The sequence below is a fragment of the Canis lupus genome, chromosome 2 (genome assembly GCF_003254725.2).
Source record: "Canis lupus dingo isolate Sandy chromosome 2, ASM325472v2, whole genome shotgun sequence".
In the NCBI taxonomy this organism is placed as follows: Eukaryota; Metazoa; Chordata; class Mammalia; order Carnivora; family Canidae; genus Canis; species Canis lupus.
In genome coordinates this window covers 74,093,920-74,164,292 of record NC_064244.1, presented here as the reverse complement: position 1 = coordinate 74,164,292, position 70,373 = coordinate 74,093,920, and the positions used below count along the sequence as shown (strand labels likewise).

General features: G+C 42.1%; 2 protein-coding genes across 14 annotated transcripts; one reads left to right on the top strand and one right to left on the bottom strand.

Moving 5' to 3' along the window:
• The first annotated feature begins 25,734 nt into the window (after positions 1 to 25,734).
• PNRC2 (proline rich nuclear receptor coactivator 2) lies at positions 25,735 to 29,400 on the top strand. 4 transcript variants are annotated; one of them, XM_025448229.3, is made up of 3 exons: positions 25,735 to 25,873; positions 26,781 to 26,981; positions 27,297 to 29,400. In XM_025448229.3, the coding sequence occupies exon 3, from the start codon at positions 27,315 to 27,317 to the stop codon at positions 27,732 to 27,734; it is 420 nt and encodes a 139-aa protein (XP_025304014.1). In that variant the 5' UTR covers positions 25,735 to 25,873; positions 26,781 to 26,981; positions 27,297 to 27,314; the 3' UTR covers positions 27,735 to 29,400. The 4 variants fall into 4 exon arrangements, with proteins under 4 accessions (XP_025304014.1, XP_025304015.1, XP_025304012.1 ...); XM_025448230.3 differs by having other exon boundaries at positions 25,741 to 25,873; positions 26,777 to 26,981; XM_025448227.3 differs by having other exon boundaries at positions 25,829 to 25,974; positions 26,777 to 26,981.
• A 2,589-nt stretch (positions 29,401 to 31,989) lies between these two features.
• Positions 31,990 to 44,392, bottom strand: SRSF10 (serine and arginine rich splicing factor 10). Of its 10 annotated transcripts, none has more exons than XM_035713092.2 (7): positions 44,178 to 44,388; positions 42,475 to 42,579; positions 38,812 to 38,915; positions 37,142 to 37,304; positions 36,854 to 36,907; positions 36,618 to 36,719; positions 31,990 to 33,535 (listed from the first exon to the last, which is right to left on the bottom strand). In XM_035713092.2, exons 1-7 carry the CDS (start codon positions 44,240 to 44,242, stop codon positions 33,505 to 33,507), a joined length of 624 nt encoding a protein of 207 aa, XP_035568985.1. In that variant the 5' UTR covers positions 44,243 to 44,388; the 3' UTR covers positions 31,990 to 33,504. The 10 variants fall into 10 exon arrangements, with proteins under 10 accessions (XP_035568985.1, XP_025304010.1, XP_025304008.1 ...); XM_025448225.3 differs by having other exon boundaries at positions 31,990 to 33,301; XM_049098906.1 differs by lacking the exons at positions 31,990 to 33,535; positions 44,178 to 44,388 and adding exons at positions 41,668 to 42,030; positions 43,638 to 43,790 and having other exon boundaries at positions 34,656 to 36,719; positions 38,812 to 38,908; positions 42,408 to 42,579.
• Between the last annotated feature and the right edge of the window lie 25,981 nt (positions 44,393 to 70,373).

Sequence of the window (70,373 nt, the reverse complement as noted above, 5' to 3'; positions counted from 1 at the left end):
ACACGATATGCAGCCACAAAAATAATTTTGGTCACCCACCATCGGGTCTCAATCTGAAATTTGAAAAACTGCTGGTTAAGGGCCTCCTGCCTCCATCCGAATTTGAGTCAGCCCGCACAGTCCTGCATCTGGGTCCCACCTGTCTGCCAGCCTGCTGCCCCCCAACCCCTTACCTATTTGATCTTGACTCTACCAGGCCCAACCCAAGTCCTAGCTGCCGCAAGGAGTCCTCTCTGCCACAGCATCAGTCCCACTTCTCAATCTGGTTTGTTTCTCGGAAATGGTCCCATCTACCAGTTAGGGTCTACTGGTGAGCTCGGGGGTCTCCACCTGTGCTCGGCGGGTGGAAGAGTCAAAAAAAGGGCCAAAGACACATTTAGGATCCAGATGTTGAGTTGGAGTGAGCAAGAATCAGAGGATAGGGACGGTGGGAAGGCAGCCTGGGGGTGTGGGACAACCTCCTGGAGGAGGGGGGACTCTCTTTTCACTCCCCGGATGCACCCTGCCCCGAAGAATTCAGGAGAGTGGAAGGGGAGACGGAGGATTGGGGACAAAAGGAGCCGCTAGGCTGGGGGAGGGGCGGGAAGAATTGTGGCCTGAACCAAGAGGGGCCTGCATCCGAGCTCCCAGGGCAGGGGTCAAGGGAAGTGGGTCAGAGGGAGGTGCTTCCTGCCACCCGGCTGGCTGGGCCCCTGGTGATTCAGCAGCCCCCCCAGGTCAGCAGCTGCCGTTTCCACCCTGGGCAGAGGCCAGTTGGCTGGATCCTCCTGACCCACAGTTGGCCCGAGAAGGGTTTATCTTGAGCCTTCCAGGAAAACAAAGTTGTTTCACAGTGTTGCATCATCAGCCGAAGAGGAGGGACAAAGACTCTCCCCTTGACCAAACTCTATTCAAGCTTGGTCCCAGGCCCCAACTTCTGGATTTCTGTGCTCATTTCTGCACTGTCGGGTTCAGGGAAAATCCTGTTAGGTCAGAGTCCCTCCTTACTCCTGCTGTTTCTTCCCTGTCGTGTTTTTAATCCATGGACCGCCCCACCCCCACCACTGCCCCTTATCACCTTAAATAAATGCTATGAATAACCTTTAACAATAGCCTGCAAGACCCACGAGAGGACACAGGAAACAGTCAACAAGCGGGGTGTCTGTGTGTGTAGGGGGGTGTGGGGAATCTGTTCGATGAGGAAGCAACAGTGCGGGGACGAGGGACCAAGTTCGAGTTCTGACTTAGCCTCAGCATGGCCATGGGATCTTGAACAAGTCTAGGCCTTAGATCCCTCTTCTGTAAAATTAGAGAATGGGACAGACTATGAAGTTCTGACTTTCTGTTGGTACTTAAATGTGCGTTGAATGCATGAGAGGAAAATTCTAATAATCTCCACAGGGTGAGCTGTGTACCAGGCGCAGAGCTAGACTCGTCATGGATGTTTTCTCATTTAATCCTCACCACACTTAGCAGTAAATTTTTTTATCCATGCGATGTTATATATGGAAACATAGCGTAGTATTCCCCAGGAAGGAGGGAAGACGAGCTCCAGGTGCTTTGGGTAAGTCCTTTGTGCCCTGGACTCTTCCCTTCACGTGGCCCCATAGGCTCTTCCCACATCATCCCAGAATTCTCGGCCTCCCAGTTTTTCCAGGGTACTTATCATCTGAAACCCACTATATATTTCACATATTAGTACATTTGTCTGTTTCTCCTCCTTGAAATAGAAACTCCCTCAGAGCAGGGATCTGTGGCTTTTTTGGTCCCTTCTACATCCCCGGTGCCAGGGATGCCAAACAGTGTTTGGTACCATGGCCAGCACAGGACTGGGGGTTCCTTCCCACTGGCCCCAAAGAGTGTCTTCCTATTCCTTTCCCCAGAGACTGACCTGCCCTGGGGAGATGGAGGGCGAGGAGGTTTGCCAAGGTACAGATCGAAAGACCCTAGTGTTGACCAGATTGTGTGGAGGCTGGGAGTGTAGCCTGATGGAAAGAATGGACAAAGCCTCTAGAATGGGGCAGTTCTGGGTTCAAATCATGACTTCTCCATTTGTGTGACTTTGGGGCAGATCACTGTACCATTCTGAGCCTCAGTTTCCTCACCTGTTAAATGGGGATAATGCATTTACTTCAAAGGGTTGACATGAAGATTAAGTGAAATAATCTCTATCAAGGGCCTAGCTTAGTGATTGGCACATAGTAAGCACTCAGCAGGTGTTTGAGGAGTGAATAAATTAATACATGAGTGATTGAAAAAGTGTTCTAACAGGGAAGGCAGACAGTAAAACAAGTCTAGCAGATTGTCTTTTCTAAAGATGACCTCCCATCCATATAACTCGTCCCATGGAGAGGTGAGGTCTGTGTCCCCTCTCCTTGAAATGAGGAAGACTTTTGTGACAATTTCAACCAGAAGTGATGCTCAGAAGTGATGACTTTCAAGGCTGGAAATACTCTCAGAGCCTTTGGTTACCACGCAAGCAATCTGACTGCCCTGAGGTAGCCATGCTGTGAGGAAGCCCAAACCCTCCCACGTGGAGAGACCAGAGGGGGTGGCTCTGAGAGTTACACAAAGACACAGAGATGCCCAACCAGCTCCCAGCTGTTCCAGCTCCTTCTACCATCCACCAACAACAACCCCATGAGATTCAGATCACCCAGCCAATCTCTTCCTGAATTCCTGACCCTCAGAAACCTTGAGAGATAATAAAACCATTGCTCTAGGGTGATTTATTATGCAACAGCTGGAACTGGAATAGCAGGTAACCCACATACCCTACATGCACAGTGTGTTTGAGAACACAGGGGCGGGGTGGGGGAGCCATTAAAATGGTGGAATGTTCTCTGTGAAGAAAGACACTACACAAATATATTTAGGAAGATACACCATCAAATTGAATTGTTGGAAGTCATCTTTAGGTGAAGGCTTTCGGATTCTGGAGCTCAGGAAATGTCTGTATTTCATACTGTCTTAGGAAACCTTCCTAGGTTTCCATTCTCCACCCCCCCTCACCCCCCCGCCAACCTGCATCCCTTTCCCCAGCCCCAGTGTCAGATCCTAGATTCCCAGAGCTTTCAGGCTGCCACGCAACGGAAGGAGCACCAGACTTGGCTTTGGAAGTCCTGGGTTCGAGTCCTGCCCCACCACATACTAGCTGAATGATTCTGGGCAAGTCAGTTTAAAGTCCAGCCGCCTCGATTATAAAAGACAGACGCAAAAAAAAAAAAAAAAAAAAAAAAGACAGACGCCATAGCTGCTGACATTTATTGAATGTCCTGTACGTCCCACCATGGAGCCATTTAAATGGACCACTTCGAATATTCCTCAGCCATTAGAAATGACAAATACCCACCATTTGCTTTGATGTGGTTGGAACTGGAGGGTATTATGCTGAGTGAAATAAGTCAATCGGAGAAGGACAAACATTATATGGTTTCATTCATTTGGGGAATATAAAAATTAATGAAAGGGAATAAAGGGAAAAGAGAGAAAATGAGTGAAAATATCAGTGAGGGTGACAAAACATGAGAGACACCTAACTCTGGGAAACAAACACGGGGTAGTGGAAAAGGAGGTGGGAGGGGAGTTGGGGTTACTGGGTGACGGGCACTGAGGGAGGCACTTGGCGGGATGAGCACTGGGTGTTATGCTATATGTTGGCAAATTGAACTCCAATAAAAATAAATAAAAAGAAATTTAAAAAACCTTTTGTATGTGTTGCAAAAAAAAAAAAAAAAAAAAGGACCACGTCACTTAATCCTCATAACCAGCCAAAGAGATAGAGAATATTATCTCCGTCTTACCAATGAGGAAACTAAGCCAGAGACGATGAGTAACTTGCCCCAGGTTTAGCATTATCTGGGCAGGTGGAGCTGGGATTCAAACGCAGGGTGTCTAGCTCCAGAGCTTGGGCTCTTAACACTGTGCAGACTGAGAGGTGCGGGGTGAAACTCAAGGACACCTTTGAAAAGTGAAAAGTAAATGAAAGGGGTGCTGCATGCAGAAGTGAGGAGCCCTCTTTATGGTTGTTTGCAGCTCCCTCATAGCACTCAGCACACTCTGCCTCACTGTAGACACAGTTGCTCTGGTGTCTGGATCCTACTGTCAGAACTCCTTAAAGGCAAAACCCATGTCTTAATTTGTCTCTGCCCCTGCACAGCATCCAACCCAGGTCCAGGGACTGAACTGGGCCTTCAAGATAAAGGTGGGGACAGCACAGCATGGATTCCCCTTTTAAGCTGGAGCATGAAGGTAACTGCACCTGCTCCTAAAAACAGAATGAAAACAGGGGACCGTCTTTTAAAAACAAGCTTGAAAACATTCTCAATATTTCCAAAACACTTCTAACCCAAGATTTCTATCCTGGGCTTTAAAACACAACCCAGTGTTTTCCTTCTGAGAATTTGCAGATGTGGTCACCAAACAAGGGGGGAAATAGAAGCAAAGAGTCTTTGTGACCCCATCAGACACTCCCTGACACATTCCCCAGGCTGGGAAGGAGGCCTTCCATCACAAACAGCAGAATCTGACTGCGGAAGGAGGTGGGATGCGTTATTTGAAAGCAGAATTCTCTCCGACCAAGAAGTTCTCTGGAAACTTGTTTTCACAAAGTTCTCTTGTGTGTGACCTGACCCAGAGATTCTGGGGAAGTTCAAGAGAAATTTGATATTTTGAAGTAGCTCATTACCGTATGAAATAAGGTCCAGAAGCTGAGGTCCTGTTTATAGAAGCCTGGAGAATCTAAATAGTTTCCAGGGTAGCAAGAAAGGAAATTCTTCAACATGTTTGTGTTAGTGAGTTTGTCCTTTTTCCACAGTGGGTAGCAAATTTCCGTAATAGGCTGACATCGAACCAAAATAGAAGAATTTCTCAAATTCATTTGACTAGGCCTAAATACAGCTAACAGAGTTCATTCTACTCATGAGCAGTCATCTGAGATTTAGCCCATTGTAAATGCAGTCTCTAAATTATAACGAATAACATTTTACATTCGTCTGAAATATCGAGGCAGCCGAGTGTGCATGGATAGTAAGTACAATGCTTATAAGCACAGCTTTGGGTCTGGACTGGTTGAGTCTGAATCCCAATTCCATCATACGTAGCCATGGGGCCACGGGTAAAATAATTTAATCTCTTTAAACCACAATTCTTTAGTAGAAATTAGGTATAATAATAGTTTCAGATCCCCAGGTTTTTGTCCGGATTAAATGAGTATATATACATATTGCTTAAATATTAAGTCCTCAGTAAGTGTTAACTACTGTAGTAGGCAGCCCATTAATATGGCTTCCAGTAATATTTGTCTCCTGGTATTCACTACCTTTATGTCATCTCCTCCCCTTGATTGTGAGCTGGGCTCAGTCACTAGTTTCTAAGAACAGAATATAGGGGATCCCTGGGTGGCGCAGCGGTTTAGCGCCTGCCTTTGGCCCAGGGCGCGATCCTGGAGACCCGGGATCGAATCCCACGTCGGGCTCTCGGTGCATGGAGCCTGCTTCTCCCTCTGCCTATGCCTCTGCCTCTCTCTCTCTCTCTCTTTCTGTGTGTGTGACTATCATAAATAAATAAAAATTTAAAAAAAAAAAAAAAAGAACAGAATATAGTGAAAGTTATGAGGTGTTGGGGTCTCTGAATAGCCAAAACAAACTTGAAAACAGAACAAAGTAGGAGGTCTCACACTTCCTGATTTCAACACTTTCTACAAATCTACAGGAGTCAAAACAATATGATATCACCATGAAGATAGATCTGCAGATCAGTGGAATAGAACAGAGAACCCAGGGGATCCCTGGGTGGCTTAGCGGTTTAGTGCCTGCCTTTGGCCCAGGGTGTGATCCTGGAGTCCCGGGATCGAGTCCTGCGTAGGGCTCCTGGCATGGACCCTGCTTCTCCTTCCTCCTTTGTCTCTGCCTCTCTCTCTCTCTCTCTCTCTCTCTGTCTATCATAAATAAATAAATAAATAAATCTTTAAAAAAAAACCCAGAGAACCCAGAAATAAATCCTCATATGTCAAGTCAAATGATTCTCAACAAGGGTGTCAAGACCATTCAGGAGGCAAAGGACAATCTTTTCCACATGTCATGGTGGTACAACTGGAGATCCACACACAAGAGAATGAATTTGGACTCTCATCCTATACTATAGGGAAAAAAAAATAACCACAAAGGAATAAAGACCTAAATACAAGAGCTAAAACTCTTAGGAGAACTTGGAATAAAAGCTTCACCATGTTAGATTTGGCAATGATTTGTTGGATTCTGACACCAAAGGCACAGACAACAAAAGAAAAAAAACAGGCAAATTGGATTTCGTGAGAACTGAAAACTTCTGTGCATCAAAGACACCATCAATAGAGTGAAAAGACAATCTAAGGTCTTTACGTGCTCACTGCCTGCTCCAGGGCCCTTCTGATGGACGTAGCAGCCACAGGACTATCGAATACACCTGTAGATCTCGATTTCATTTTTACTAGATCTTAGGGATAGATAAGCAGATACATCACCTCCTATTTCAGGTAAGAGAGGCCCTTGCTCTGGGCCCCCCAGTTTAGAAGGCCCCTTATCACAACCACACTTAAAATAAATTTCTTGAATAAGAGGTAAAACTGAAATATCAAAATCAAATTTTTAAAAAAGATTTTATTTATTTGAGAAAGAGATGGCAAGAGACAGCAGGAACTGGGGGTGGAGGAGGGAGAAGCAAACTCCCTACTGAGCAGGGAGCCAGCCATGGGGTTCCATCCCAGAACCCTGGGATCATGAGCTGAAGGCAGCCTCTTAAACTCAAATTACAAAAAAATAATCATTGACAATGAAGTACACAAGCAGGTCATTAGTACCTCAGCATCCACTCTTATGATTAATTCTGTGCAGGACCCAGGAAAATGCTTCTCCACATCTCTTGCCCCACCTTGAAACAAAAGGCAACTTCATCCCAATGATATGAAAGTTTGAGGTTGATTTTGTTGTTATGAATGCCAATTTGACAAGGTAGGAATATAGAACAACTTTAATTTAGCTTGTCTCATTTAGGTATTTAGACAAATGATATGTAGGTCTCCATTTGTACCTCTACCTCAGTCAAACAAATGTAATGGTATGCTGAAAAAGAAGATCCATGGTATAAAGAGTATTGGGGCACCTGGCTGGCTCAGTTGGTGGAGCACGTAACTCTTGATCTCTGGGTTATGAGTTTGAGCCCCACATTGGGTGTTGAGCTTACTTAAATAAATAAAACTTAAAAAGAAATAAAGAAGTATCTTTACTTTTTTTTTCAATTTTTTATTGTGGTAAAATACATATAGCATAAAGTTTGCCAGCATGACAGTTTTAAGTGTGCAGTTCAGTGATTAAGTACTTTGTTTTATTTTATTTTAGTAGTCTCCATGCCCATCCAGCACAGAGCCCAATGCAGGACTTGATTGCAGGCCTGGACCTCACAACTCCGAGAGCAAGACTAGAGTCTAGATCAAGAGTCAGATGCTTAAGCATTGAGCCACCCAGGCACCCTGATTAAGTACATTTTTTTGTTGTTGTACAACTATCAGCAGCACCCACCTCCAGAACTTTTTCATCTCCTAAAACTGAAACTCTATACCCATTAAGAAATAACTTCCCATTCCTTCGCTCCCCCAAATCCCCCACAGCCCCTGATTCCCTGGTAACTGCCATTCTGTTTTCTCTCCCTGATGTTGACTACTCATGGAACAAATGGAATCAAATAGTATATATCTTTTGGTGATTGGCTTATTTCTTTTTTTTTTTTTTAAGATTTATTTATTTATTTATTCATGAGAGATACAGAGAGAGAGAGGCGGAAAGAGAGAGGCAGAGAGAAAAGCAGGCTCCATGCAGGGAGCCCCAGGTAGGACTCGATCCCGGGACTCCAGGATCACGCCCTGGGCCAAAGGCAGGAGGCACCTCTGGTGATTGGCTTATTTCACCTAGCACCGTGTCCTCAAGTTTTTTTTTTTTTTTTTAATTTTTATTTATGATAATCACAGAGAGAGAGAGGCAGAGACACAGGCAGAGGGAGAAGCAGGCTCCATGCACCGGGAGCCCGACGTGGGATTCGATCCCGGGTCTTCAGGATCGCGCCCTGGGCCAAAGGCAGGCACTAAACCGCTGCGCCACCCAGGGATCCCTGTCCTCAAGTTTTATCCACATTGTAGCATATATCAAAAACTTCCTGCCTTTTTAAGGCTGAATAATATTATATTGTATGTATATACTGTATTTTGCATATCCATTCATTTGTCAAAGTATACTTGGTAGTTTCCACGAATAAGCTGTTATGAATAATGCTGCTGCGAACAAATATCTGTTCAACACCCACTTTCACTTCATTTGGTAGTATACCCAGCAGTGAGATTGATGGTTCATATGGTAATGAGCCACTTAACTCACTGGGCCACCCAGGTGCCCCCAAACTTGTTATTTTCTGCTTTTTGTTTTTATAATAGTCATCCTAATGGCTGTCAAGTGGTATCTCATTGTGGTTTTGGTTTGTCTTTCCCTAATGATCAGTTATGTTGAACATCTTTTAAGTGTTTACTGGCCATCTGTATTCTTTGGAGAAATATCTATTGAAGCCCTTTGTCCATTTTTGGATTGGGTTGTTCTGTTGTTTATTTTTAGGAGTTCTTTATATATTCTGTATAAGAAGCCCTTGTCAGATACATGATTTGCAATTAATTTCTCCTATTCCATAGGTTGCCTTTTCACTCTATTGATAGTATCCTTTGATGCACAGAGGTTTTTAGTTTTCATGAAATCCAATTTGCCTATTTTTTCTTTTGTTATCTGTGCCTTTTTTTCTAAAGATTTTATTTATTTATTTATTGAGAGTGAATGGGGGACTCTCAAGCAGATTCCATGCTAAGCATGGAGCCCCTCATGGAGCTCAATCTGATGTCCCTGAGATCATGACCAGAGCTGAAATCAAGAGTCAGAAGCTCGGGATCCCTGGGTGGCGCAGCGGTTTGGCGCCTGCCTTTGGCCCAGGGCGCGATCCTGGAGACCCGGGATCGAATCCCACATCGGGCTCCTGGTGCGTGGAGCCTGCTTCTCCCTCTGCCTGTGTCTCTGCCTCTCTCTCTTTCTCTCTGTGTGACTATCATAAATAAATAAAAATTAAAAAAAAAAAAAAAAAAGAGTCAGAAGCTCAACCAAAATAATAATAATAATAATAATAATAATAATAATAATAATAAACAACAAAAAGAAGCTCAACCAACCAAGCCTTTGGTATCAGAATCCAACAAATCATTGCCAAATCTAATGTGGTGAAAGCTTTTATTCCAAGTTCTCCTAAGAGTTTTGGCTCTTTTCTTTAACTCTATCTATGGGGCTGTTTTTTGTCTAAAATATAAGATGGGAGTCCAACTTCATTCTCTTGCACGTGGATCTCTAGTTTTCCCAGCACCATGTGTGGAAAAGATTGTCCTTTGCCTGCTGAATGGTCTTGGCACCCTTGTTGAGTATCATTTGACTTGACATATGAGGATTTATTTCTGGGCTCTCTATTTTATTTCATTGATCTACAGATGTGTCTTTATGCTGGTATCATATTGTTTTGACTCCTGTAGATTTGTAGAAAGTGTTGAAATCAGGAAGTGTGAGACCTCCAACTTTGTCCTGCTCTTCTTGAAAGATTGTTTTAGCTATTCGGGTTTTTTTGAAATTCCATATAAATTTTAGGATGGAGTTTTCCATTTCTTTCTTTTAAAAAAATATTTTATTTATTTATTTATTAATGAGAGACAGAGAGAGAGAGAGAGAGAGAGAGAGAGGCAGAGACACAGGCAGAGGGAGAAGCAGGCTCCCTGTGTGGAGCCCAATGCGGGTCTCGATCCCAGGACCCCAGGATCATGCCCTGGGCTGAAGGCAGGTGCTAAACCGCTGAGCCCCCCAGGGACTCCTGGATTTTTCTGTTACTGAAAAAAAATGTCATTGAGATTTTGATAACAATGGCATTGAATCTGTAGATCACTTTGGTAGCATTAATATTTTAACATTAACAGGGACGCCTGGGTGGCTCAGCAGTTGAGCGTCTGACTTCAGGTCAGGGTGTGATTCCGGGGTCCTGGGCTCTTTGAATGGAGCCTGCTTCTCACTCTGCCTAGGTCTCTGCCTCTCTCTCTGTGTTTCTCATGAATAAATAAATAAATCTTTAAAAAATATTTTAACATTAACAAAATTAAATCTTTCAATTTTTGAACATTGGTATCTTTCCATTCATTTATGTCTTCTTTAATTTCCTCTAGCGATGTTTTATACAAGTCTTTCACTTCCTTGGTTAACTTAATTACTAAATATTTCATCCTTCTTAATGCTATTTTATTATTACTTTTTAAAGATTTTATTTATTTATTCATGAGAGACACAGAGAGAGAGGCAGAGGCATAGGCAGAGGGAGAAGCAGGCTCCCCACAGGGAGTCTGATGTGGGAATCGATCCCAGGACCCTGCGATCACGAGCTGAGCCAAAGGCAGATGCTTAACCACTGAGCCACCCAGGCACCCCTTTTAATGCTATTTTAAATGGAGTTGTTTTCTTAATTTTCTTTTCATATTTTCATTGTTACGGTATAGAAATGCAATTGGTTTTTGTGTTGATTTTGTATTCTGCTACTTTCCCAAATTTATTTATTAGTTCTAATACTCTTTTGGGGAAAACTAGGGTTTTCTATACATAAGGTCATAGCATTTGTAAGCAGAGATAATTTTATTTCTTCCTTTTCAGTTTAGATGCCATTTACTTACTTACTTACTTACTTACTTATTTATTTTTGCCTAATTACTCTGTCTAGGACTCCCAGGACTGACTATGTTTAATAGAGATGGTCAAAGTGAGGGGTGCCTGGGTGGCTCAGTCAGTTAAGCATTTGCCTTTGGCTTAGATCATGATCCCAGGGTCCTGGGATGGAGCCCCACATCGGGCTCCCTACTCAGTGGGGATCCTGCTGCTTCTTCTCCTTCTGCCCGTTTCCCACCACTCATGTTCTCTCTCTGCTCTCTCTCTCTCAAACTAATAAAAAAATGGTGAAAGTGAGCATCTTGTTCCTGTTCTTAGAGGAGAAGTTTTCAGTGTTTCACACTGAGTATGATGCTTGCTGTGGGTTTTTCAGATATGGCTTTGATTATGTAAAAAATATTTTGGGCAGCCCACGTGACTCAGCGGTTTAGCGCTGCCTTCAGCCCAGGGCCTGATCCTGGAGACCTGGGATCGAGTCCCACGTCGGACTCCCTGCATGGAGCCTACTTCTCCCTCTGCCTGTGTCTCTGCCTCTCTCTCTCTCTCTCTCTCTCTCTGTGTCTCATGAATAAATAAATAAAATCTTAAAATAATAATAATAATAATTTATTTCTATTCCTAGTTTGTTGAATGTTCTTATGAAAAAATGTTGAATTTGTCAAATGCTTTTTCCGCATCTATTGAGATGATCATGTGTTTTTCCTTCATTTTGTTACTGATTGATTTTTGTATGTTGAACTGTCCTTATGTTCCAGGAATAAATTCCAGTTTGTCATGGTGTATAGTTGCTTCACTATGCTATTGAATTTAGTTTGATAGTATTTTGTTAAGGACTTTTGTAGAAATACATTTTTAAAAGATTTTATTTATTTATTCATGAGAGACACGCACAAAGAGAGAGAGACAGAGACAGAGAGAGGCAGAGACACAGGCAGAGGGAGAAGCAGGCTCCATGCAGGGAGCCCGAGGTGGGACTCCCAGGTCTCCAGGATCAGGCCCTGGGCTGAAGGCAGCACTAAACCGCTGAGCCACCTGGGCTGCCCTGTAGAAATATTTATAAGGGAAATTGGTCTGCAGTTTTCCTTTCCTGCAGTGTCTGGATTTCCTGATATCTGGATTTGATAACAGTATATTAAAGGATGAGTTAAGATTTGTTCCTTCCTCTTCAAATTTTTTTTTTTTTTTTTGAAAACTTTGAGAAAGACCAGTGCTAATTCTTGAATATTGGTGGAATTTACCAGTGAAGCCGTTAGGTGGAGGACTTTTCTTTCCTAGGAGATTCAATCTCCTGATTAAATCTCCTTATTGGTTGTAGGTCTAATCAGATTTTCTATTTCTTCATGATTTAGTCTTGGTAGGTTTTCTGTTTCTATGAATGTTTCTGTTTCATTTAGGTAATACAATTTCTTGGAGTGCAGTTATTCATAGTTCTCTCATAATCTTTTTATTTTTGTTAAATTGGTAGTCATGTCCCCACTTTCATTACTGATTTTAGTAATTTGAGTTTCTTTTTTAGTCAATCTAGTTAGAGGCTTGTCAATTTTATGATTTTTTTCTCAAAAGAAACAACTTGTGGTTTTGTTGATTTTTTTCTATTTTTAAAAATTGTTACTTCACCTATCTCTGCTCTAATCGCTATTATTTCCTTTCTTCTGCTAAGTGTGGGTTTAGTTTGTTCTTCTCTATTTCCTTAAGTCATAATGTTAGGTGGTTGGTTTGAGATATATCTTGTTTTTTTATTTTTTTTATTTTTACTTTTTATATACCGTGTTTTCTAATGTGTTTTTATCTAAACATTTCCCCTTAGCACTGCTTTCACTGGGTCTCCAAAGTGTTGGTAGGTGGTTCTTTCATTTTCATTCAACTTTAAATATTTTAAAATTCTCTTGTGATATATTCTTTAACCCACTGGTTGTTAAAGAGTGTGCTGTTTATCTGTCAAGGCCGAGGGTACAGTTAGTGTTGTAGTGTAAGGGTGAAGACTCTGAACCAGAAGGTAGGTGTAAGCTGTCTCCAGGCCTTTTGCAGGGGGCCTACATGTTTTTTTTGCCCCTAAATTTTTAAGAAATCTTTTATTTATTCATGAGAGACACAAAGAGAGACGTAGAGACACAGGCAGAGGGAGAAGCAGGCTCCCCATGGGGATCATGCCCTGAGCCAAAGGCAGATGCTCAACCACTGAGCCACTCAGGCATCCCTTTGCCACTAAATTTAAACTTGCCATGATATATAAGCTATATTAATTATGTGTTTTTGGATAAAATTGCCAAAACACAGTAATGGTGTATAATGGTATAGGATCTTGAAAAAAATCTGTATATTGTGCTTTTCCTCTGTGAATGGGAGAGCCATTTTTAGTGACTGCTATTTGAAGACTCAGTTGGGGGATCCCTGGGTGGCGCAGCGGTTTAGCGCCTGCCTTTGGCCCAGGGCGCGATCCTGGAGACCCAGGATCAAATCCCACGTCAGGCTCCCGGTGCATGGAGCCTGCTTCTCCCTCTGCCTGTGTCTCTGCCTCTCTCTCTCTCACTGTGTGCCTATCATAAATAAATAAAAAAAAATTAAAAAAAAAAAAAAAAAAATGAAGACTCAGTTGGTTGTATACCTGAATCTTGCATCATATTGTACAGTGTGCATATTATTGTTAGTAGTTGCATATGGCAATCAAGTGTTTGTTTTATTAAAAAAAGGGACAGGGATCCCTGGGTGGCGCAGCGGTTTGGCGCCTGCCTTTGGTCCAGGGTGCGATCCTGGAGACCCGGGATCAAATCCCACGTCGGGCTCCCGGTGCATGGAGCCTGCTTCTCCCTCTGCCTGTGTCTCTGCCTCTGTCTCTCTCTCTGTGACTATCATAAATAAATAAAAAATAAAAAAAATAAAAAAGGGACATCTGTTATGTACAGTTCAAATAAATTTTGCATGCTAAAAAAACTATTTTTAAATTTCTACAGTTTTGAGAGTTTCCCAGTTTTCCTTCTGTTATTGACTTCTAACATCATCCTGCTATGGTCAGAAAAGATACTTTGAATGATACCTGTATTATTAAGTCTATTGAGATTTAACTTGTGACCTAAAAGATGGTCTATCCTGGAGAATGTCCCTTGTGCATTTGAGAAGAAAGTATATGCTATAATTGTTGTGTAGAGTTTCCTCTACATATTTATTAGACCTGGTTCATTTATTATATTGTTCAAATCCTCTATTTCCTTACTCATCTTCTATCTTGTTGTTCTATCCATTATTGAGTGTGGTATTGAAGTCTCAAATGATTATTGTGGAAATGCCCTTTTCCCCTCAGCTCTATTAATTGTTGGTTCATACATTTAATGGTCTGTTACTAGTTGCATAAACAACTTCCCCTCCTCCTCCTCCTTCTTCAAGATTTTATTTTTTAAGTTATCTCTCTACCCAATGTGGGACTTGAATTGACAACCCAGACATCGAGTTACATGCTTTACTGACTGAGCCAACCAGTCACCACAAAATTCTTTTTTCCAGATTTATTCATTTATTTGAGAGGGAAAGAGAGTGAGAGAGCAGGAATAGGGGGAGGGACAGAGGGAGAGAATCTCAAGCAGATTCCACATTGTGGGGGGCTCAATCTCATGACTCATGAGATCACCACCTGAGCCGAAACCAAGAGTCAGACACTTAACTGACTGAACCACCCAGGTGCCCCTATTCTTCATTTAAATATGCTTAAGGTTGATAATCCTTTTCTAGCCAATGGACAAAACATCCATTTTCAGGGTGAGGTGATTTTTTTTCTTACTTCTAGGGAGGGCTGACATTTAACCAGTATGTTCCTGGTGGCCCTACCAGCTGTCTAAGGTTGATTAATCAAATGTCTGATTGGATGTTGTGTGTTACAAAACTAGTTGATATTTTCATTACCACTCTTTCTCTTTCTTTTCAGTTATAAAATCCTGTGGTCACTTCAAAAATTAAAAAAAAAATTTATTTAAATTCGTTAGTTAACAAGGTAGTATGTTTTAGATGTAGAATTTAGTGATTCATCGGGTGCATATAATACCCAGTGCTCATTATATCAAGTGCCCTCCTTAATCTCCATCACCCAATTACCACATCCTCTCACTCCCACCTCCAGCACCCCTCAGTTTGTTCCCCAGAGTTAAGAATCTCTTATGGTGGGGCAGCCCCGGTGGCTCAGCAGTTTAGGGCCGCCTACAGCTCAGGGCATGATCCTGGAGACCTGGGATCGAGTCCCACGTCAGGCTCCCTGCATGGAGCCTGCTTCTCCCTCTGCCTGTGTCTCTGCCTCTCTCTCTCTCTCCTCTCTGTGTATTCTCATGAATAAATAAATAAAATCTTTAAAAAAAAATCTCTTATGGTTTGTCTCCTTTTCTGTTTTTATCTTACTTTTCCATCTGTTCCCCTATGTTCATCTGTTTTGTTTCTTAAATTCCACATGAGTGAAATCATATGGTATTTGTCTTTCTCTGACTTACTTCACTTAGCATATACCCTTTATTTCCAACCACATCATTGCAAATGACAAGATTTCATCCTTTTTGATGGCTGAGTAATATTCCACTGTATATTTATACTACCTCTTCTTTATTCATTCATCCATAGATGGACATTTGGATTCTTTCCATATTTTGGCAATTGTGGACATTGCTGCTATAAAAATTGGGGTGCATGGGCCCCCTCAAATCACTATTTTGTATCGTTTGGATAAATACCTACTAGTGCAATTACTGGATTACAGAATAGGAACCTCTATACTATTTTCCAAAGTGACTGCACCACTTTGCATTTCTACCAACAGTGTAAGAAGGTTCCCCTTTCTCTGCATCCTTGCCAACATTTGTTGTTTCCTGAGTTGTTAACTTTAGCCATTCTGACTGGTATGAAGTGGTATCTCATTGTAGTTTTGATTTGTATGTCCCTGATGATGAGGGCTGCTGAGCATCGTTTCATGTGTTTGTTGGCCATTTGTTGTCTTCTTTGGAGAAATGTCTGTTCATGTCTTCTGCCCATTTCTTCACTGGATTATTTGTTTCTTGGGTGTTGAGTTTTATAAGTTCTTTATATATTTTGAAAATGTCACTTTAAATTTTATTTTTTTGTCACTTTAAATTTTATTTTTATTTTTTAAAAGATTTTATTTATTCATGAGAGACACAGAGAGAGAGGCAGAGACACAGGCAGAGGGAGAAGCAGGCTCCCTGTGTGGAGCCCAGTGATGCAGGACTTGATCCCAGGACCCCGGGATCACAACCTGAACCAAAGGCAGTTGCTCAACCACTGAGCCACTCAGACGTCCCAGTCACTTTAAATTTTAAACTTAATTTTGATTCAATGATTAAAATTGGTCAGCCGAGGTAATAATCAGAACTCTAAACTTGATTTACAATTAGTTGAATGCTCTGCTCTTCCTTGTTCTCCCTGTTGCCACTGGCTGACTATAGTTTTTGACATCTGTGGAATTGCAGTCAGGGAAGAAGGGTAATGGTCAACAAGAAATTTCCTTCTGAACCAAAAATCTTGTCAGATGATTCTGTGTTTTCTTAGCTTGATAGATACGTAAAGCTGACTCTTTCTATCATGGGCACTTTTGGGGGTTCTTCAGCAACTCCTCCTCAGAAGTTCACCTGGTTGCAATTTCTTTGCAGGGGGCAGTGTTCCACCTTAGGCTCCCTGCTGCAGAAGCTCCTTCAGCTCCTGCCTCTTAGCAGTATCCTTTCATGGCAGGATGTACCCTTGTGGGCAAAATGCACCTTTGTGGGCAGGATGTCTTTGAAAATAACCCCATATATGGAGGAATATAAATGCTCTCATTTTTCTTTTCTATTTTCCCCTAAAAGGCATTAAGAATATATGTGCAAGTTTGTTGGGCTGCTGATAGCCTGGACTCAGAAAGGTGGCTACCTCCCATTCCACAGCAAGCTGTATTCTGAGTCTTTCCTAGGAATATGGACCCTGGAGACTATGGCAGTGCAGCAGAGTGGTTATGAGCAGAGGTTTTGGTATCACACTGACCCAGGTTTGAGTTCTCTGTGTGTGACTTTGGGCAAATCATTTAACCTTTTTCTCTGAGCCTCAGTCTTCTCATCTGTTAAATGGGGTTAGAAATACTACTGACCTCAGTAGGGTTATGGTGAGAATTTAATAAGATAATGCATATAAATTGCTTAGCACAGTGTCTTGCTCATAGTAAAGTGCTCAATACCTAATACTATTATCTAATGAGGGGCACATTTAGAATATGCAAAAGATCATATCTTTGAATCCTGCAAGGTAACAGTTATAACAAAATGAAATAAAGGTCTATCAGTTAAAGACAAGGAGATGATATAAAAATTCAGCCACGGTGAACTGGAATCAAGAGATGAGACTGTCCTTGGGCAGGTTTCTTCTCTCCATGCCTTAGAAGCTGTGGGTTTATTGGAGACACCCTTGGTGCCTGCTGTTTTCAGGAGTGGGAGTCACTCCATGGAGTCAACTCAGCTATGCACTTTTAATCATCTATTAAAATGATGTCAATCTGTGTGTTTTTTTCTGTTGTGGCAAAACACAGTCTCTTGTGCCACAGCAACTTGACTCATGGTCTCTTTCCAAACCCAAACAGTCAGCCAGAGGACAAACATTGGCCTGCCTGAGTCAGTGGAAAAGTCCAGACGTTTGTCAAATTGACAGTTATGGTGTTTAGCAACTGTGATAAATAAGTAGATCTTACTAACAGAGGTTCCCTGAAGAAAGAGCTGTCCCACAGTCTGTCTGTCTGTCTTTCTTTCTTTCTTTCTTTCTTTCTTTCTTTCTTTCTTTCTTTCTTCTTTCTTTCTTTCTTTCTTTCTTTCTTTCTTTCTTTCTTTCTTTCTTTCTTTCTTCTTTCTTTCTTTCTTTCTCTTTCTTCTTTCTTCTTCTTTCTAAGATTTTATCTATTTGTTCATTAGAGACACACAGAGAGAAGCAGAGACACCAGCAGAGGGAGAAGCAGGCTCCCTCTTGGGAGCCTGATGTGGGACTTGATCCTGGACCCTGGGATCACACCCTGAGCTGAAGGCAGACGCTCAACCACTGAACCACCCAGGTGCCCCCACAAGCATATTTCTTAAAACTGGGAGCAATGCATAACCTGTGGTCCCTAAAAAACTTTTAAAATTCCTTTGGCTAAAATAAATAAATAAATAAATAAAAATAAAATTCCTTTAGCTGGGATCCCTGGGTGGCGCAGCGGTTTAGCGCCTGCCTTTGGCCCAGGGCACGATCCTGGAGACCCGGGATCGAATCCCATGTCGGGCTCCCGGTGCATGGAGCCTGCTTCTCCCTCTGCCTATGTCTCTGCCTCTCTCTCTCTCTCTCTCTCTGTGACTATCATAAATAAATAAAAATTAAAAAAAAAAATTCCTTTAGCTAATTCTTTTTTTTCTTTTAAAAATTTTTATTTTAATTAATTTATTTTTACTAATTCTTTTCTATGTTAATTCACCAATTCCTCTTGCAGATCTGATGTTAGAGAAGCAGCTATAAATAACCAGGAGGGAGAATAGTATCTTTAGACCCAGAAACCTGAGATATGGCTTTTACACCCTGATGGTGGGGGTGAAAGTCAAAAGTCTTAGCTATATATTTACCAGAGTAGTTTTACCTCTGGAATTTAGTTAAAGGAAATTTGTTTAAGAAAACGGAGATTTATCTATAAGGATGTTCAGCTCAGCGTACAATAGCAAAAAATTGGAAACAACAGTCAGGGATGGTGAAATTAATGATAGTCATAACATAAAATACTGTTAGTGATGTAGGTATGTGTGTATATATATACACAGAAACAGGTTTGCAATATATTGATTTTAAAACATAAAAATTAAAAGGTAACAAAAGAATGTATATCATTTATTACCATTACCATTTTTTTAAAAAGATTTTATTTATTTATTTATTTATTTATTTATTTATTTATTTATTTATTTGAGAGAGAGAGAGAGAGAGAGAGAGCATGAGCAGGGAGGAGAGGGGGAAGCAGGCTCCCTGCTGAGGGCTCCATCCAGGACCCTGGGATCTAATCCATTGAGCTACCCAGGTGCTCCCCTATTACCATTCTTATGGAAATTAAAAAAAAAAAAAAAAGCTGAGTAATTGAGTGCTTTCTAAGTACTTGTTCTAAGTATTTCAAAGATGTTTATTTGTTTAATCCTTACACTGACTGTTAGGTGATGTTATTATCCCCATTTTACAGATGAAGAAAATGACTCGAGGAGAGGTTGAGAAGTCTGCTAATACCATATGCTAGTAAGCTGCAGAGATAAGACTGTGGGCAGCCTCTGGGGTCTGTGCTCTTCCCACTGCGCACTGGCTCTCAGTTTGGAAAAAAAGACTGTAAGGACATTCCCTCAAAACCTTAACAGTGGTTCTCTCTGCGAGGTTAGATGTTGAGTGATTTTTTTGTCGTTGGGGTTGTTATTGATCTGCCTTTTCTATAGCTAAGAGGTGTCACTTACATAACAACAAAAACTCCAATAAAAGTGTTTAAGATGGAAGATCTTTGTTGCAGACCTGAACAAGTCTCTCCCGGCCTGTCTCTTCACCTATAGTGTGGTGATAATGCCTATCCTGGAGGCATTATTATCCTATGGAGCTAATGCCAAGATTGAGTGAAATAATGAATGTGGAAAAAAAAAATACTCTGCTCGTGTAGACTTGGAATATGTTAAAAAGGTGAGGCGCTGCAATACAAGGCAGCATTAAGAGAAAAATGACTACAGGAATTGAGAGATTGTCAGGCTAAGAATACATGGTGGGAGCTTGAGTGGCTTCATAGCTCATTAGATTCTCTCTGGAGCCTTCCATGATACCACAGAATAGTGTATCTTTTCTTCGTGCCATGGGTGTGAACAGTTGGGAGACAGATATAGCCATGGTCTTACATAGAAATGGATGGCTCCCATGTTCCACTATTTTTTTCAGTATTGGGTGTCCTGCATTTCCTTTTGCTATCAATCAATCAATAAATCAATTGGGATGCCTGTTTGGATTGTTCTTCTCAAGGTTGCTGCCTGTCCTTCAGTCCACACAGTTTCTGGCCTGGAGTACTGAGAGCTCTGACCTTAGAGTGGGCCAAGAAATGGACAGCTCGGATCAACAGACTAGCAAGGGAACTGATGGTAGACTCTGGGAGTCCACCTGTGTGATGAACCCTTTAAAAAGCTGATCTAAAGAACTCTGGGTGTTCGCTTCTTGTGATTGTTTGGTATAATCACCACCTTTGAGGATTACAGAGGATAAAAGGGGGTCCCCTTCATACATATACTCCCGTGGCAGGGGATTCCTCTTAGGAACACTTAGAGCAGTAGTTTTCGACCAGAGTGAGACATTGGAATCAGCTGTGGAGGGGAAGCCAAACCTTCTTTCTCCCTTCTTAGGATCTCTGGCCTGAAAATTAAACTGACAGGAGACATTAAAAGGAGAAAAACACACAGAGTTAGTTCACATAAATCTTAAGTGATAAGGAAATGAAGACCCAAAGACATGGCAAAGCCTAAATGCTTTTATAATACGTTGAACAAGGGATACAGTTGTGAAAAAGCAAAGTATGTAGGGGGTCTAAAGAAAGGTAAGAGTTATTTTGACCAAGTCTGTTTGTACAGAATTCTCTCGGCCTCCGGCCCCCGCTCTGGTAATAAGAATGTTTCTCTCCTCCTGGTGTAGGAGGACATCTTTCACACGGGAATGTTCTTTTTTGTTTCCAGGAAGAAAAAGGGAGGAGAGGTCAGGGTGATCTTCTGCACCTGCTCTTTTTCAAGTACCTTTAGTTCAAAATAATCCTGTCACAGGGGCAGATTTGGGAGTGGCATGTTCTGTCCCCCATCAGCTGGACTTGGAGCACCCAAGTAGCCATCCTCTAAGATTCTGGTTCTGGAGTGGGAGTCCGTGCATCAGAATCCTTCAAAGGTCCCAGAGGTTGAGAAGCCCTGGGTCAGAGTCACAGGAAGTGTGGGAGTTTAGCATTGACTTCCTGTGCCCCATTTAGTGATTACACCCAATTGGCTGTAATGGCTGAGAACTGATTTGCAACAGCTCGGGAATGTGTGAGCAACTGGGGAACGCACAGCAGATGCTTCCCCAGGAAACATATTCACGGAGTGTGGAAGGGTGTGTGTTTTGATACCAGTTTGGCAACAAGATTAGAGCCCTAAGGCACATCAAAACATCAGGCAGGTGTCCCACTTTGCTTTTCTGGCAAGTTCCAAGAACTTGCTTCTCCCAGCTGAAATTAGCCAACTGATGGACCTGCAAGCATTCAAAGTTGTGCTCTGAATTCACAGATGAGCCTGAGGAAGATAAATAACCAAACCAGCTTATTTTTTGAGTCCAGCAAACTGGGAGATATATGATCCAGCCTGAATGCCAGTGGGTCCAACTAGAGATGTGTTTGAAAAGTGTGCCAAACCTGCGTGATTACCTCACTGCCTTGCCACTCATTGGGGTTTAAAATACAAGTATCAGCCTGCAACTTGCCAATCCTGCAAAGCCAGACATTCTGAAACACCTTTTTGTCCCACTGTACTTACAGATTAGGAAGGTAAACTTTATGCAACAGATGTTGTTGATTTTGGCTCCCACTGATATATAATTCAAAATGCATCCTCCAGGGAAAGGATTTCAGTGACTGTGCCAATCCCCACCCCTGACCCCCATTCCAGGGATCCCCGGTACAATGTCTGTAACCCAAACTCCAATGTTAGCAGGTTAACTTTTGTGTTTACAGTTGGCATGGTCTGTCCTTGACTCTCAGGGGAAGAACTGAGGAAATGAATCTCCCCAGACACCCAGCTTTCTTTTCTGATAAACTGTCAAGGGAAGAGCCTTTGAGTTCTTTTATGGCTGGGATGGAGCTTCATTCACTGTTGTATCCCCAGGGCTTGGCAGAGTGCCTGCCTCAAAGAAGGCACCAGATAAATCTTGGTTAAATTAAGGTTTTGTATTAAACACCTACATATTTATTATGCATTTGGCTCTCGGCATTGGTGGCTGATTTATATCCTGAGAGCTGTTGCTTTGGATCACCATTTTCCTATTTGAACTGAGAACCACTAATTGGATTGTGTTGGTGGAACTGACTTTAAAGACTGGCAGGGGACAGGTAGAGGCTGCATCAGATGTCCTGAAGAGGGTATATTTTTGGCTCCTGCTCTCCAGTTCTGAGCTGTTATCACTTGGTAAATAGCACTTGGTAAATATTAATGAGGGATGAGGCTGGAACTATATTGAGGGGCTGCTGGGAGTCTGGGACATGGGAAAGGCTTTAACAGCAGCCTGACTCTAACTGGGCAGAAATGGAGGCTTCATACTGCCCAACCAATCCTGGCAGTCCCATCAACAGCCACTCAGTGCGGCTCTGGGCAAGGCACCTTTCAGGCACTGGGGAAGACAGAGGTGATTCAGACACACGTGCTGCAGGGAACACAGAGCCTGGGCTCCGGAGTCTTAGCGTGTGGCTTTCAGCTTTAAATTCTATGGACCTCATCTGCACAGTAGAGGTCAAAATAACACCTACTCAATAATTTGTGCAGATAAGCAAAAAATAATGAGGCAGAGAAAGTATCCAATACATTGTGTGTATTATTTATAAGTGTCCCAAGATACTACTTGTGTGTTTATACAGGTAACAATCGGAGAGCAACTGAATTCTGTAATACAATTTGGAGCCAGTGAACTATGTTGTTCTGGTGTGTGTGTGTGTGTGTGTGTGTGTGTATGTTTTGAAGTAACACAGTCAGGGGTGCCTGGGTGGGTCAGTCAGTTAAGTGTCAGCCTCTTGATTTTGGCTCAGGGCATGATCTCAGGGTTATGAGATTGAGCCCTTCAAGGAGCTCACACTGGATGTGGAGGTTGCTTAAGATTCTCCCTTTTTCCTTCTCCCTCTGTCCCTCCACCCCTTCTCTCTCTTAAATAAATAATTTTTTTTAAAAAAGCAATCAAATAGGTGGAAAGCAGAGAGAAAAAAGAAGATGGGGTGGGACTGTAGCAGGGATGAATTTGAAAGATGTTTGGATGATATGAATAAAAAAGAATTAGACCTACAGAATCAGAGAAGATATTTGCAAATGACATATCAGATAAAGGGCTAGTATCCAAGATCTATAAAGAACTTATCAAACTCAACACCCAAGAAACAAATAATCCAGTCAAGAAATAGGCAGAAGACATGAACAGACATTTCCCCAAAGAAGACAACAAATGGCCAACAGACACACGAAAAAATGCTCAACATCACTCATCATCAGGGAAATACAAATCAAAACCACAATGAGATACCACCTCACACCAGTCAGAATGGCCAAAAGTAACAACTCAGGAAACAACAAATGTTGGCAAGGATACAGAAAAAGGGGAACTCTCTTATACTGTTGGTGGGAATGCAAGCTGGTGCAGCCACTCTGGAAGGCAGTATGGAGGTTCTTCAAGAAGTTAAAAATAGGGATTCCTGGGTGGCTCAGTGGTTTAGCACCTTCCTTTGGGCTGGGGCATGATCCTGGAGTCCTGGGATCGAGTCCCACATCGGGCTCTTTGCGTGGAGCCTGCTTCTCCCTCTGCCTGTATCTCTGTCTCTCTCTCTGTGTCTCTCATGAATAAATAAAATCTTAAAAAAAAAAAGAAGTTAAAAAATGAGATACCCTAAGACCAATCAATTGAACTATTTACCCCAAAGATAACAAATGTTGTGATCTCAAGGGGCATCTGTACCCCAGTGTTTATAGCAGCAATGTCCACAATAGCCAAACTGTGGAAAGAGCCCAGATACCCATTGACAGTGGAATGGATAAAGAAGATGTGATTGATTGACATATATAACAATGGAATACATATATATATATAATGGAATATAATATATATTATATAAAAATAGAATATAATATATAATATATATGGAATATTATATGTACATATGTACATAATGAAATATTACCCAGCCATCAAAAAGGATGAAACCTTACCATTTACATCGATGTGGATGAACTGGAACTGGAGAGTATTGTGTTAAGTCAATCAGAGAAAGAGAATTATATGATTTCACTCATATGTGGAATATAAGAAAGAGTGTAGAGGATTATAGGGGAAGGGAGGGAAAACTAAACGGGAAGAAATCAGAGACGGGGACAAATCATGAGAGACTTAACTTCAAGAAACAAATAGGATTATTGGAGGGGAAAGGGGTGGGGGGATAGTGTAATAGGCATTAAGGAGGGCAGGTGATGTGATGAGCACTGAGTATTATATGCAACTGATGAATAACTGAATTCTACATCTGAAATTTATGATGTACTGTATGTTGGCTAATTGATTTTATATTAAAAAAAGAATGCATTTAGAGATAAATATTCAATGAGATAGAATATGTAAAATGCAGTGATAAGCATTTAGCGTTTAATAAATCTTAGCTATTAAGAATAATCAGAAAAATAAAGTGCTCAGACTGAAACCAGACTTTTCACTTTACAAACCATCATATTTAAAAAAAAAAAAAATCAAAGTAAGGATCTTTTCTGAAGTTGAAAGTCGGAACTCATTAAATACAGCCTGGCTATTATCTGGCCAGATGTCTAAGCCAGCTAGCTTTTTGAGATTTTAGGAAACAGATTACACTTTCAGTAAGCTAGCAGATGCTTATTATACACATCTTATTTGACTATAATATGATTAGCACCAGAAAGCCCCATGCTCAAAAATATCTCTTCTATATTTTTTTACCAAATTAATTTGATTAACAAACTTCTCTTTTAAAATGCAGTAGCTTAAATAAGTTTTCTTAAGAAAACATAAGGTCCACGGCTAGAAAGACACAGGGGTGGGGGATGATGGTAGCAAAACACTTGCAGATTAAAAAAAAAATGAATTATGTGAAACTCATAAAAAGTGTAAGTCCTGCAATAAACATGTTCATACGTTCATAGAATTTGGCATTCTCTTTTAAAACACTCGTTTTGGATTGCTTATCTATGTACCCCAAAGAAGTTGCCTTTCCCTCTTCGCTGGGCCTCGCTGGAATAATCAAGGGAACTACAGCTTTACCCCCCTTCCACGTACACCTGGGAGGAAAGGGGACTAAGGGAGCCTCATTCCCTCAACAAACTTTTATTTCTTTTTAAAACATTTATTTATTCATTCATGAGAAACAGAGCGCGGCAGAGACACGGGGACAGGGAGAAGCAGGGTCCCCGCGGGGAGGGCTGGATCCCCGCAGCCGGGGTCACGAGGCTCCAGGCGCCGCTGCTCTTCTCGCGCACTTACAACGCGGGACACCGGGTTCCCAAACACCGACAGCGGCCTCGCCCCCGGGGGCCTGGTGGCGGACGCGGGGACCCGCGGTCGCCCTGACTCCCAGGGCTCTAGCCCGGGGCTCTAGCCGAAGCCAGGGGCCCGCGGGGACACAAAGGAGCCACTGACTCGATCCGCGCATGTGCGGGAATCGCCTTCACAGGCGAGGCCCCTTCGCAAAGTTTCGAGGAGGCCGCGGTGGGGGACCCCAGAGGGAACCGCAACGGGCGCCAACCGGGGCGGGGGGCTGCAGGGACGTTCTCGCGACCGAGGAGAAGGAGGGGGCGAGAGCAGCAGAGCGGGCGGCGGCCGGCGCTCGGGAGGCAACTTTGTTGAGGATCTTCCGTCGGTGAAACCCGGTCACGGGCCCAGCGAGCCCACCTCGGAGCCGAGCCGCTCCGGTCCGGTCCCGCTCCGCCCTCCTCGGAGCCGCGGGGCCGCGGCCAGGAGGGCGCTTGACGCCCCTTCCCCGGCGCCCAGCGCGCGCGGGCAGGACCGACCCCGGGGGCGGGGCGGGGCGGGGCGGAGGGGCGGGGCGGGGCGCGCGGGGGGCCGGCGGTCGGCGGTCGGCGGTCGGCGGTCGGCGGCCGGGGCCGCAGCAGTTGTTCCCGACATGCACCTCTCGGGAAGGATTTCAAACCCGGCCGCAAGCTCTCCTCCCTCGGCCCGGCCGGCCCCAGCAACAGGCGGCGGCGCGCCTCTCATTGGCCAGGCGGCGCGGCGGCGCGTGCTGATTGGCCGCCCTGCCTCCCGGCCCCGCTTCGGCGCTCGCAGCCACCTCCATTTTGTCGGTAGAGGCGGAAGGAGGAGGTCGAGTCCGGACGCCGAGGTGGTCAGCAGCTAGCTCGTCGGTGCCCGTGGGTTTCGTTCGCTCCGTGCGTCGTCTCTCCCTGGGAGGGGAGGGGGGCTTCGCCGCCGAGCAGGAGCCGCCGCCGCCGCCGTCCCGAGCTTGAAGTCGGTGAGTGGCGGCGGCGCCGCGGGCGCGGCCATGTTGGCGGCCGCGCTCCCCATTGTTGGGGGAAGGCGGCGAGACCGGGGGCCGGGGCGGGCGCGGGCGGCCGGGGGGCCGCGGGGGCCGCCCGGAAGACCCGAACCTTCTGGGCTCGCGCGCCGACTGACCCGGGGGCTGTTGCAATCGTCTGCAAGGCCCTTGCCCTTCCCGAAAGAAGGGGCTCGTTGGTTGGGTGCCCGGCTTCCTTGGGATAGGGGTGGAACCGGGAGTGCGTGGTGCTCGCCCCGAGCCCTTTCCGTGTAGTCGAGATGGGAAATTGGCTTAGGTTGTGGCTTGGGAAAACTTGAAGATGGGGAGGAGCCGAGAGTTCGTAACTGAAGGGGGACACTTTCCGTGACGTCGACGTGTTGCGATACGTGATGGGCCGCGAGATGGGAATATTCGAAGCGGATTTTAAAAACGTGGTCTCTTGAGGAAAACTCCTTTTCGGCCGGTTTCTTGGGAGTGGCTGTAAAAGCTGATGCTTCCCTGCTTTGAACATTTTGGTGACTGGATCCGTGAGACAGGAAAGTCCCCACCCTCCCCGGGGGGGAAATGTAACTCGTGGGGACACTTGCAGACCCCGCCCCCGCCCCCGGGTCGCCGGGCTGGGCGGAGTCCGCGGAGGACAGGGACAAGAGGATTTTCTGTCTTATTAACTAGTTCACGAAGCGGCCATTCTTAACTGTATTTCTGGAGTCCATATGAACCATCCCGTTCCCCCCAGGTTTTTTGAGTTGAAGTAACGGAGTGATCTCTACTTTCCTAGCTAGGACTTCTCTCAAGCTTGTGTGCTAGGAGACTCCGATGTTGGCCTCAGCTCCTAGGCTGAACTCGGCGGATCGGCCCATGAAAACTTCTGTATTGAGACAAAGGAAAGGATCCGGCAGAAAGCAACATCTCTTATCCTGGGCTTGGCAGCAAGGAAGGGGACAGGTGGTGGAAATCCTGCGATCCGAAAAGCAGACCGAAAGGTACAAAATTCATGTTTTGGAACGAACCTCCTAAACCAGTTGTCTTTATTTTTAAAGTGATTGTTCAAAAAAATAAATAAATAAATAAAATAAAGTGTTCAGATTTTCAGATTGAGCCTTTTATAAAGAAGGTAATAAAGGCTGTGCATACAATGAAGTGTAAATATACAGTGAAGTTAAAGCAGCCGAAGAGCAGTTTTGATTCTTTCCAAAATGAATTCTGGAGTTACAAGTTTGGGGCTACATAACCTTCCTCAAGTTTTGAACTTTTCTTACTGGAATTTTGCTCAATATTTTCTTTCCATTTATGTGTAGGTGACAAAGAAGCTGAAGATGGGTGGTGGAGAGAGGTATAACATTCCAGCCCCTCAGTCGAGAAACGTTAGTAAGAACCAGCAACAGCTTAACAGACAGAAGACCAAGGATCAGAATTCCCAAATGAAGATTGTTCACAAGAAAAAAGAAAGAGGACACACTTACACCTCCTCAGCAGCTGCACGGCAGGCCATGCAAAATGGGGGGAAGAACAAAAATTTTCCAAATAATCAAAACTGGAACTCTAGCTTATCAAGTCCCACTTTACTTTTTAAGTCTCAAACTAATCAGAACTACGCTGGAGCCAAGTTTAGTGAGCCACCATCACCAAGTGTTCTTCCTAAACCACCAAGCCACTGGGTTCCAGTTTCCTTTAATCCTTCTGATAAGGAAATAATGACATTTCAACTTAAAACCTTACTTAAAGTACAGGTATAAAATAAGATAAAATACTAATGTTTAAATTTAGTTCTATTTAAGGGTAGTTGTCAGTTGTTTCAGACCAAATTCACTAGGGAATTAATCTGTAAAATTGCTAATTAATGTAGAAAACATTAGATTTCATCTTAACTGTTTTACGTGTAGTGTGCACTGTGATGTAATGGTAGTATCAGTGCAACTTGAAGTAACTAAATTATTGAGAATTGTACTGGATATTGTGTTCTCAATTGAGTAACTCTTAAACCTGTCAAATTTAGATTTGGGGAATGGTAATCAACTTTTCCTATGGTCTGCTGGGCACAAATACTAATTTAAGATTATCATTCATGGATCAGTAGTTTTACTTGTTGGAAGCTAGTGAATCTGATTATAAGCATCCAGTTAAGACCTACAGGGATTGGAGTAGTTGAATATTTAACAGTTTAAAGTCCTAGAAACACCCAAACCAGGAATATGACAACAACCCAATGCACTGCCAAAAAGAAAATATGAGTTTTTCTTAGAGAATAGTTGCATTTTTGTAAAACTATGCTGGTGAAATGTGGAAAAGGGCACTAGGGGCTATCTAATTTAGATGAGACCATATATCCCAATGGCCGTTTGTTTCATGCACTGGGTGTCTGCCAACTAATGCACCAAAACCATTTCTTACAGAAACAGTATTTGGTGGTCATTGAGTAGCTTTCAAAATACGTTTTTGTATTACAGCACTGCATAAGCTATTCTGACGGTGATGTGGTCTCAAATCATTCCCTGCAAAGCTTACTTGAAGTGGGGAGCTGTATAATGTGAAAGTTTTAAGTACCTTAGGAAAGAGCCATGTAAATATATGTAATAAACTTGTAGCATATGTAAAGTTTTGTTGGCATTTATCCTACAAAAATAGAATATTTTAGTATGAATTTGCTGAATGTAAGACCATGGACTCTGTTTTTATACTATGGCCTGATTTTAAAGGTCCAAAACAAATTGTTTTTAAGTTTGCCCTTGTGCTAAAGTGCCAGTGTATGTATAATTGATCTGGTTGTAAACTATATTTCAAAGTAAATCCTAGTGTAATAAGTTTTATATAACTAAAGGTTTTAAGCTGCTAAAACACTTCCTATTTTTAAGAGATGTGAGATGCAGTATGGGACTAATTTTTCTTTCTTAAGCCCAAAGATTAAACTATTAAAGGTCCCTCCAACCCTAAAGATTCATTCTGGCTTTCAATAATTTTTGTAATCTATAATATGAATATAGTTTAGTGTATGATGTCAGTATATATTTTGTTACTAGTCCAAGTGCAACCCAGGGGACCATTAATGCAAAAGATGTAATTTCTTGCATAATATCTTGATAACGTGTTTTACCTAAATATAAATTAATCCAACATTAACTTACAAATCTGACGAGATCGGGCGCGTTCAGGGTGGTATGGCCGTAGACAACTTACAAATCTGTATGGGAGACTCAATTTAAAAATTAAGTGCCCTATTCTAATTTGGTGGCTTTTTGACATTTTAAAGCAGAATGGCCAAATTGTATTTCCCCAGTTAAACTTAGATTGAGGTGATATTGCTCAAGTCAAATAATGCTATCCTAAAGTTTACATAGTACTTCATGTACATTTGTGAATTTCAAGCATGAAATTAAAAAATAAAATTGCCTCTTTCCCCCCCCAGTGGCTTGTTTGTATTTTATAAAAGATTGTTATGACTATCTTTACTATTTTAGAATGCACATAATTAACTGAACTGAAAAATGAAAGTACTGTTGTTTAAGAGGTAACCAATTTGCTGATAAAGACATTTGGGTCAGTTCTACAACAGCTCCCCACCCAAGTAGGCTTAACAGTAAAAGGCCACAGAACACTTTAGAAACTAAGCTTCTGATTCATTGGCAAGTCAAATAAAGCAGGTTCAATCACCTGTCTCTTCCTTTTCCTATATTCGAAGGTGACTGAGGTTTCTAGAAAAAAAAGGATTCCTGGGGATCCCTGGGTGGCGCAGCAGTTTAGCTCCTGCCTTTGGCCCAGGGCGTGATCCTGGAGACCCAGAATTGAATCCCACGTCTGGCTCCCAGTGCATGGAGCCTGCTTCTCCCTCTGCCTATGTCTCTGCCCCCTCTATCATAAATTTAAAAAAAAGATAAAAAGAAAAAAAGGATTCCTCAAACTAACTCTTGTGTTTGTCGGTTTTTAGTACTCAGGAGATTCATGAGACACAGGAGAGGCAGACACCTAAGCAGAGGAAGCAGCAGGCCCCTTGTGGGGAACCCCATGTGGGACTCATCCCAGGACCCCGACCTGAGCCAAAGGCAGATGCTCAACCACTGAGCTCCCCCAGGAGTCCAGTGTTTGCATGTTAATATATAAAAGTATAATTTCCACCAGGGAACTTTTTTTGGGGGGGAAGGCATCACAAGAACCACACTTGGTTCCAGTTGGGGGGGGGGGGGGAGGTGGCTTCAACTAGTTTAATAGGTGGTGAACCCCAGCGCAATGCCATTACTTTTATCATGCAAACAGCAAATAACCGATTCGGAGAAAATCAAAACTTCAGTTTGTTTTTTTTATATTCCCAGTGTAAGGTCTATGAACAATGCCAAGGATCGTCAAACTCAATTTTCTGTAACTGCAGTGAAACTTCATTGGATTTATACAATATATATACTAAGTTTTGGGCTTAGGATCGACTCAAGTGGGAAGTGTTCCAGACTTGAGGATCAAGTACAAAAGGCTTACTAACCATAAAGTTTTTAATAGCTAGGGATAACCTAGGGAAAAGGTTAATGATCATAACATCTCACTCTCAGAAGAGTTACTTACAATTTTGGTTAGCCTACAGGAATTTCCCAAACTATTGTACTTGTGAGAACCAAAAAGTTGTTGTAAAGAGAAACCACCTATCCTCTAAGGCTGAAGTCAGCCATGTAGCCTTGCCTTAAGACTGTCAGAACTTAAATTTGTCATTTTTTTGATGGTGTACAGTATGATGGAATCTGGGTCTATGACCTAGCTTTACATTTAATTTCTAGTTAAGTTCTATTTCCAAAAGCAAGCACAAGGCAGGAAAAAAAAACAAAGGTTTTTGGGTTTTTCTTTAATTGCATTCTCATCGGCAATTACTCTATAAAACAGGAGACAAAGTACATCTCTAAAGCCTCTCATGCAAATGAGGAAGGCCTACCCAGCCACAAACCTGGAAGGCAGAACTAAACCTAAGAGGGGAGGAGGGGACACATTTTTTAGTTCCTAGACCAGTTTATTTCACTCTAGTGTTCAGAGACGGGATCTACAAAAAACTACACACAAAGGCCTTTTACTTCTTTACAAGCTACTCTGTCAATTATCAATAAAAGGAATTTACATGCCTTTTTATTCCAAATAAAGAATCCCAACTTTAATAGGGCGAAACAACTGTTAGAAAATACATAGAAACACAATGCAATAAACATAACCAACACTGTTGGAGGAGGGGGGCAGAGGGAAAAAACCCAAGAGAAGGAAACTTTTCCATAGCAACTATGTCTTAAAGATGTCAATAGCTGAATGAAAACAAATAGGCAGCTTTCTTCATTTCTCAATTAGAACGGCTCTAACTTCCTGGTAGAAATACCATTTAGAGTATTCCTCAACTATCTTTGTGCTGTCTTAGGTCATAGCTTCCCCTTTTCAAAGTATCTCAGGAGTTTGTAAACAACAGTATGGTCAAAAAAGCAATAGAAGGAGACTGAAATTTGGAAAGCCAGAATGGAGACAGGCTGTCACAATTAGTTGTGAGATCTCAGGTTATATTGAACCTTTTTTTCATTCAGGAAGATTACAAAGTAACTTTTGATATATTTTTCCATAAATCTATTAAATCTTCCTTCTACATGAACTGTAGATTCCATTATATTATTTTTTATGTTATAAAAAATTTCCCATTAAAAAAAAAAAAGGCACAAAACAGCAGTAGAGGAACCACATGAAAAAACCATTAACTCCAACCTAGAATTTGCCACTTACTCGCTGTGATATTAGGCAAGTTTGCAAAAAATTTTTTCATCAAACGGGTAAAAATACTTCCATTTCATATCTTCTGTAGTTATGTGCAATATTTTCAAAATTTTTTATAAAGGCTCAAACACTTCCATATTTTTAGATGAGTAACTTCCCACGGAAAGCAGCTAAAATGTGGCAGAAATATGACAAAACTCAAATGTGAGTGATGAAGAATCATGTATAACAAACTTCATATCCTAATAAGGAACTAAGGAATCCAAAACATTTTTGTGATACTATAAAAGTTATTTATTCACTATACACAGAACATGTCCCCTATAAAATGTACATGTAAATCACTAAAAAGTATAATCTGGTGAACATTTTCTCAATTACAGAACATACTAAATCAGTTGGGATAACAGCTCTCTGTCTGCCTCAAAATAATCTAATTATAGCACCCAGAGTCTCCTTTATATCTAATGCAGTTAAATACTTATTTTTGGGATTATCGCCTAATATGTGTTTGAGGAGGCAGAGTTAACAATTTAATATAACTCTAGTATATTACAGTCACTGCACAATAAATCAGTTTATTACAGATTAAAACATTTTTTCATTATTTGTATTAATGGGATGCAAACAGAAATACTGGATACTTTTAAATGTCAGATAACCACAAAATTATCTTTGATAGTATTCTGGGTCTTATAATTACGTTAAGATATGAATGGTGTAAAATAATTACGAATAATACACCTCAAAACAATGAGGCTGTACTGTAATGATTCACTAGATTGTGCTCAGTAGACATTTATTAAATAAGTGAATTTTCTATTTTTCTCCCCAATTACCCAGAACAATTTTTGCCCACAGTAAGGGCTCTGTAAATAAATGTTTGCTGAATATACTGACTTAGGATAGAGGTGAGAAGAGATGGACCCTCTTAGCTAGATGTCAAGTATCAGAATTGGAATTTACCTGGGAAAGAGTGTAAGGAAGATGTAAACTGCACATGGCATACAAGTCAATAAACTTAGATGCCAACAAAGCAAACCATTAAGCAGAAAAACACTGGCACTGGAATAAACAAAGGCAAGATTTGCCAATAGCGAACATGGAACTGACTTTAAGAGATAACCAAGAAAAAGTTTATATTGGACCATACCTTTTCTCACCCAATTCAGTTTGAGACAGACCAACAGAGGCACTGTGAGAGACTATGGCTGTCTTCCTTGATAGTCAGACATCCTAGTTTCCAATCATTTATTATGGACCTGTTACCCATGAATCAATATAAACCTATTCAGATTTAGGGATTAGTTTCCACAAGTACAAAGTTGAATTTCCTTTTATTTGTCCTAAAATGCTTACTTTCAAACTTGAAGGGACTTCAATTATTCCATGTAGTTTCGATAACATTCTTTTATCTTTTCAGACCAGAGTCAAAATATTCGTACAGTATTCATACTGCAGCACCTTCCACCCACCCTTTGGTCGCTTGAACTGCCCTTCTTTGGTTCTTTTTCCGCTTTCTCAGATCTTTCTTGAAGTGTAGTAAGCAGAACTGTACTGGGTATTCCAGCTGCAGTTTGGTCTTAAATAAAAGAAGGATGTTTGTCAGTTTGGTTTTCTTTATTCTTCTCTGTGGTATACAGGATTTTGTTAGTTGAACTGGATGTAGCAGCTTACTGGGCCAAATTTTCAAGAGAATAGTACAATAGTTCCCAGGTCTTTTCCCTGGGTTGTAAACTTAACAGCTCATACTCTATGTAGCACCTTTCCTTTCTCACTGAAGCATTATCTGTCATTTTTCTTCTTGCTTACTTGGCTTCAAAACAAAACAAAACAAAACAAAATGCAGAGAGATCTTAAGTAAAAAGAGAGGTGAAGTGTCAGTCTTCACTTGAGTCTTCATATGACCTACTCTAATATTGATAACAGTGCCAGACACACAGTAGATCCTCCATAATTGTAGAACTATGTAGCCCAAAATCAAAGCACTGTGTAAGGATCCTCATCAAGTATGAGTAGGATCCTAACTATCATGGGTTCAACTGTAATTTAGTCCTTTTGAAGCTGTTAGGTATGTCACTTTAGAAGTAACATATAGAGTTCTCAAGGAAATGGGGGGGGGGACATTTTAAGTGACATAAATAAAAACAAAAATGAGATCATCAGGCCTTCTGTTTCTACACAAAGACTGAACAATTTCAATGGGATATCTCCTCAATCTAGTTTTCTCAAATTATAGTCCTTTAAAAAAAATAAATAAGGACTAGGCCTGGGCTCAAATCTTAGATCTGCCTTTTACAGCCTTTCCTTTGTGTCTCAATTTCCTTATCTGTGATATGGGGTTACTCAAAGTATCTTTCCCCTAGGTTTTATGAAAAGTAAATGAGTTAACACAGCAAGTTTTTAGAACTGTGTCTGGCACATCATAAATACTAAGTATCAGTTAAAATTGTTGTCATTATATAGTAGCTAGAATTCAAACCATAACATACCTAAACCAGTTTCCCCAAGTGGTTATCACTTAATATATTAACTGCTCACTGACATTCAATGCAGAAGTATTTTAAATCAAGCCATAAATATAAGGCCCAATACATCTTGTTTAGGACGGGGAAGAGCAGTATTGGACCATCCAATAATGAAAATATAAACTTACAATTAGCGGACTCAAATTTCATTTTAATACTTATATTAATACTACCAATAATCTCTATTATTTAACCCAAGGGGCTTAATATGCAATCATGAAACTCTGACATTACATAAGGAATTTTTAATAGTATATAAAAGATGTACCTTTCTGGCAGGATCTATCATTTCCAAAGAAAAGCTAGTTGTGCCTAGTGCAACACTGATTTAAAATATTCCTAAATCTACAAGAATTGTTTCCACTGTTATTTTAGAATTTCATTCAAAACTATAATAATTCCAGTTAATCATTATTTCCTTCATTTTGTTTTTATTATAGCATGTTTGCTTAATTTACAGCAAGCAGAAAATAAGCTGGGTCTTGTTTTGATCCAAACATTGATGTTTTAAAGGTTGTACACAATATTTGTTAAAAAGAACATATAAAAATACCTTTTTAGAAGCTTCTATAAGAAAGAAAATACAAAGTTTAACCCCACAACTTTCCTCTTTGCTAGAACTGCAAACTACTGCTACAGTTTTAAATAGACTTTTTGTTGTTTAAACTATACATCCAGGAAAATCTAAAAAATTAAAGAAACGTGCATATAAATGATTGCATAGCAGAACATGAACATTAACTGCAAACAGTAAAGAAATGAAAGTTAGAAATACTATCAAATATACAAAGGTTCTAGAATCAATCCTTTAAACACATTCCACAAACAGTATTTAAAAACCATCTTTTGTTCTTTTACAGGCAATGCCTATATTACTAAAACCAAAATTGAAAAAAAGTAATCCTCTAAAAGGAATCGTTTTCCCACAATCTTTCTTATACCTGCAAGCAAGCAATCTAAAATTTTAAAAGATGCTAGCTTTTATTCTGAAATGAGATTGGACATGTCCTTTTTATTGCCCCCCAAACGATCTCTCAGAGAAATGCTAGAAATTATAAGTGGTTAGGGTCTTTTTTTTTTTTAAAGTCAGGTATTTATTGCCAGGTACTACATTGATAATCAAACTCAGAGATGTGACTCTTAATTCTTTTTCCAATATATTTTAAATTTCATGGCACCATAGAATCACCTAGAATGGGAGTGTTCTCTTTCAACTTGCCTCATGTGAAATAAGCTGAGGTGTGAAGAACAAGCCTCCTTCATAAAGTGGTAGACGAATTTTGATACAAATGCACAGGGCAGGTGCTAGAAGCATCAAAATTCAGTTTTTATACTCTGCATATGCATAAACAAAACCTACTTTGAAACAATTTACTTGCTGCTTTTTAATAGCAGTAAGAAAACTAAGCAATATGACCAGCAATGCTCCTTAAAGTTTAGAGTAACTACATGAGAGCATTTTTCCCCTTAAAATGATTTCTGCCATCATTGACCTGCTCAAATTTTAAGGTGAGTTCTTCCGATGTTTTTATGTTCCAAATCTTCAAGAAACCAGAAAAAGTAGTGAAGGCTCCATGTTTCAGTCAAAAACTCAATCTTCCCCAATCCTACTTAACGCGGTTGGCATCATTCCCCAAGACAGCGGGGTTAACAAAAGAACTATTCCACGCTCTGTCTTAAATTAACTATTATCACGGGCCTAGACATCTTAACAAGACAAAAAGGTCCACCCTGAACCTAAATGTGTCTGATCAGTGTTGTACTGTGGCTACAACTTCACTTTTGTATCATTCTATCTTATTAGCAAGCTACATTTCTAGGTTAACAGTTCTACCAAATATGGATATGAAAGTTTATTTTTAATAAGACAATGTTGCAAATTATGGTCAACCAACATCTTTTCACCAATACTTCAAGCATAAAAAATGAGAATCTTTACAAAAATATACAGAGACACCACAAATTGGTAGCTGCCCATAACATTAAACAAACTGGACTCTTAAGAGTGGCTTCTCAACAGCATATCATTTTAATTATAACCATTTGCCTGGTACAGGGAAAACTGACAAGTGTTTTTTTAAGCATCATTGCAACATTGTATTCCTGATAATTTAAGTAAACCAAACTATGAGTAAATGAATGATACATGCCTAAAAATATCAAGGTTTTTACTATCAGTGGCCACTGGACTTAGGACTAGTCCAAGACCTTGATCTAGATTTTGACCTAGACCTAGATTGTGATCTTGACTGAGATTTGGATCTAGGTGGTTCTTTTTTCCTTGATTCCTTTTCATATCTTGAGCCAGACTTATAATGTGTTTTGGAATCTGTTTTAGAGGTGCCTCTAGTTTTGGTGTGAGATGCAGACCTAGAACGTGATTTAGCCTTCATTTCTTTCTTGGGCTGGGACTTGGACCGTGATCTTGAATTGGATTTAGATCTTGAAAAAGATCGATTTCGGTGTTTGAATCTTTCAAAACAGAGGAGAGATACAATTAGAGTAAAAATTAGATTCTATATTAATCAAATTTGTTATTTTTAGAGCAAAAGTTCACTCTGAAATTGAAAAAACGTTTAAGTCTTTTTCAAAGCAAAGTTATTTACCTATCATTGTCGGAATGGCTTCTGCTACGCCGTGGTCTTCCAGCCGGTCTACTGCTAAAAAGTACATCAGAAAGAGCAAACAGTGACAAATGTCTATTTACAGTCTTCTAAAATTTTTAATTAAAAAAAAAAAGAGCCATAAAACTTTTTAAATGAAGCACTAAAATATTTTTAGTTTCAATGAAGCATTCAATGTATATAATTAAAGTGTACAAAATATTAAAAAATTAAAAGCTAACAAACATAAATCTTTTCTGAATATTACTGTACTACACACATCACACTTACTTTCTAGGACTATAAGATCTTCTATAGTTGTAGTCAAAGGACCGGCTTCTTGATCTTCTTCTTTCATAACTTCGGCTTCTAGAACGTCTGTATCTGTCATAATCATCATAGCGTGAAGAACTGTACACATTCCTCCCTTCCTTGGCTTTCATTTGATTTGGAGCTATGAAATAAACAAAACAAAATATTTAGAAATGTTAATACCTTATATAGTAAGTCTTCAAATTATAGGAAAATTTTCCTTATTTGCCTCCCTTATACCCCTAAATCGGCATCAAGGTTAATACAACTATTGATCTTGGAAAAGGGATTTGTTTTTAAGGAAGTCTATCAAAATACTGTTTTATGTTAAAAATGATACTTTCGGGCAGCCTCTATGGCGCAGCGGTTTAGCGCTGCCTGCAGCCCAGGGCGTGATCCTGGAGACCTGGGATCGAGTCCCATGTCAGGTTCTCTATGGAGCCTGCTTCTCCTTCTGCCTGTGTCTCTGCCCCCCCCACCCCCGTGTCTGTCATGAATAAATAAATAATAAATCTTTTAAAAAAATAATAAAATAAAAATGATACTTTCAAGTATCTTCCCAACTATTTTTTTTTCAGACCTTTTCACCATTTGGCTTGCTGTCAAAAAATATGCCACTAACTCCAACATGAGGAAAATTTACCACATTTTTAAAATTTCCAAATTAAAATATGAATGACTGAACCATATGATAATTTGGAATTATTCTGTGCGTTTTTCACTTTTTAGGAATACAATTAACAACGATAAAATACTTATTGGTAGCCTAGGAACAATGTTTTAGTATCAAAATGCAGTGATAATGGTTGGTTATATGGTTCTGAGAGAACACAACAAAAGTGGAAAAGAGCACTTATCGGATGCCTTAGCCAGTACCCCTGGACAGTCCTCAATTCCCATTACCTCATTCAAGTCTATGAAGCAAGTACTAGAAGTCTGTGTGTTTATAAAAATACCACAGCGAATACCCAAGAACCCACCACCCAATGCAAGAACCAGAGAATTACTGGCAGTTAGCGTCTACTTCCATGCCCCTCCTTTCTTCAGCAGCTATATTCATCTCTTAATATATTGCCCAAGGTAACAAAATGGTTGAGCCCAAATTCAAACCCAGGTCTATGACTCCAAAGCCTGTACTCCTGCCTCATTAGCATGCAGCCTACACCTGATTAGCTGGTGTTTGCTTGCATAATAAAAACCACAAACTAATATAAAATCAATTCTAGGTTTCACCTATAATTTTTCTCAGTTTAATTCTATCTATTCATTTCCACAGACAAGCACCCACACAAATAGCCAATTATACTGTGAAGGTCTTTATGAAGAGAAATGGCTGAAAGGACCCAATACTTTCCAAATTATTTCCCTTTTAATTCCACCCCCAGTAATTTAAACACGCCGCAGCGCATAGTATTGATCGACTTTCTTAAAAAGTCCAAACACGTATTTCAGGCATTCTAATCTTCACATTCTACCTTTTTGCAAAGTATGTGAGATTATCTATTCAAAAATTATCTTTTTAGATTTCGAACAGATAGACAAATTGCAAATACTTCCAAAAAAAAAAAAAAAAAAAAGAAGAAGATACTAAGCACTGTTTAAAAATGACGTATTATACATATACATATATTAGGCATAAGGGTACTTACTCTTTCGATCCCCCTGTGCGAACTGTATTTCAATTTGGCGTCCACAAATCCATTTTCTGTCCAAATTATGTAAAGCATCTTCAGCATCACGGACATCCTCAAATGTGCTAAATGTTAAGGGGCTTGGGAAGTTTTGCATACTTTGATAATGAATGAATGCTCAGATGGCAAGTCTGGAACAACTCACAATCTTTCAATATTATTCTAGAAAATCATCCAGACCTCACTTATTTAGGTTGGTTAATTTGGCTATAGACACTTCACAGCATTAAAAGCACTTGTGATTTCCTACAGCATACATTTGAAAACACACGTGAATACACATTATAAAGTTATTAAAGATCTGTTGTAGCTGAACTACCAAGTAATGCTAGCAAAAAGTTTCCAAGTTTTAATGAAAGTTTTACAAAACAAAAAATATCAGCTCTATGCTGTATACTAAAACAAAAATTTCTTAAAATAAAACCAAAACTGTTTTTCATTTATGTTTAAGGAAAAAAAAGAAAATGCCAATAGTTCTTGTGTAAGCAAGCAGAATATACCTTACCTTACAAGAGATAAAGCATTAACTTCCATCTTATTTTGCTGTTTTTCTCCGATATACCTAACACTATTACTTCATGTAGCTGTCTTCCTTATGCCATACAGTGAAGGCTGGTATGCAATCCACTTGTGGATTATCAAGACAGAATCAAGCAATAAATACTCAAGACATCACTATACCAAAAGTGTATTACACCCATGCACAGACTATAAAAGCATGCGGTCAAAAAAATAACAGACCATTTCTAAAGATTCCTGGACTGGAAAGCCCTAACTGTAATACTAAAAATACAGCTTCCTGCAAGAAGTGGGTCTGGGACTGGTTTTTAACCTGAGAATTTCAAGGTAACATTTATATAAACCTGAGAGGGTCTGCGAGTACCATTTTCTGACTTGAGATGCTGCTGCCACCTTGCCCTCTTCCCTCATTGTCAGCAATAAAACTATGTGAACCCTTGACTTTACAAAGTTATTCTGCCCAAATTTAGCTCCTTTCTTAAAACCACCATTCTGATGGAAGCCAAACAAATATTCAGAGCAGTTTGATATAAAAGCTTTGGAAAGGGAAACAGGTTAAGTCTGGGTATAGATTTTTCACTCTATCCTAAAAATCTAACTTTTCCATTTACATATCTCAAAATTGAGAGACAAGAAAGCAGATCTTGAGCTGATTAAAAAACATCGCCAAAGATACACACTCCCTTCAAGACTGACACTAATATCCATTTCAGATATCAAAAAGGTCTGCCTCATCAGATTTCCTATTTTTTGTTCTGAAAGGAGTTAACCGTATCAAGTTCCCAGTTCTCTCGTCCTGAAGCTATTACGTGCATGTTAATGCAAGACAGGTTTCCCCAAGTCCTAAGTCATGGGGCTTTCAACATGAAAAAGCAAAGGATGATAGGGAGTTTAGAATGCTGAGTACTATAATGGAATACCCCTCAAGATTAATGAAGTTGAGCTCTAAAAGTATTTTTAAAAGTTCACTTAATGGATATACTACTTACTATCCCAGGGGACAGAATATAATTTTCTTTTTAGAGGGTTATAATTAAAAGGTATCAAAGTTATTGAGATTAACTCCTTTTCTGGACCTACCCTCAAAAACAGAATCCTGGGCTGGATGAACCACGGCAAAGTTCTACTATACGTGTTAAGAAAAGGCTAACTGGGAACGGGGTCAAATATCAATCTGATGTTGGTAATGGAGAAATTTGTACTCAGGATCTGCAAAATCCTGAGACTGATTTCTTTTTAACTATTTTAAGAATATAAAAAGACTTTAGGTATAAGTATGTGATTCTCCTTTAGACGGATAACAACTCTCTTCTAGCCCAAGTATCACATACTCTTGAGTCAAATCACTGTTGATCCAGGTTCCCAAGCCACCCCAACCTAGATAAAATTGGGTCAACACGGAAGCCAGAAAGCATCGCTTAAAAACAAAAACAAAAAAAACAACCACAAGCCAAATATAGCTCTTATTCTCTCTGTAACAGAGCTTTGCAACCAATTCTCTCACCTGTCCTTGATCACTAACTACCTTTGTAGAAGTAACAGCTTTCAGCATTTCCCCTAAGTCTCACTAGGACTCCTGCTAAGTTTCAAGAGACTTACTGAATTTAAGCAGTAACAATATTTCCTAGTCTCATGCCCACAGCCCAAACCTTTGCTGTCTCACTGAAGGAAGTTAAAGGTCACCTAAAACTGCAGGTCAGGGAATGACCTCCTATAGATTCTGATTAGGTACTCATACAAAGGAGAATGTCTTCTGCAATCCACTCAGGGCTAACTGATGGTATGTGGGAAAGCAGTGCAGGACCAGCAGCCTTCAGAGAGCTAAGTTTAGAAGTCAGGGGTATGTATGTGCGCCCACCCCCCAACCCCAGCCACTTTAAAATCTATAAACAGGTATTATCTCCAGTGGATTTGACCTTACAAGACTACCAGAATTGTTTCTAAGTAGTTCCCAGTGCTAGCATCTGTCTCCCATTTTAAGCACGACTCTGTGGAGTCGGCTTGACCGTAGAACCTCATGCTACTCCAAAGAGCACTGTCTACTACCCTATGGGATCTGACCATCTGGTCCAAAACAGAAATATGCTGAGTTTAAACTTAACATTACATCCTGGTACACTTTAACTTGACAAGCTAAGAGAGAGTGCATTTATACAAGACCACAATCACAACATCAAGGCCCACATAAATCAAGTTACAGGTTTTGTCACTAGACCAAACCAGAATAGTTTTGAAAATTAACTGCTTACAAAACATTAAAAAAAAAAAAAAAGGAAAAGTTATTCTGTAGGATACATCAGGTATGACTCCTTTAATCTTGGCCATCATTCAACTTCATCTTGACCTTTAACTCTTTAAGTGCTTGTCAGAAGGACTTGTCATGAGATGCTTGGCCAAATATGACAGATGGCTTTATCTTTAACTTTGAAAAACAACCTTTTCCCCCTTTTGTAGATAAAGCGAGGCTTTGTCTCCCATTAGGCTTGTCCTTCTTCCAGCTTTTCTTTATTTTTTCTTTTCCCAAACTCTCCCTTCTCTTCAAGCCTGATCCTTAAGAGGTCTTTGGCTTGTCTACTTGCCTTAAGTGTTGAACTCTACTCTAAAGGTTCTTTCATGCTTTCTCTTTGGGGTCGCCATAACTGTACAGCTTTACATTCTCTGAGGTAACAACAGAGGACAGCAAATTAGGGGACAATATTAAAGAAGTTTACCTCATTGTTATACAATTTGTTTTTGATCAAGTGATTCAAATTAACAGACAATACCAAACTTTAATTGCTAAGCACAAGAACATATTAACTTTTAATTTGACTTACATTATAGGTGGTAGCAACCAGAGTGTATTCAAATTTAAATCACATACTATAATCATTGATTTGAGTTTCAGCAGCATGAATGGGAATTTAAATACTTTACTGTTTTTGGATTAACTTTAAGAAATAGTTAAGAGCAATGTGTGAGTCAGAATTAATTTTCAAAAAATTTGAAGACATAAAACATTAGAGGACAAAAGTAAACTACTTTTTAGATGTTACCTCTTACATAAACTTGAATTTCAAACTCCAACACCCCTCACTAATCAGCCATCTGAAGAAAGGATATTGAACATAAGCAAATCCTCTTGGACGGCGTGTGTAGAAATCAAGTGGAACATACACATCAACTATAGGACCATAACGACCAAATTCTCGTCGTAAATCTTCAGACCTAAAACATCATAAAAAGACCCCCAGTTTTTATTTTCACTTCTTTAAAAAAAATTGTAAGAAATAGCTATCTTTCTGTAATCTGAATAAATGAAAGGGATTGTGCCGTACCCCTGGGTGACCGTTTGCTTTCTAAATCTCAACATCAAGAGGCAACTTTAAGTGCATAAAAATATACAGGCAATCTCTTTTCTGAAAAAGGAACACTAAGATCCAAGATCTCTGGAAGACAATGCAGTCTGTATTACTATTTTACAGGAACAGGAAAAGGCACCTAAGGAAACCTGGTCACAATTTATCTACTGTTTCTAACCACATCTTTAATTTTTCATAAAAGGCACAGTAGCATTAGATTCTACGTATTTCTAGTGTTTCTCTTTTAAAGTACCAAACCAATACCAGTACTCCGAAAAATATCAAGCACTTCCATACTAAAATTTTAGCGACAGGGTGGGACACTTAATAGGAGGTAAAGGTTTGTAAAGTCACAAATGTAACTCCTCAAATCATAAAGGTCAAAATGACATAAAGGAAAAATATTCTAGACTCTAGGACACAGTTTACTTTCCTACCTAAAGTTAGGACAGAAAAATATAAGTCACACAGGGGTACCAAAATAAATTTGCCTTTTCAGGGATTAGGGCGATTGTGAAACCTAACATATCTTTTACTGATGAGACCTCTTTCAAAAAAAAATTCTGATGGCAACTACAAGCAATTAAGGGAATTGGTGAGAACAAAGCCGGATTATCCAATTTTAGTTTTACAGCGTCCTAAACCTCACTTCTCAAAGGGGCGACCGGTTATTTCCGGCAGATGGGAAGAACTAGTTCGCACCGTCTAATTGGAATAATTTATCTTCCCATTTCCAACATTCCCTTTCTCCAAACCTCTCCAACATTTTCAAAATCAGAAGTACAACACAACAACAAAAAAAGGGTTGCGAATGCTTCGCCGCACGTGCCCCTCCCCCGATCCCGTTATTTCGCTGCAATTTAACTACCAAAAACAAAACAAAACAAAACAACACCCCCCCCCTTGGGCCGAGGGGGCGTGTACCCCAAAGAACGTGAACTTCAGATCAATGCGGAGAGCGGGGCGTTCGGCCGCGGCGGGGGCTGGGCGCACCGAGACGCCGGGAGGAAGGGGCTCCCGAGTGCAAGGGAGGAGGGGAGACCGAAACCCCGCCACGCGGCCTGCGTTCCCCCCAACCGCCCCCCCCGCGGCCCGCGTTCCCCCCCCAACCGGTCCCCCCGCGGCCCGCGTTCCCCCGTAACCGGCCCCCCACGCGGCTCGCGTTCCCCCCGTAACCGCCCCCCCCCGCGGCCCGCGTTCCCCCAACCGCCTCCCCGCGGCCCGCGTTCCTCCCCCAATTCCCCCCCCCCCGCGGCCTGGGAGGACCCGGGCGCCGCCCTCGCTCCCACGCGGCGGGTGAGGCGGCGGCGCGGCCTAGCCGGGGCCCGAAAGCCCGCGCGGGACCCGCCATCTTCGCCTTCCCCTCCCCCGGCCCAGCGCGCCGCCGCCGCCGCCGCCGCACGAGTCCTCCCCAAGCGCCCGCGGCCTCCCCGGGTAGGCCCGGAGCCCCTCCCCTGTACACACCTGGTGTCGTCGGCCACGTTCCTTACGAACAGAGAGGTGTTGGGGGGGCGCAGGTAGCGGGACATGACGGCGACGTGAGTCTCGGCAGGGGCACTAACGGGCTCAGGAAACCGTCCGCGGATCCGGCGGTAGATCCTCAGACACTCAGCCCGAGGGCTCCGCTACGAAACCGCCTCTTCTCGCGAGACTTCACTCCCGCCTCCACCCCCTCCCCCCGCCACCTGGGCTCGACGCCGGGACTGGCAACGGCTCTTTCCCGCGAGATCACCGGGCGTGCGCCTGCGCAGGCGGGCGGCGGGGGCGGGGGGTGGATACGTGCCGCAGCCTCGCTCTCATTCATTGGCTTCTGGCGCGGCCTCTTCCCCCTCCCCCAAGCCCGCTCTTTCTTTCTTTTTTTTTTTTTTTTTTCTTCGTGCTTTATTTTCCCGCCCTTTTCTGCTTTGCACCGGTTTCCCCTCCCTTCCTCCCCTTGCAAGTCAGGAAGTAGAGGTTTTAACCCCCTACGCCCGAAGCTTACAGTTTTTGCTAACCTGACAATTTAAAAAATTAGAAATCGAAGAGACCGCCGTACGATTTCCTGTCTGGTCCAAGTTATGCCTTAGCTTTTATGAGATCGCTGACCTGCAAGGGGACGAGATTTATGTCCCTGTTGCGGGGGGGGGGTGCCTCCGCACAGCTCTCTGCACGTCGTGGGCGCACTCCCGGAGGACCCGTGCCCCGGGTTGCCCCCTTCTCCATCATTTCCTCCACCTCTCCAGCCTCTTTCCTCCCGATTAGGCCGCTCTCAACCTTTCGATTGCAATGCAATGCAAATCTCACATCTTCATCTCCACTGTCATCCACAGCTATTTTGTTGTTGTTGTTGTTGTTGTTGTTGTTGTTGTTGTTGCTAATGGCCTGTATTGCAGGGGTCCTTCCAACTCTTGGGTCTCAGAACCTCTTCATGCTCTTAGAAATTAGGGAAAATGCCAGAGCTCTGTTTATGCGGGTTGTAGGTGTTAATATTTACTGAGCTAGAATTTAAAATGGAGAAAGTTTTAGGACGCAGGAACACGCAAGCACACATTCCACACCCCCCTCATCACACATCCTGTAGCTTCCCAGCAGCTCCACTGTGTATTTGTGAGAGACTGCGCATGAAAAAGACAATGTTTACTATGGTTTTAACTCTTTGAAGGGGTTCTAGGGACCCTTCCCAGACCACAGATTGAGAACCATTCCCTGCTCTACCAGATTCAATTTTGGGAGATGAGGGATAACCTATTAAAATGCCTCTGGCATGTAGCAGGTAGCACTTTGCAAAGCAGATTAGCAGGGACTCAAGTACTGTTTAATTAAATGAGCTTTTACTTTACAAAAGGCCACAAAAAGCATTATTTTTGCATCAATCAGCACCCAAAGCAATTACATGACTTGACATGGGTGGTGATGGTCTGTTGTGCTCTGTAGCAGAGCTATTGTTTTTCTACATTTTACCTTTTCCAAGAAGCTTTGGACACAATTTATGAAAACATTTATTAATTACCTGTTATGTGTCAGACGTTGTGCTAGATGCTGGAAATACAGTGATGAAAAACGTGGAATTTATGTTTTTATAGAAAATAAGCAAATAAGTGCAGTAATTGCAGATTTGTGATATGAAATGGTAATGTGAAAGTTCAAAAAAAATTTTTTTTAAAGACAGAGGGTTGTGTAGGTTGTGTAGGAAGGTCTTGCTGAGCACTCCCCTCTCTCGAATTAAACATTTTTTAGTAGCTGGAAAACAGTCTTTTGTACATTAACTTGAGATAGAGGAAATTTACATAGGTACTCCAGCCATTCAGTTTTATATGTATAAAGGTTTATAAACAGTCTGCCCTATAATTTTTTTAAAGATTTTATTTATTTATTCATGAGAGACACAGAGGCAGAGACACAGGCAGAGGGAGAAGCAGGCTCCCTGTAGGATCCCCAGGATCACAAACTGAGCCAAAGGCAGATAGATGCTCAACCACTGAGCCATCCAGGTCCCCTTGCCCTATAAATGTTAATAGGATTGGCTACATAATCTCTGGAGCCCAGTGCAAAATGAAAATCTTCAAAAATTGTTAAGATGACAAGAGCACTAAGCCAAGTGCAGGGTTGTTTTGAGTGTGGAGCCCCATGTAACCTGCACAGGTGGCATGCCCATGGAGTCTGTTCTAAATGTTAGCAATTACTGCTATTACTCATAATGGTTGAGAAATCATAGGAACAAGTGAGGTACAAATATTTACTAAGTGGAGTTGCTTTCTGCTTCGCATGATCAGTTGCCCCTTCGATCTTTTGTGCTCTAGGATCCCAGAGCCTTGAAAAAGATATTGGGGGAAAATAGAAAAAGCAAGCATCTTTTAGCCAGCTGGAGATCAAGTTGGGCAGTTGAGCAAACTGTGGATGTGCTGCAGGTGTGGGAGAAGAAAGATACACCAAGGAACGGTGGAAGTACAGTGCTCCCGCATCAAAGTGCTGGCCAGTGTGGCTAAGAGCACCACATTTCACTCTGAGCACAATGCCAGGGCTGGTTATTTTTCCAAAGGCCAAATGTTCTATAATAGTCTCTTGGTACTGTACCTATTCTTGAAGAAATGTTTCATTGGGATTTATGTCGGAAAACCACTTTCCTTAGTATTCTCAGAACCACAGAAATAGGACCAAAATGTAAAATATACAACTATGAATTTCCTTGATCCTGAAACAGCTTTTTTTTTTCTTTTTGATTTATGGGCCATAGCACAGACATCATGCTTGAGTGAGCTGTGCTACTTGCTAGAGAGAGACTCACAGGTACAAATTTTGTGTTAATACCTTGGAATTATGAGCCTGTCTCCTTAAGCAGAACCAAAGCCTGATTCATTTTACTGGTACAACCCTTTAATTCAGGCAATTGTCATAGACAGTGCTCAGCACGGGGTCTCTGTGTCCATGGGCAAAAAATCAATAAGAAGCATGCTTTTAAAATTTATTTAATAAGACATGCCTGATGTTTCCTGTAAGGCTTGTCACTAATGTGTAGGCAACAGGCCAAGTTCCCTGGACTGAGGAGGACTTAGCTTAGACATTCCTTTCTTATGGGTTGGAAACTTTGCAGCATAAACATATTACACATTATCAGTTTACTAGTGTTCAGGTTCTTTTAACCTCTGGCTCTCACTAGTTAGGTCTGCTGTGTGGGTGAATTCACTATGAATGCACATATTTGTTCATTATACTCCTTAGATGCTATAATAGCACATAGATTGCTAGCTTGAATTTGCTTAAGGTGGGCAGCCCGGGTGGCTCAGTGGTTTAGTGCTGCCTTTAGCCCAGGGCCTGATTCTGGAGACCTGGGATCAAGTCCCACGTTGGGCTCCCTGCATGGGGCTGCTTCTCCCTCTGCCTGTGTCTCTGCCTCTCTCTGTGTGTCTCTCATGAATAAATAAGTAAAAAAAAAAGAATTTGCTTAAGGTAAAATCATTTGTTCTATCTTGGCCTCGTTTTAATATCTTAAAATAACATTTTCCTTAATTATCAATTTCCAGTGTTTATTTTAAAAATTTTGGAAATAAAACTCTAAAGAAAACAAATATCACCTGTCATCCTACTGCTCAGGACTAATTACTACTAAACCTTTATGCATTTTTATGCATTTCTGTAATTCTTAAAATTGGAGTCGTACTATATATACAGTTTTATAATGTGTTTTTTCCCACTAAATATTTCATATCCTATTTTAGAAATATCTTCCCTGTTAAATGGTTTTAATAAACATGTTTCTCTTTAAATATGTATTTGAGGGGAAGCCCAGGTGGCTCAGCAGTTTAGCACCACCTTCAGCCCAGGGCCTGATCCTGGAGACCCAGGATCGAGTCCCACGTTGGGCTCCTTGCATGGAGCCTGGTTCTCCCTCTGCCTGTGTCTCTGCCTCTCTCTCCTCTCTCTCTCTCTGTCTCTCTCTCTCTCATGAATGAATAAATAAATAAATCTATTAAAAATATAAAGAAGTATTTGAGAGAAAGAGAGAGCAAGCAGGGGGAGAGGGAGAGGAAGAGAGAATCTCAAGCAGACTCAGCACTCAGTGTGGAGCCCAGCAGGTCTCAGGACCCTGAGATTATGACTTGAGCTGAAATCAAGTCAGAAGCTTAACTAACTGAGCCACCCAGGTGCCCCATAAATACAGTTTTTAGTGGTTGCTGTATCAATTATAAATTGGATTCAATTGCCAGTTACAGAAGCCTGGAGTAATCTTTTTAAAAAAAATATTTTATTTATTCATTTGACAGAGAGAAAACACAAGCATGGGGACTGGCAGGCGGAGGCAAAGGGAGGGGGAGAAGCAGACTCCCCGTGGAGCAGGGAGCCTGATTGTGGGGCTTGATCCTACTATCCTGGGATCATGACCTTAGCTGAAGACAGATGCTTAACTGCCTGAGCCACCCAGGCACCCCATGGAATAATCTTGATCATGATAGCTAACATCTATTGAGCACTTAAATGTCAGGTTTCTATAAATAATAGGTTTCTATTATTCTTTCCTTTTCTTTTTTTTTTTTTTTTTTGATGAGGAAATAGATTTATAGACTGTGCTAAACAAATTAGTGGGAGTTTCACTTATTTACTTATTTTTTGTATTACGAGAAGTCAGAAATAGGGAGTCCAGGACTGGTATGGCAGCTTCAGGATATCCAGGCTCCTCCTTCTTTCTCTCTTCTCCATTATTCCCAGTGCTGGCTTCTTTACTCAAATTGTTTCATGGTCACAAAATGGTCTCCAGTTAATAAACTGCAGAGTGGGATCCCTGGGTGGCGCAGCGGTTTGGCGCCTGCCTATGGCCCAGGGCGCGATCCTGGAGACCCGGGATCGAATCCCACGTCGGGCTCCCGGTGCATGGAGCCTGCTTCTCCCTCTGCCTGTGTCTCTGCCTCTCTCTCTCTCTCTGTGACTATCATAAATAAATAAAAATTTAAAAAAATAAAAAATAAAAAAAATAAACTGCAGAGTATGAAAATTCTCAGCCTCTATAATCAGGTGAGTCAATTCTTTATAATAAATCTCTTTATATGAACGGATAAATGAACAAATGGATACACCTACACACATCGTATTGGTTCTATTTCTCTGGAGTACCCTGAATAAGACACATGGCTATACTATAATTTGTTTACCCATTCACCTGTTGTTGGACATTTAGGTTGTTTCTGGTTTAGGGCCATTATGAATAAAACCTCCATGAATATTTGTGCACAAGTCTTTTTTTGGTTGTATGTTTTGAGTTCTTGTGAGTAAATATCTAGAAAGTCAATTGCTAGGTTATATGATATGTCCTCCAGGAAGCAGATGCCAAGATGGGGTGATAAATACAAGAGATTTCTTGGGGTCAATGCCTGTGAAGTGAAAAGGGAAAAGGGAATGAGGGAGGGCAGGGAAGGTCTTCATACCAGATCTAATCCTGTGAAAAGAAAGGGAGAAGGAAGAGAGGTGGCTAGGAAGAACCTCATACTGCAGTGCAGCTCAGAGAAAGTTTTACCAACTCATCACCCATTGAGGAGTCCTTTGTTGGACTGATATGGCCAGGCCCTAGGATCCCCATTGTGCTCAGTCTTGGTTAGGTCTGCCTGGGAAGAGCATGGCCTCAGATCAAAGGTTGCAGCGGATCCTGAAGGCACTGTGGCTGAGATCACCAGCTAACTACATCCCTTGGGGTAGAGTCACCCCTGATGGGAGATCTGAGTGACATGTTCCCATGGTGGCCAAAGTTCAAGCCTTATGCAGATTCCCTTCTCCGAACATTAATGAGTAACAGCTCCTTCATGGGTCTCATGGGTGTTTCTTACTAAGGGGAAAAAGAGGGAGACTATTGGGATGAACCATAGCCCCTGTAGCCACAGCTGATACTCATCCTCTCCCTCCTCCTCTATCCTCATCCTCACTAGCACTTCTTCAAATCCTGATGGCTTACCCAGTGGTGGTCTGAGCCCCTTCTCACCATGCCAGGGTTACAGCACTTGCCCCCTCACAGTATAACTGTCAAGGAATATCCAGAGGGATCTAATGAGGTCACCTGGGTTCCATACACATTCCTCCCAACCCCCATGGTAAGAACAACAACCCTACTTCTTCCTACTGATATGGTCGATTGTGATGAACTGTGAGGAATTATATCAGGGGTCAGCTTTGATCTTTGTACCTGGCAGGTTGGCTGTAGCCAAATCAGCCTTGACAAGTGGGAATCTGCATTAGGGGTCAGAAAACCGTAGCACCTTGGGCCAAATTGGGCTTGTAGCCAAATGTTGCATATTTTTGTGTGACCTGCGTACTATGAATGTGTTTTACATTTTTAAATTATTAAAAAAATCAAAAGATGATTCATATTTATTTACTTGTTTATTCCGTGACTCCCTATGCCAAATGTCAGTTTCTCAAAAGCAGGGGCTTTGTTTTGTTCATGCCAGGACAGTCTTGCACTGCGAAACTGCATACTAAAATTTTAATCCACGGAACTCTTGTGCATAGCTGATGGAAATGTTTTTTTTGTTGTTTGTTTCTTTTTTTTTTTTTATTTTTACTTATTTATGATAGTCACACAGAGAGAGAGAGAGAGAGGCAGAGACACAGGCAGAGAAGCAGGCTCCATGCACCGGGAGCCCGACGTGGGATTCGATCCCGGGTCTCCAGGATTGTGCCCTGGGCCAAAGGCAGGAGCCAAACCGCTGCATCATCCAGGGATCCCAGCTGATGGAAATGTAAAATGGTGCAGCCACTGTGGAAAACAGTATGGAAATTTCTCAATAAATTAAACATAGAATTACCATATGACCCAGTAATTCCACTCCTGGGTATATACCCAAAGGAACTGAAAACAGGTGTTCAACCAAAAACTTGCACATGAATGTTCATAGCAGTACTATTCGCAGTACCCCAAAGTGGAAACAACCCAAATATCCATCAACTGATGAATAGATAAATAAAATATGGCATATTCATACAATAGAATCTTATTCAGCCATAAAAAAGTGTAGTACCAGGCAGGCCTGGTGGCTCAGTGGTTTAGCGCCGCCTTCAGCCCAGGGTGTGATCCCAGGGACCCAGGGTCAAGTCCCGCGTCGGGCTCCCTGCATGGAGCCTGCTTCTCCCTCTGCCTGTGTCTCTCTGCCTCTCTCTCTCTGTGTCTCTCATGAATAAATAAATAAAATCTTTTAAAAAATAAAATTTATAGTTTGTATATATATGCATGTATATGTATGCACATGTATTTATGTACGTATACATGTATGCATATGTAATGTAGAGTTTGTAAGTATATGTATTGTAATATGGCAGCAGAGAATTGTGCAGGGAGTTTTTTTTTAATACACACACAAAAATGCTCATTTTATGTAATCATAGTTTTCTTGTTATTTTTAGGCTCAAACTATCATATAGATAAAAAATCCCAGTAAACAAGTTTATTAGCATTCTTTTTGGAACCATATTTTATAATCAATTGTTATTTATGTTCATGCCTGGTACAGGAAAGGAGGCACACAATTATGGGGAAAAATTGCATTAGTTTTTTTTCTCACATGGAGAGAACTTAGGCATGAAAAGCAAAGACATAGAGATTTAATTATTTACTCCCACTGTACTCACATCTGTGTGACTTGGTTACTGTGCAGCCTGTTGGCATGTGGGAGGATCAGGTGACTTGGAGCCCTTGATGAAAAGCTGAAGGTGTTACCTGGTTCTAATTTAGGGCAGGATGACCTCTGCCCCATCTTTTGATTTTCCTCTCTGTCCTGGCTTCTCTGTGCAATGTGCCCCACTTTAGAGCATCTTTTTCTTTCTCTTTTTCCTTTCTTTAAGTCTGACCCTTTCTAGAATCCCCTTTGCTCACTGATAACTGTTGGAAAGGAATGACTTCTGGACCATTCCCACTTTTACTTATTTACTTCATTTTTTTTTAAATTTTTTTTTTTTTAATTTATTTATGATAGTCACACAGAGAGAGAGAGAGAGAGAGAGGCAGAGACACAGGCAGAGGGAGAAGCAGGCTCCATGCACCGGGAGCCCGACGTGGGATTCGATCCCGGGTCTCCAGGATCGCGCCCTGGGCCAAAGGCAGGCGCCAAACCGCTGCGCCACCCAGGGATCCCATTTTTTTAAAGTAGGTACCTAGCATAGGGCTTGAACTCACAACCCCTAGATTCGCGTGTTCTACTGACTGAGCCAGCCCAGCCCCCCTGAATCATACCCACTTTTAATGGGCATTTCAGCTTAATTCCTTGCCCTGATGATCAAAACATAATCACCTCTAGTTATGCTCTTTACAGCTGGCTCTTCCCTCTCCCAGGATGAGGATAGATGAGTTTAGATGCTATAGAGCCTGACACTCATTTTCCCAGCATCACTTGCAGCTAAGGTGTGATTCTGTGATCTAGGCTTCACCCATCACACATTCCTTTTCAGGACTTGGATGGCATGGGCTGGAGCCACAAAGAAGCCAGGACCACGGAGAACTCTCCCTGGTGGCTGTGGCAGTCACAAAAGTAGCAGGAGCCAGTGCCTAGGTAGCCAGCAATCGCCACTCCAGGATAGGCAGTTCCTCTGCTCTAAGTGTCACATGGAGCCCTGAGGTTCAAACCCTAAGAATCATGGGAGTTTTGGGGGGTAAGTGGGGTCTCTATGGCTGGGCAGGGTATGGAGTGAGTGGATGTTATAGGCTGTCATCCTTTAACAGGTCATATGGTTTTGGGTAATGAGTATCTTACCGTCAACTTGGATAGACTGAAGGAAGATCAGAGAATCTTCCCCCAAATTTCAGAATTGCCTAATTGCCCTGATGCTCATGTACAATTCTGGGAAAGGTGCAGGCCTTTATGCAATTTTTCTGTCCAGATAGGTAAGTGTTCAGAGCCAGATATAATTTGGTATTGAAAAATAAGGAAAAGATTCTATCTTGCATCTAAGTACTACAGAGCATAAAATATTAGCTATACTTGGCAAATAATGCACTCATTTTAATTTTATAATTTTATTTAGATCTCCGCTTAAGTCCATCCTCCTAATCAGAGTCAGAGTGACTTGACTATTCATAGTGAGAGGGAAAACCTGGTCTGGATCTGAAATTTGTGCATTTGCTCATTCAGAGGTCTTCTAGCTATGTTGAGTGATGTTGAGTCAAAAGACAGAGTCTTAAAAAAAAAAAAAAAGACAGGGTCTGTGAGGGGGAAACAGCTTCCATTCTTCCACTTCACCCCTGCTTGACCACGACTCTCACATCAACCCTCTTTAGGAATGCAATGCATGATTCATTGGGAAGATCCCCCAAAAGCTGGAGACCTCAGAGGCAAGGAAACAAGGAAATAAGCGTGTCTCACAGGCTACAAATTATATGGAATAACTCTCAGATCTAGGGTCTTGAAGGCAAGGGGGAAAGCACAAGAATGAATGCCCTTAGAGAGGCCCAAGGAGCAGGGACCACAAGGAATTCTCCATGGTGGCTAAAGTGGTCGTAAGGGTGGCACAAGAGTTTAATTGGGGCCCAAAAGACTAATCAATTTTAAAAGTCAGAGAGTGCAAATAATTAAATAGTTGTTGCTATAGGAATTGCTGGTACTCAAATAGCCGAAAAAGGACCCAAGCCAGAATAAAGGGAAAGGAGAGAAAATGAGTGAAAATATCAGTGAGGGTGACAAAACATGAAAGACACCTCACTGTGGGAAATGAACAAGGGGTAGTGGAAAAGGAGGTGGGCGGGGGGTTGAGGTGACTGGATGATGGGCACTGAGGGGGGCACTTGGCGGGATGAGCACTGGGTGTTATGTTATATGTGGGCAAATTGAACTCCAATAAAAAAAAGTAAAAAAAATAAAAAATAAATGTAAAAACCTGAGAAATAAATAAATAAATAAATAAACAAACAAACCTGGGGGGAGCGGTGTGTGTGGAAAAAACGGACCCAAGCCATTACCCCTATTTGGCAGATAACAGTGAGGCCCACAGAGAGGTAAATACATCTCTAGTAAGTGACAACATCAAGGTGGAAATTGGCGAATGCTGGCTTTCTTTCCAGTGTGGTTATGCTCTGTTATGGCTGTTTCCAGTTAGCCAAATGTTCTAATTACTTGAACTTGTTCACTGATGTCACAAAAATGTCAGGTTTGGAGGGGGACTCTGGAGCATAGCAGGTGAAATGGATAGTGGAGTTAAAAGAGGATGAATTTTGGAGTCAGAGGTGGGCTTGAATATGTGTCCCAGGGATTCCTGGGTGGCTCAGCGGTTAAGTGCCTGCCTTCAGCCCAGGGCATGATCCTGGAGACTCAGGATCAAATCCCATGTCAGGCTCACTGCATGGAGCCTGCTTCTCCCGCTGCCTATATCTCTGTCTCTCTCTCTCTCTCATGAATAAATAAACAAAATCTTAAAAAAAAAAAAAAAATAATATGTGTCCCAGCCACTTTTTAGCCATGGTTATGACTTTGACCAGTTTACTTAATCTCTCTTACTTAATCCAAAGATAAAGATGATAATATATACTTGATAGGCTTTTATAAGAATTAAATATACACGTGTATTAATACATGTAAAGTGTCTTGCACACAGTAGGTGATCAACAAACAGAGTGTATTAGTAATACACTGAGTGTATTATCCTCAGTTTCTGTCCATGAGTAAGAGCTAATCCAAAGAGAGTACTTTACCCAGTACCAGATATTTATGTGGTTTATCCCTGCTGGTTAGGAACCCAAGGGAAACAATGGGTATTAAGGAAATTAAAGTGAAATGTGAAATATTTTACAAGATTGAAAAACAACATCAAAGTTGCTATACATGGATATTTAGGTTGTGCACCCCCAAACACAGGGGGTATAGTTTACACAGATTATAACATGAATGGTGACCTCCAGATTTGTTCAGCGTACATCCTGAACAGCCATATGTGGTGGCCCTGAGGATAACACAAGATTAATGATCTTCAATGAGTAATTGGATGTTTTGTATCAAGGAGAGCAGAAAGCAGTTAAAGGATTTTATGGTTGGAAGGTCCCTTGGAGATTATATGGTTCAACTTCCTCACTTTTCAGGTGAGAAAACTGAGATCCAGAGAGGGAAAGGGACAGGCATCATCCAGGGCAGAACTGGGACAAGAATCACATCTCCACGTTCTTTAGTAATTGCCCTTTGTGTTTATGAATAATTTTCTTTGTTGATAGCATGCTGCATTGTATCTTAAAACTTTCATAGAGAAAGATTTGTAGCTGCTTTGCTTCTTCTAAACTTTGTTAGGAACAGACTCAGGATGGCTAAGCAGAAATTTATTTAGTTCTGGGTCTTCGCACTTCAGTGTTTTGGAAGTTTTCTCAGGGCAAACAATCCCTGTTGAGCGACAGCCCCTGAAAGCAGCTTGCTTGCTTCTGTCTTTGACTTGATATTAGTTGGCAAGCTACGTAGTTTACTACTATGCTCAACTAGGTTCTAGGTTGTTAGCTTGGTATTAATCTGAGAACTGTCTCTGGAGGCCAACTGAACTCCTTTGGAGTTTGCTGTGCAGAATTGATAAACTGCTTCAACTTATAATTCAGAATCCAACAGGCAGAACCATAGTGGGGCTAATGGGAGGCTGCTGGAAGCTGATATTGGGCAGTAAGTGCCTTGGGCTTCCAGTTGATAGCCAGTTATGCATTGCCAATTCATTTTCCCTTTCCTCCGCAGCAGGTATCACCTGGGAAATGGATGCGTGGGAAGCAATCTGCCACTCAGTGCTGCCCGGATAAGAGGAAGGCTAGTTGGTCTCTGTCAGTGGCATAAGCTAGAGGAATTCTGAGAATAGAAAGAATCACAAGGCTAGTTGAGGCTGGTGCCTTTACGAGAGGCCTATGTGGAAGAATTGAACCTGAGCCATGACTTGAAAATTAGGCAGGCTGGCAGCAGAGGAGGGAGTGAAGAAGAGATGGAGAATGTACTTGGGGTAGGAAGAGTGACAAGCTTCAAAGTCTTGGAGGGAGAAATATACAAGATGAGTTTGGGAAACAAAATATAGATTGATCCAAATGGAGTATTAAGAAATCGTGAAAGGAAGTTTGATCTAGCTTGGCAGGTCCTTAAACTCTAAGCTGTGGGGTTTTGACTACCCTGAAAGTTTTCTCTGCAGCTCCTTCAAAAGGATATTACTCATTACCCCCTTCTCCAACACCTGGGGGCAGGAGGTGGGTTAGGAGTCCTTCTTCCTTCCCGGTGCAACTTCTGAACCATTTCTAGTATGAAGGCCTTGTTCCTACAACTATTATATCACCCAGTACATCCATCTCTGACCCGTCCTCTCCCCACTTCCTGGTTATCTCCATTCACTCACTGAAACATTTTTGGAGGTGGTATGGGCTATAGGGGTCAAGTCTTCCTGGGTCCCAGTCTCAGGTGTGCCCCTTTGTAACTATGCGATCTTGGGCAACTTAATATCAGCTTAAATTTTCGTAGCTGTAAAATGGGATAGTAATTGTAACCACCTTGTAGAGGGGTTTGGGCCTCCAACACTCATTTAGCTAGGAAGTAAACAGAATAAAATAATTATAAATTGATGTATATTCTGTGGAGGGCTTGAGGTAGAGAGTACAGAGGGGCAACGTTGGAGAGGGTGTCTGGGAGGGAGGTGCTGTTTAAGCTAAGACCCAAAGAAGGAGAAGAAAGATTATATGGGATACAGATAAGTGTGGGCACTCAGCACAGCGCTGGCCCATGGTAAGCATTCGGTAAATGTTAGTGTTTATTATTACAGTTAGGGTTGCTGTATTCTTCACCTGGCTTTCAGCCTTCCTGAGTCTTCTGCCCTTTGTCCCTCCCCTAAATACGTAGTCCATCTCTAAGTGTTACTGATTCGGTTTCTTAAATCTTTTCCTGTTAACAAGTTGAATTGTGTGTCATCCACCCCCACTCCCGCCCCCTGGCAAAAGATATGTTGAAGTCTTAACCCCCAGAACCTCAGACTGTGACCTTGTTTGGAAATAGGGTCATTGCAGGTGTTATTAGTTAGGATGAGATCATGCTGGAGCAGGGTGGGTCCTTGAGCCGTATAACCGGTGTCCTTATAAGGTGATGATGTAAAGATGATGTGGGAAATAGGCAAAAGAAAATTTCCTTTCTACCTGTAGCCCACTGACAAGTCCTTGAAACAGGGAGAGTGACATTCCTCTAGGGACTCAGCTGCCTTAATGCTAATTCTTTTTTTTTTTTTTTGCTAAGGCCAGAGGCAATCCTAGCCTGACCCTGAAGATTCTGTAAGTCTACTTTAACATACAAAAATTCCTTTGGAACTTCCTTTATCTCTACCCCATCCAACCAAGATACATGTTGGCAATCATTCTCCAAGCATATGGCCCACCGATATATATCTCAAGAGTCTCATGACTGAGTTTTTACTAAACAGTAACAAATGACCTTTTCTTCACAATAGCTAGCTCCCTCAGGATTCTGGAAACCTTGTTTCCAAAATACCTTGGTTACGCTATCCCTAACCTCCTCCTAACTTGAAGCTTCTCGCAACCCCGGTGCAGCTCTTTCTGCTCATAGGTCCTGTCCCTGTGCTTTAATAAAACCACCTTTTTTTGCGCCAGATCCCTCTCAAGAATTCTCTTTTGGCCATCAGGTTCGAACCTTATCATCTTTCCTACATCAAAGAGACAGAGCCACACAGGGAGACACCATGTGACAACAGAGGCAGAAACTAGAGTAGCTAGCCAAGGGACACCAGAGAGAAACTAGCTGTAAGCCAAGGAACACGGAGGACTGATGCCACTTCCAGAAGCTGGGGAGGGGGGTGAAGATCCTACCCAGCATCTCAGAGGGAGTGTGGCCCTGCTGACACCTTCCTTTTGGACTTCTAGCCTCCAGAACTGTGAGATAATACATCTGTTATTTAAGCCACCAAATTTGTGGCACTTTGTTATGGCAGCCCCAGCAGACGAAGACATGCCTGTATTGGAAAAACTTGCAGGTCTTCTCCTGTGTCTTTCTCCTCTGCTTTTGCAGAGAACACTTGACACTTCTGGTCAAGAATGTGTGTCATGTGGAGGGGGGGACGGGGGGGTTCCAACACCAAGGAATTCTGTGGCACCAGCTGGGTGTCCTACAATTTAACTCATGTTTGATACTATCTACCTGGAGGTAGTGTCAGATCCCATAGGTTAAGAGTTCAGTCCCAAGAGTTCAAGCCCCCACCCTTTATTTTTATTTTAATTATTTTAAAAAGATTTTATTTATTTATTTATGAGAGACACAGAAAGAGAGGCAGAGATAAAAGCAGAGGGAGAAGCAGGCTTCCTGTGGGGAGCCCAGTGTGGGACTCAATCCCAGGACCCTGGGATCATGACCTGAGCCAAAGGCAGCCGCTCAACCACTGAGTCACCCAGGTGCTCCAAGCCGCCCTCCCCACTTTAAATGCCACTCAAAAGTATAGGTCCCCAAGTTACCCACAACTTCTGTCTGACTTGGCTAGAAATTGGATGTTTCCCTGACTTCTTCCCTCTTGTGTTTGATTATTTGCTAGAATAGCTCACAGAAATTCAGGAAACACTTACCAGTTTATTAAAGGATATGATAAAGGATACAGATGAATAGTCAGATGAAGAGATACATAGGGTGAGATCTGGGTGGGCCCTGAGCACAGGAGCTTCTGTTCCTGTGGAGGTGGGGAGTGTCCATGTATGTGGATGTGTTCACCCACCTGAAGGTCTCCAAGCCCTGTGCTACTGGGGTCTTGTGGAGACTTCCTCACATAAGCGTGATCATTATTAGCTCCATTTTCATTCCCTCTCCCCTATCTAGAGAAGTGGTAGTGGTGGCAGGTGGCTGGAAATTCTAAGCTTCGAATGATGGCTTGGTCTTTTTGGTGAGCAGCCCCCATCCGGAGCCATCAGGAGCCCACTCAGAGTCCCTTCAATAAAACAAAAGTAGTTCCTAGTGCTCTTTTCACTTAGGAATTTACAAGGGTTTCGGAAGCCCTGTGTCAGGGATTGAAGGCAAAGACCAAATATGAATTTCTTATTAAAAATCACGGTATAGGGATCCCTGGGTGGCGCAGCGGTTTGGCGCATGCCTTTGGCCCAGGGCGCAATCCTGGAGACCCGGGATCGAATCCCACATCGGGCTCCCGGTGCATGGAGCCTGCTTCTCCCTCTGCCTGTGTCTCTGCGCCTCTCTCTCTCTGTGACTATCATAAATAAATAAAAATTAAAAAAAAAAATCACGGTATCACAAGGCCCAAATCCATTCACTCTCTGCCTCAGGTCACCAGACTCTTACTTGCTACAAGAGCCACTGAACTGGTCTCCCAGCTTCCAATGTTGCTTCCTTTCCATTCATTCTCCATATAACAGCCTGATAGAGCTTTCTAAAGCTCCAATTACTGCCCTTCAAGATAAATCCTGAACTCTTTCTACCTGATACAGAAGGCCCTATGTGACTTTCCATCATTGACTGGTACCATGCTTTCCAGCTACTCTTGATGAATGCAACTCCCCAATGTCCCTATGGTATTTGACCTCTGAACTTAATTCCCATTAGATGTCCCTTCTCCCAAGCCATCCTTGGGTCCCCAGCTCAGATAGTGCCCCTGCTGTATGCTGTCTTAAAGCCTGGTTCTTACTCCCATCAGAGCCCTGACTTCATTTATTACAATGCATGTCTGCTTGTGTGTGAGCCTCCCTCATCTGTAAGGTTCTGAGGAGGAGGGGAGCAGGGACTGAGTCTTCTCCAGTATGATAATGTCAGTATCTGGCAGTGACTGCCCCGTTTCAGGTGCTCAGCCCAGAAGGCAACAGAGGGCTTTTATTGCTCTTCCCCTAAGTTTCAGATTTTGAAAGATTTTTCACCACTAAGCACAATTTATTTATTAAATCAACCTGTTTGGGCTTCTCGGGGGATTAGCGAATGGTTTTCTTTCTTTCTTTTTTTTAATATTGAAAATTGCTTGAAGACTTGCCAAGCTATATTGTTTCAGGGGAATAACTCAGCACTTAGCAGTCCTGGTTTTCCAATGTACACGATCTCCCTACATTCAACTGATAAAGAAATTCAGGTCTAGAGAAGTGAAATGACTCCAAAAGGTTTACAGTGAGTTGGTAATGACACGAAGCTAAAACTCAAATTCTCTGACTCCTCTCCAAGAATCTTTCCGTTGTTTTTACAATAGCTGAGCCAGTTGTGTGTCGGTGCAATGTTTCACAACTGGCTCTCTAAAGGAGCTACACGTCTAAAGGGGGAAAGAAAAGCCTTGATTTGTAGCATTTGTCAGTTTCTGGGAGTGTAAAGACTTTCACCTTGGCTAATTTCAAGCTACCTACATGAAGTTGTTGAACATGAGGAGTTGGTTCCAGCAGACTGATTCAAATTCCGTGCTCTCTGCTTTCTTACACGTTTGTAATGCTGGAGGCTCCAGCCCCTCAGAAAGTAGCTGTTGCCAGAACATGCTAAATTCTGGCAATGAAATGATGCACAAGGCTATAAATAAAAATAAAGGATCCCAAAGGAATGACCTGCTGAAAATATGACAAGATGGAAAACTCCTATGAATAACGAATGCTGTTCATTGTCGTGCATTGGAACCCAAAGCTCCCACAGAGAGGAGTTAATGAACCAGAAATACAAGTCCCCAGCAGCTCCTCTCTGTAGCTGGTCTGATTTATCGCAGGCAAAAATAATTCCTCCTTACTAGTAGTTTCCATATATCTCTCCTCAGTAGTGGGTTTTTTTTTTTAATTTTTAGAATGGTCTACATAATATATCCAAACTCCCTGCTAGGCAGAGAAACCTTTTATTTTATTTTTATTTTTATTTTTTTTTTATTTTTGAGAAACCTTTTATTAAGTGAAGTTTCAAAGAAGGTAGGGTAGTTTACAGGAAGGACACAGGCTTTGGGGCTTGAGCAACTCTGGCTTCAACTCCTGCCCCACTGCTTCAGTACTGTGAGGTGTCATAACCTCTCGGCCTAAATTTCTTCATTCTTAGATACCTTCCTGGTAAGGTATCTTGACACAAGGTGAAACAACAGAAGACATGTCAGGTGCCTAACTCACCATCTGGCACAAATTACGGATATGAGAAATACACCTGTTCTCTTCTTTTACAGGTGAAAGAAACATTGCCTGCTTATTCAAAGTGCCTTTACATTTTGAAGATCTTGCTTTCCTATGAATGGATTAGGTTATTTACTCAGTCCCCTAACAAATATTTGGAGACAGAACTCAATCTCTGGTTCCATTGTCTTTACCAACTGTAGTTTTGCAGAACGAGGACACAGATAAGCTCTTGCACTCAGGGTTTGAGGACGCAAGGTAAGATCCAGTGAAAGGTGTTCTTAAGTAAGGACCAAAGGGCTAAGGGGTGGTAATGCGAAGCCTGTTCATGATTACAACTCACCAAAGGAAAGCTATAACTGTGAATAACATTTAGTGCCCCCACTAAGGGCTGGGCACTTGACCTGTAGTCTTAAACCATTTAACCTTTACATGAATGCCATGGGGGTAGAATTATCCCCATTTTGCTGATGAGAAAACTCATCTTCAGAGAAGTCCATGCATTCACTCTATAATGTTCCTTGTGCACTTACTATGTGCCAGGCACTGTTCTAGGCATTGGAAATGCCATAGACAAAACAGCCAAAAATCCCTGCCCTCATGAAGCTGACATTAATGAGGCACCAAATGGGATAAATAAGTAAAACATGGTATGTCAGGTGGTGCTTTGTGCCATGGAGAAAAATAAAGCAGGGCAGGACTTGAGGGTGGAGGGGAGGCTGCAATTTGACCTAAGATGATCACGAAGGTCTCATGGAGAAGGTGAGACAAGGAGGAGTGGGGGAGGAGGTGGGCCATGTGGATGACTAGTTCAGAAGCTTGCTGAGATTACCAGGACGTGGCCTAGGGCACCAGAATTACTGTTGTCAGACTCAGAAGCCAGTGCTCTTATTTATCAGGTCTCTCTTTCAAGAAGCAGTACTGGTGTCCTCCAAGCAGGGGTCTGTGTGTGTGTGTGTGTGTGTGTGTGTGTGTGTGTGTGTGTGTGAATGTGTTCCATTTCCCTGGGGCTGATCCTGTTGGGACCCAAGATTCCCTGCTGACACCTTCTAAAGGCTGAGGCCTCCTCCCACAGTTGATTTTCATGGAAACTTGGCAACTTCCTGGTTGCCCTGCCCCAGCCCTGCACCACATTCCTATGGCTTTATTTGTGTGTCTTGGAGCCCTGCCAGGGCTGGGCCTGGGACAGGTTGCCATGGTGATCTCCTACTCTTTCCAGATAGAATTTCTCAGAGATGTTGCCCTTGGGCCTGAAATAGTTCAGGCCTGCTCTCAGCACTCAGCAGGATGAACTTTGGCATGGTGAACTCAGTTAGGAAACTGGACCCTGGGTGAGAAAAGCTTCTGGGGAGTGTGCTTCGTCGCTCCCCCCCCCCCCCCGCCCCCCAGATTTAGAATCAGTGATGGCCTTTCCTTAGGTTACTGGGACAGCTCATTCCTCCAGTTGTTACATTCCAGTTATATTCAGAGCCTGCCACTGAGAGCCCTGAGAAACAGAACGTTTTTTTTTTTTGTTTTTTTTGTTTTTGTTTTTTTTTGAAACAGAACGTTTTTAAAGAGCTCAGCCTCGCTGAGTATGGTTTGCATGGGACAAAATGCACCCATTTCCAGTGTACAGTTTGGTGAGTTTTGACAATGTATACACTTGAGGAATGACCACTGTGATCAAGATATGAAACTTTTCCATCAACCCCCAAAGTTTCTTCCTGCTGCTTTGTAGTTATTCCCCCTCCCCCAACCCCCTCCTCCATCTCTGGTCCCCAGCCACTGCTGATCTGCTGTCACCACAGATTAGTTTTGCCTTTTCTAGAAGTTCATATAAATGGACTCATCTAGCACATACACTTTGGGGGTGGGCTTCTTTTCTTTTGAGATTCATCTGAGTGGCTGCACAGACTGGCACTGGTTCCATTGTGTGGAGTGACCGCAATTTGTCCCTTCTCTTGTTAATAGGCATTCAGATTGCTCTCAGATTTTGGTTACTACAGATCAAGTTGCTATGTACATTTGTGTACAAGTCTTTGTGTGAATATATCCTCTCATTTCTCTTGGGTAATACCCTGAGTGGAATGGCTGGGTCACATGGTGGTTAAAAGTTGCCAAACAGCAAACAGCATGTTTGGAGGCAGACCTGGGGGCAGTTGGGTTTTGTTCCCAGAGACCAGAATAATCAATGGCTCCTGGGTAGAATGTAGAGGGGATTCTAAGGTAGCAAAGAGGGGGAGTGGGGTCCTTTATCAGTAATATGTCTGCTAACTTAGAGAAGTCCATGAACACCTACTGGTAGGTAGCTGAGAACAGAGTAAGAGTCAGGTAGGGAAGTGGCCACAAGAAGTAATGTCTGAAGACAATGGGATGATGAGGTGACAGGGGATCGTGGGGACTTTGGAAAGATGTGGTACAGGGAGGTGGGCTCAAGGTCACACACACCAAAATCTCAGCACAAAGTCTGGTTTTCAGTGATCAACAATTTTCTTTAGAGCAGCTTGCTTTACTCTCCCATTTTCTACTTGGATCTATCAGTTACTGTCCAGGGGAAAGAAAGGCAAAAAGTGGATCAGCATTTGCCACTCTGTGCTCATGCTTGACAAGCTTATCTCATTTAATCCTCTCAGTGCCGTGGTGGGGTCCGTGTTCTTCCTTCAGTTTTTGAGATTAGAAGTGTTTCAACAATTGGTTATAGAGAATCCTCCAAGGAGAGTGCCAAGTGGAGTCATTGTTATTCATAGGAAAGAGATAGCTGGACCTGCGGGGGGTGGGGTGAGGTGGGGTGGGGGTGGGGGGTGGGGTGGGGCAAAGCTTAAGGGGTATCAGTAGGGGAGAGGATGGATACAGGCTGGTAGATGAGACAGAGAGATAGAGAAAGAGACAGACAGAGATAGACAGAGACAGAGAAAAACAGAGTGAAGAAAAATTGTGGCTACTGCCAAAGAGGAGAGATTTGAGGAAAGGGCCGAAGGCCAGCATGACATGCTACCCCAATATATGACTGTGGGAGTTCAGGACCTGCCACCCCCAAATATGCTGCTTTGGCATATCGATTATCTTGAACTATAGGCACTTGAAAAACAGCAAACGCAGGGGGAGACTTTGTCTGAACTCCCCTTATCTGCCTTTTTAAAAATAAGTCTTCTAAAAGGAACTCAATTGTCATAAATCCCTTCCATGGGAGCTTCATCAGCCAGAGAAGATGAACTGGGCTCTTATCACAGGAGAGGAGACTGGAAGGGACACCACATCCGGAAAGCTATCACATCTCCCTGTATTCCTCTAGGAGCCCATTCAGCTTTCTGAAAATCACTCACTCTCCCATAAGAGGCCTACATCCCTACTCCCCTTCCCTATTAAGATGGTATTTAGGGGGAATCCCTGGGTGGCTCAGTGGTTTAGTGCCTGTCCCAGGATCAAGTCCCAGGATCAAATCCCTGGGTTTGGATCAAGTCCCAGGATCAAATCCCTGGTTTAGTGCCTGTCCCAGGATCAAGTCCCAGGATCAAATCCCTGGGTGGCTCAGTGGTTTAGTGCCTGTCCCAGGATCAAGTCCCACATCAGGCTCCTTGCATGGAACCTGCTTCTCCCTCTGCCTGTGTCTCTGCCTCTCTCTCTCTCTCTGTATCTTTCATGAATAAATAAATAAAATCTTAAAAAAAAAAAAAAGGTATTTAGGGATGCCTGGGTGGCTCAGTGGTTGAACATCAGTTCAGAGTGTGATCCCAAGGTCCTGGGATTGAATCCTACATCAGGCTCCCTGCGGAAAGCCTGCTTTCTCTGCCCCTCTCTGTGTCTGTCTCTCTTTAATAAATAAATAAAAATCTTAAAAAAAAAGTCTAAAGCTAACCTTTTGGTGGCTTTTCTCTCTTGTTAATCATTCATTCAGGGATCTCAGCCAAGAACTCAGAAGTGTAAAAAGAAAATTATTTTTCCTCTCCTACAGAGCCAAGATTTTTGACAAGTTTTCTACATGATATGCACTGTGATTCCCTCCTCCAAAATTTAAGGAAAAAAAACACATCGCTCATCTTTGCCTTTGTAGTTGGATGTGTGTGTATGTGAGTGTGTGCATATTTTAATGCGATAATGTGCGAGATTGACTTTAAGTCTTGGGAAGGTTCAAGGAGGCTGAGTTACATTTGAGTTACCTGTAAATGGAGAAACAGAATATAATTGATTTGAGGGAATAATTTGCCCAAGATCACACATCTGGATCCAGATTTAAAATTATTTTAAATTAATTTTTTATTTATTTGTTTTTTAGAGAAAGAAAGAGGGGGCAGGGGGGAGAATGGCAGAGGGAGAGAGACAAAAACTCAAGAAGACTCTGCTGATCATGGAGCCTGATGCAGGGCTTGATCTCATGACCCTGAGACCATGACCTGCACCGAACTCCAGAGTTGGACTCAGCCAACTGAACCACCGAGGCACCCCAAGATTTTTTTTAAAGACTTTATTAAATAAATTTTTGTAAGAAAATTTTATGCCCGGGATCCCTGGGTGACGCAGTGGTTTGGCGCCTGCCTTTGGCCCAGGGCGTGATCCTGGAGACCCGGGATTGAATCCCACATCAGGCTCCCGGTGCATGGAGCCTGCTTCTTCCTCTGCCTATGTCTCTGCCTCTCTCTCTCTCTCTCTCTCTCTCTCTCTCTCTCTGTGACTATAATAAATAAATAAAAATTAAAAAAAATAATAAATAAAAAAAGAAAATTTTATGCCCAATGTGGGATTCAAATTTATGACACTGAGATCAAGAGTCTCATGTTCTACTGACTGAGCCACCCAGGAGCCCTGGGAGCCAGATTTGAACTCAGTTTTCTGAGTTCAGTTTTTTTTCCTATTTCATTGCTCAGTCCTACTGAGGTTCTAGGAACTTGCCTTGGGTGCCAGGATAAGACACCATCTTTTGTTTCATAATTTCCAACTTTTTAAATAATTCCATTGCAAACGGATGCCTGGTCCATGGAACTTGTGAAGGACACCAGAATATGTCATCCTAAAATATGCCTCTTTTTTTTTTTAAGATTTTAATTTATTTATTCGAGAGAGAGAGAGAGAGAGAGAGGCAGAGACACAAGCAGAGGGAGAAGCGGGCTTCACGCAGGGAGCCTGACATGGGACTCAATCCTGGGTCTCCAGGATCATGCCCTGGGCCAAAGGCAGTGCTAAACTGCTGAGCTACCTGGGCTGCCCAAATATGCCTCTTTAATATAAGAATTATTTTGAACTGAAGGCAATTAAGAAAATGCAATTTCAGGAAAAGTTCTCTATACCTTCCCCTTTTCTGGTTAAAGATGGGATATAAGTTTTTCTTTACTTTAGACTCTTATCAGCCCAGAGGTGACACCAGAGGAATCTGCAAACAAACCCTACTCCATTAATTTCCCCTCATGTATTTATCTTCACACAGTTTGCTACCCTTGGAAGCCTGAAACCACCTTTCTGTGTCCTGCCATTTCTCTAGAAATGTATTGTTCTTTGTCGAAGATGCTACATAAGCCTGAGTTCTAAGCGACCTCTTTGAGTTATTTAGTACTGAGTTTCTTTCATGTATACATGAGTTATACATGTTAATAAAGTTCAGTTTGTTTTTGTTATTTATTTCTTTTTTATCAATAAATGTTTTGTCCAAATTCACTGTATCAGCTATCTATTGCTGGTAATAAACTACTCTCAAGCTTTGTGGCTTATAACAACCATCATTTTATTTGCTCAGGCTTCTAGGGCTCAGCTATTTGGATGGGGTGAGGTGGTTCTTCTGCTGGTCTTGGCTGGGATCACTCAACTGCAGTCAGCTGATGGGTTGTTTGGAGCCTCAGTGAGGATGAGTTACTGCTCTTTGTGGTTTTATCTTCAAATAAGCTGCCTGGGCTTCTTCACATGGTATGCTCAGGTCTTCTGAGGCCTGCTGCTTTCCCCAGCTCTGCTCAGGAGTGAAGCTCAGGGCCCTTCAGGGGCAGATCTTGGAGCTTATGCAGTTCTGGGGGCTCTCTCAAGAAAATAAAATATTACTACTGTAAAATCAGATGTAAGGCCTTGGAAGTCAGGGGCCCAAAGCTTGAGCTAGCACACCCATTTCTGATCTTCTCTGCTCTTGCCCCTTCAGTGAGCCTTTACAGGATTCTACTGTTATTCCCACTCTTGGGAAGGGGCCAGGGACTGAGGGTAGCAGGGAGAAGGGCTCACTCAGTGCCACACCCACAGGAAGCTTCCCTGCTCTCTTTGCAATCCTGGGGCTGGAAAAACTGTTCTTACTTTATTGCACATTCTTCTGAATTTATTGAGACATAAATTTTATGCCCTGAATCTTTCATGACTTAGACTTTAAAATTCAACATCCTCCTTCTCTTGCCTCCCTCTCCCTATTTCGTTTTTTTCTTTTTTTTTTCTTTTTTCCCCTCAAATATGGCCTTGGCTTTGAATTTCGAGGTCTATTTTGAAACTCAAAAGCTAAGAATGGACTCTTTGTTCTGTTCTAGTCTCCATCACTTCCCAGAAGGAGAGCTTCAAATGCCCTACCTGTGTGCGTCTTGAGGAGGGGAAGGATTCAAAGATAAAATACACACAGGATTACATTGTAAAATAGAAAAAAAAAAAAAAAAAAGTACCTGCTGCATGGTTTGAGCTGTTTATCTACATAGGCCTGGGAGCACCAGGGGAAATAATTTGAACCTGCTCTCACTTGGGATAGAATTTATTTGAGCATATTTGGTGGGGATGGGGTGGGGTGAAGTGGTAGTGGGGTGGATGGATCCTCATATCCCAACCCAGGTGGGTTATGTTCCAGAGAGAGAGGTGACAATGAGGAAGAAGGAATCTGGCTCCTCTGAGCTCAGACATAGGACCTTGGATGGGATGTGAGAGCAGTGCCTCTCTGCCCAGCATGAGGTTGTAGCTGGAACCCCTTGGTGGTGGCTCCTGGTTACTCCAGGCAAGGAGAGTTCTGTGGAAAAGCTGAGATGGTTATGGCAACAGAGAAAGGGAGTTCTTCCCTTGTCAGCAGCAAACGGGCAACAGCAGAGACAGATATATAAGTGGCGATTGGTGGTGGTGTTGGCAGCTTGTGGGCAGGAATAGAGGTTGGAGGCAGGTAGGCAAGTAGCAAAGGCAAAGTCAGGGTGAGGATCAGGATGGTGGGTAGTGAGATTTGCAAGAAGTTTTGGCACATGATGACTTTGTCCAAACCCCTAAACCGAGAGATCTGACCAACCCTAGGAGGCCTTCTAGAAGCCTAAGGTGGAATCTCTGGGTTGACCCAGCCCCCTTTTGAGGTCCTGCCTAGAAAAACTCAGGGCTGTCAAAAGAACTTACTGTGTTCCAGCCAGAACCTGGCATAGGCTCTGGCCTCTCTTTCTTAGATCATTTACTAAAAAAAGGCTTAGAATTCCTTCTTCTGTCCCTCTGAGATGTGTAAGTATCTCCTACAAGTCAGGAGTGGTTTTCCCAAGGTCCTGAGAGCCATTCCTTTGAAAAGTAATTGCCAGGAAGAATAATCTCCCAGTCTCTCCCCTCCCAACTCTCTCCTCTTTCCTTTATTTTTATTTTTTATTTTTTATTTATTTATTTTTTTTTTAAAGATTTTATTTATATATTCATGAGAGACACAGAAAGAGGCAGAGAGGCACAGGCAGAGGAAGAAGCAGTCTCCATGCAGGGAGCCTGACGTGGGACTTGATCCCGGGTCTCCGGGACCACGGGACCACGCCCTGAGCCGGAGGCAGACACTCAACCGCTGAGCCACCCAGGCAACCTATCCTCTTTCCTTTAAAACACCAGTCACCTCTGCACAAATTGGAACAGAGCTCAGCAATTTTCCCAACTGTCAATGGTTACTGAATAGAATCTGTTTTTGCCACTTTCGCTGATGTCTAGCTTTGTTTGACAGTTTCTAAAGAGGTGTCACTGGCTTCTGGGAAACTCAAAGCTGCAGACCAGATAAGGGGGAATCAGAGAGAGCTGGGTGTCCAAGTCATTATGATGCTGGTGGTACCAGAGAAGTGACCAATGGGATTGGTGCTTTAGGGCAGGTGTGGTTTGGGCAGTGTCAGCAGCTATATTAGGGGCCACTACAATGGTACATGGGGGCTTTGGTCCAAGAGGGCCACAAGATGTGTAGTTGGAGCAGGCTAATGTGGGCAGAGGACCTGGGAGATAACCCCCTGGCAGTCCCTGGAGAGATCCAGTAGGGGGCTAGGAGCCCCAGAGAGGAGGTAGTTGGCATCCTGCCCTTTCACATCTGCAACCTTTCTATCTGTTGATGGGACTTCATCTGTGCACACAAACTGCAGAAGCAACCCCCCACTTGTCACTGTGGCAATTCTGGGACATTCCTGTTCACTCATGAATCTCTTTATTGCGTATCAATTGTGGGGGTCATGGTCACTGACCTTTTGACTGAAAGAACTTTTTTTTTTTCTTTTTTCTAAGCAGGAGAGAAAAGTTCCTTTTGAGGAGAAAAAAATTGGTGAAAAGAAAATTCTAGTAAATGGAAAATGATTTGGAAGGCCTTGCCTGCACTTGGCAAATATAAGGGGGCTCTCAGGGTGAGGTCAGACATTTGGGAAATTAAGGAAGTGCTATTAGGGGGAAAGAGAGCTGGAAACAGGGTACAGAGGTGGGAACTCAGGCCAGTGTGGGGGCTCTTCTGGGATGGGGGCCACCAAATATGGGGCACTCCGATTGGATGGAGGTCAGTGCCATGGGCGGTGAAAGAGTTCACCCAAAGCAGGAGTTCACTCAAAGCAGAACAAAAGATACAGAAGTTTACTGAAAACACCACCAGGGAGTGGCGAGTAGGACAGCAAAGGAGAAACTGTCTGCCCAGAGGCGGTGGTGAGGGGCCATAGTTATAGGGCATAGTCAGGGATATATGAAATATTCCCTCTTTTGAGAATCTTAGGATCTGTGCCTGGTTGTAATTGGTCAGTTAGGGCCAATGGCTATTTTGAAGTGGGTCACTTAGTGAGCCTGTTTGTATTCAGCTTGGTGGTACTGTGCGCCCTTTTACCTTGCACTACAGACAGGAGAGGTTCCTGCCTGCCTCATGGGACCAAGAGTGATAATTTCTTTTTGTTCTTTCTTTCTTTCTTTCTTTCTTTCTTTCTTTCTTTCTTTCTTTCTTTCTTTCTTTCTTTTCTTTCTTTCTTTCTTCCTATTAATTATTTTAT

Excerpts from the sequence above, each read along its gene's own strand:
- PNRC2 (XM_025448229.3), top strand. The coding sequence starts at position 27,315 with ATGGGTGGTGGAGAGAGGTATAACATTCCAGCCCCTCAGTCGAGAAAC.
- SRSF10 (XM_025448216.3), bottom strand. The coding sequence starts at position 44,242 with ATGTCCCGCTACCTGCGCCCCCCCAACACCTCTCTGTTCGTAAGGAAC. Across the intron at positions 42,580-44,177 it reads AACGTGGCCGACGACACCAG|GTCTGAAGATTTACGACGAG; the intron begins GTGTGTACAGGG and ends ATGATGTTTTAG. Across the intron at positions 37,305-38,811 it reads CGCACAGGGGGATCGAAAGA|CTCCAAATCAAATGAAAGCC; the intron begins GTAAGTACCCTT and ends TTTATTTCATAG.